Source organism: Vulpes lagopus, chromosome 23, assembly GCF_018345385.1.
Source record: "Vulpes lagopus strain Blue_001 chromosome 23, ASM1834538v1, whole genome shotgun sequence".
Classification (NCBI taxonomy): Eukaryota; Metazoa; Chordata; class Mammalia; order Carnivora; family Canidae; genus Vulpes; species Vulpes lagopus.
The window spans coordinates 21,477,425-21,549,513 of NC_054846.1; the positions used below are offsets into that span (position 1 = coordinate 21,477,425).

At 37.2% G+C, this 72,089-nt stretch overlaps 1 protein-coding gene across 1 annotated transcript; it reads right to left on the bottom strand.

Annotated features, from left to right (window-relative positions):
• Positions 1-2,730: 2,730 nt before the first annotated feature.
• Positions 2,731-43,840, bottom strand: SMARCA5 (SWI/SNF related, matrix associated, actin dependent regulator of chromatin, subfamily a, member 5). The gene is made up of 24 exons (XM_041738679.1): positions 43,216-43,840; positions 39,497-39,571; positions 34,177-34,343; positions 29,958-30,058; positions 27,739-27,839; positions 26,824-27,003; positions 25,564-25,719; positions 25,342-25,473; positions 23,868-23,936; positions 20,911-21,020; positions 18,738-18,964; positions 16,604-16,725; positions 16,368-16,520; positions 14,879-15,011; positions 12,111-12,259; positions 11,796-11,915; positions 10,860-10,970; positions 10,400-10,513; positions 9,893-10,015; positions 9,004-9,136; positions 7,636-7,754; positions 7,015-7,227; positions 4,720-4,827; positions 2,731-3,989 (listed from the first exon to the last, which is right to left on the bottom strand). Exons 1-24 carry the CDS (start codon positions 43,390-43,392, stop codon positions 3,924-3,926), a joined length of 3,159 nt encoding a protein of 1,052 aa, XP_041594613.1. The 5' UTR covers positions 43,393-43,840; the 3' UTR covers positions 2,731-3,923.
• Positions 43,841-72,089: the final 28,249 nt, after the last annotated feature.

Genomic DNA, 72,089 nt, shown 5'->3' on the forward strand with positions numbered 1-72,089 from the left:
TCTGTTTACAACATGGTTTACGGATTATTTTAAGCCTACTCTTGAGACCTGCTCAGGAAAAAAAAAAAAAGTTATTTCAAAATACTACTGGTCATTGACAAGGCACCCAAGGCTCTGATGGAGATGGACAAGATGGATATTGCTTTCACGGCTGCTAACAGCATCAGTTTTTGCAACCCATAGACCCAGGACTCATTCTTTCAAATCTTTTAATTAAGAAATACATTCCATAAGGCTATAGTTGGCACAGTGATTCCTCTGATAGATCTAGGTGAAGTACATTGAAAACCTTTTGGAAAGGATTCACCATTTTAGATGCCACTGAAAACCTTCGTGATTAATGAGAAGTGGTCAAGGTTATCAACATTAATGGGAGTTTGGAAATGTTGAGTACAACCCTCTTCTATGATTTTGAAGGGTTCAACACTTCAGTAGAGAAAGGAATTACAGATGGGGGGAATAAAAAACATATTAGAAGTGGAATCTGAAAATATGACTAAGCTGCTGCAATCTCATAATAAAACTTTTAAGGTTTGCTTCTGAGTGAGCAAAGACAGTGACTTTACATGGAACCTACTCCTAATGAGGATGCTGTGAAGACCTTGAAATGACATTTCATCAACTTAGTTGATAAAGCAGCAGCAGAGTTTGAGAAGACAACAATTTTGAAAGATATTCTGTGAATAAAATGCTATCAAACAGCATCACCTGCTGCAGAGAAATCTTTCATGTGGCAAACTTTAATTGCCACAGCCACCCTGACCTTCAGCAACCACCACTCTGAGCAGTCAGCAGCCATCAACATGGGAGCAAGACCCTCCCACAGCAGAGATTACAACTTGCTGAAAACTCAGATCATTAGCATTTTTAGCAATAAGGTATTAAGGTATGTGCATTGCCGTTTTAAAACAATGCTATTACACTTTAGTGTATAAACGTCTTTTGTATGCATTGGGAAACCAACATAGCCACTTGACTCACTTTATGGCAATATTCACTTTATTGCAGTGGTCTGGAACTGAACCCTCATTATCTGAGGTATGCCTTTATACTAAAATGGGTTACACTATTTTTATAAAGAGCTGCTTCTCCCTGGAAAATGGTCCCAGGAATCAGGTCATAGACTACATTTATGCCTAAAGCAAGTCCACCATTTTGTACTTGATTCAACCTCTTCACACTGTCTCAGCTTGAGACTGCTCACCTGAATTGCCCCACAAAAACACTAACAAAGGTGTCGAAGGCTGACAATTCCTCAGAAATGCAATTTATAAATAATCCTTAAAATGTTATTACAACTGAACTATTACTCTACGGACATGAAAGCATTTTTTTAATGGTATATTTTTAAAAAATGGTATATTTTTCCCTTTGTATTATTTTATTTAAGAGTGTAATTCTATTTGGGGAAAAACTTGAAATCACCAATTGGTAGGTTAATTGGTTAAATGTTAGATACCCAAAAACTTAGCAAAATATTGCTATTTCTCATATATCCATCATACTAAACTCTATCCTGTGAAGACATTTAGAGGTTCATAAATCCCCAATTAGGGCTTAGTTCAGATTTCCTAAGTAAAAACTAACACCATCATGAGCATATGCAAGTAGTGCTATAAAAATAACCACACTCTAAGTCTACTATATAAATTTGAAATGTCCTGGATTTTTAAAAGGTGTGCCATTGGGAAAGCTTCCATTATCTCTTTTCCCTAAGGTTCTACTTACTATTTAAAATATTGAAGTTGAAAGTAATGATTATTTTACTAGTTTTACCTGGATATCTTCCCAATAAATTATAACCTTTCCAACAACTAATATAGTACCTTACTAAATTGAAATATTTTGGGTAATGAATTATTGTGACCTTGGCCACCCATGTAAACTACCTAGTCTCTTCTAGGTTGGCTTCAAATAGCATGCTACATATTGATGGATATCCTCTATTTTCAGTTGAAGAGGTATCAACTGGAAATCGGTTTCCAATTTTGAGTCTATCTTCTCTACCATTTTTCTTTTAAAAAGCTACTTTTGAAGAAAAAAGTTACTTTTGGCTAATTTTTCCTTAACTAGCAGTATCATTAGAATCATGGCTTTTTTCTTAAATATGCAATAATATCCTAATTGACTATGGAAAAGAAATACATTGGCTAATTACAATGCAAAATTTGGATATTGTTTTTCTTTCTTGCTTTTTTAACTGTTTCCCTTTCCCTTTCTATTTGAGTCCCTGAGCTTTCAAGGGCTAAGCTTGATTTCTTTAACACATTTCCACTCTCTATGGCTTTATTTTCCCCTCCTCTTGAAAACATTGCTTTGGTGACTTCCAGTTTTCTTCAGCCTTGTTTTTCCAAGTGTTTCTTCTAAAATTAGGCTACCACCCTTAAGAGTACTCCCTATTCCTCAAATTTTGCATACACTAGACTCAATATTTCCAGAATCCAAGATTAAAATGATGTCATTTAGGGGAAGCAGAAAAGGAAGCTCAAATTACAATGTGCCATAAACACTGGATTTTGCTTAACATAGCCACGATTCCAGTTTGGAAAAGTAAGCAGTATTAGTAATACTTTAGAAATCAGCATTATAAATAAAGTCTCAATTATGTGTGGGCAGACAACTGACAAGTAATAGAAATTTTAGAAGAAATCTAAGGGAATGAGATAATGTTCTAAGGAAAAAAATAAAAAATCAAATGAGAAAAAAAATGGAAAGAAAAGACCACTTAAGGATTATAAAAGTTATATTTATTCACGATGCTACATTTATTGCATTCCCTTAGAAAAATGGAGAACTGTTTATGTACCCAATTTGCACATATAAAACTTTATACAAATTATGTGTAGCACATAAAGGCCTCTGGTACAGCTAAAAACCTGACACTACAATTTGGGTCATCCGGCTTTAGGGTCTCCAGTTTATCAAGTCTGTCCATAGAAAATAAAAACCGGTTATTATACTCAATCTTGCCATTCACACTTAAAAATTATTTTAAAATATAAAATTTTCAATTACTCTAAAAACTCAAAACAGGTAAACTGGAAGGGGACATACATTCTGTTACCAATTTCAATTTAACAGTATGACAAATCCATACCTTATTTTGACTGGTCTTTAAAAAAAAAAAAAATCACCTTAGTTTTGACATTATCTTTCTAAGTTGTGGCTGCTTCAAGAAGGTAATTTGTCAAAACATTTACCAAACAATTAAAATTAATATTTCTTTTACAAAATGGTACAATAACACTTTACGGAACCAGAAAATACTAAATGTCTTTGGCTATACAACTAAACAGCCAGTCTTCCAACAGAGTAGGGCATATTCACACCTCAGAACCAACTACAGAAACAGAAAGTGTAACAGATATATGCATAGAATTTAATGATAATTTGTCTTGCCTTTTGTTTCATTCTACCCATATAATAATCAAGGAGAATGCAATTTACATAATCTTCCCAGATGAGACTCTATATAGCACTACAAAGATACCCAAATTTCTGCAAAGGCAAAGTGAATTAAAACAATTACACAACTAAGTGAAGACCAAAGGACAAATATTATTTGTGCAATTTTTTTTAGTTGTTTGCTCGTTTTTTAAGCTCTGGGTGTAGAAATTATAGCTGATAAACAAAAAATCACAATCTTCACAAATGGAACTATAATAGAAAAATAAATCAAATGAAACATTTATTAATAAATGAAGCCTGTTTTATTACTTCAAGTGTTAATGATAAAAAAAATTTCAGCACAGCTGTTGCATTTAAAAAAGTGAAACTACATACTATGTTTCTAGCTTAGTAAACAGATGAACCTGATGTCTTTGAATGACATAACAATTGAGTATTGTACAGTACATCTTATGAAGACCCGTAAATTAAAGAACTACTGGTTTAAAGTTAGTGATTATGAAACAAATATGTATTCATAGTTTCAGCTTCTTTTTTCTTCCTCGACCATCAGGTGCTCCATCCATTTTACGTTTCTGTGTCTACAAATGAACAGAAAGATTCCTTTTAATCACAAGACTAATATTAAAGATAAAATACGTGGACTCTTTTTTACTTTAACAACTGCTACATGGTAATAAGTATTACACTTTCTTACCCAGAATAATCTTAATTCTCCAAAATCCTGTCTACTCACTTAATGAACACAAAAATTTTAATGCCAATTAAATAATTTGCAATACACAACAGTAAACCAATACACCAAACAATTATAACATGCCTTGATACCAAAAGAAAGCAGTACTAAATTATTTTAATGAGGTTTTACATAAATACCAGACATTACTCAGGCATTCATTTATTCATGACTTTCTAAATTATTACTAAATAAAAAGATAACCTTTTTTTAATTCTCTTAAAATATCTGTGTTCACATTGCTAAGAATATCACTGGGACATAAACCAAACCTTAGAAGTTTGCAGTAAAGGTTGTAAAACCATTGCTTTCCTAATATTTCTTTACATATTCTAAAATTACACCTTGTTACTCTCAAGGTCAACTGTAGGCTCATGGCATTCATAAGACATATCTTCCCCCGATTTTCAAGAATCTCCAAATTACGGAATACCATCGTAATGTATTCCCTACACAACGCAATCAAATTTATACTTTTAAGAACAATTCATAACATAAAGACAAACACATTACTGATAGCTACATAATGTTCAAATTCTTACAAAGAAAGAATATATATCTTCATGAATACTTACTGAAGGTTTTGGTCCTCTCTTCTTTTTCTCTGCCTTCTCCTTTTCTTCTAGTTCCATGTTTTCTCTTTCAATCAAGGTAATTAAGGTATTACACCTCCTCTGGAGCTCCTGAATTGTAAATATAAATTTATATGGTAAACATGTACTTCCATCTACAAGTTTTCAGGATACCAAGGTTTTAAAATAACGTTTTAATTGTATAATATATAATTACTCATACATTCCCCAAAGATAAAATCTAGAACAGCCAAAAGAACTGATTACAATCCATTCTATGAAAATCAAGATATCGATGTTTTTACATTCTTTAAAATCACTGTTTTCATCTTCATAAATCCTTCCTTCCCAAAGAAATTCAACCAGTAAAAATTAGCATAATATATGCCACATTGCTACTTATTATCTATGCCTGAGAACTATCCTATATATCCAAAACTAAGGGAACCAGAGCTTTACTAAGAAGTGTAAAGTGTCATCTTTCCCTTAACTAGAATTTTTACAATTTTGGAAAAATAGCCATGTAAAAGTTAATGATGATATCTACATCATCTCTCTCTAGTCAACTGACATCCTTTGTGGAGGCTGTATAAAGTATAGTGCTGCATTAGCATACGACCCTGATGAAAAGAGAAGTATATTTGCATCATTGCTGACTTAGTAAGCAAAATGGTTTTCTTGTAAAAAAAAAAAAAATGACCTATGCAAACTACAACAAAATCATTTAAAAATATGGTTATAGAATACACCATACAAGGTTTGGAAATATTTGCAACATAATATAGATAGAAGGTAATACACTACATCAAAATTCTATACCTAACAAATGTACTGAGGCATACATGCCACAATGTTACAGATGTGATCTCAGGCAAGGATTATGCCTTAAGTGTTCATCAGAAGGGGCCATGCACATATATAATCTCACATTTTATGTATGCTCTAACATGAAACACGTTTGGAAGTAACAGCTTTGGGTACTGGTTTGTACTGTACTGGTAAATCAACATGATACTCCATTTTGTTTCTTATTAACTATATGAATTGTTCCCACTTAAAGACAAAAGATAGAACTATAGGGGGACACCTGGATGGCTCAGCAGTTGAGCATCTGCCTTTGGCTCAGGGCATGATCCCAGGATCTAGGATTGATTCCCTCATCCCGCTCCTTGCAGAGAAGCCTGCTTCTCCTTCAGCCTCTGTCTCTGCCTCTCTCTTTCTCTCCCCCCCACCCTCTGTCTCTCATGAATAAACAAATAAAATCTTTAAAAAAAAAAAAAAAGATAAAGCTATAGGAATTGAATTGGTCTTTCCTCAAATTTTATTTATAATGTCTTTATAGTGCAACATTTCCCAAACAAGAATACACAAGAGAGTAGCCACTGTTAATGTTTAGTGAAAAATAATCCTTCCGTGGTCAAATATGAAAAGACTGTGCACAGGCCCCCATCTTGAAGAGTAACAACATACTTTAAATAAACTTAAAGAAATCTCACTATATAAAGATGTTTTATAAAGATGTTTAAACTCTGCTTATCCTAATATATCCCAACTAAAGACCATAGAATATTTTTGGTACTATCACCCTAAAGAACACAAGATGGAAGTTAAAACCTCCGAAGTGGTAAAATGCATAATAAAAAGAGCAATTCACGGAGGCTAAACTTTCCTGAATTATAACTTTTGGTCATTAGGAATGGAACTTGCTTATCACAAACAGCCTAGTACTGAGAATGGAAACAAAACCTACCATTAAACCATACAAAAAGCGTTTTACTACAAGCTATTTTAAAATAATCCAAAAAAATAAAAAATTAAAAAATAAAATAATCCAGACTCAACACATTCAGAAAGGCAAATGCCTGAATATGAGTTCTTTCCTTATAGAAATGTGTTCATTTAAGAAAATCAAAATTATATGAAAAATGCAAATCTTAAATTATGATCATCACATTCATAAGGTGAAACTGATGGTGATATTTCCTATTTAGAACCTGATTAAAACGAAAAACCAGTCCTTATTCTACGTAGTGATGTTAAAAGATATGTGATATTAAAGAAGGATGGAACCACCAGTAAATTTTGTACGTGATCTGCGATATTAGATTTTTAACTGTAGATGAGAACTGTTTTCTAAGGAACTGACTGAACTCATGATACTGTAACAAAAATATACCCCACAAAGCTAGAGTGGAACCACAATTTACTCTTAGTAAGTTACCTTACTTACCTTAAAGAATATTAAGCAATACTTACTCTAAACTGTGCTACATTACACAAAAAGGCCCAAGCACTCACCATTGCAGTTCTAGACTTAAGAAACCAGTCAAATCTGAACTGAGGAGAGTTGCGAATACACTGTCGTAATTCATCATAAACATTTTCTTTGTCAAATCCAAGTTTGTGAAGCATACAGATTAGAAAACGATCCTCTTCTTCAGTATAGTTTTTTCCTTTGTTAGTACCATATGATATTCTCAGCTGATGAAAAGGTGCTTTGTACCGTCCAATCTATCAAAGTCAGATTTTATATTATATAAAATATAAATCCTATATAATCTATATTTCAAACTTAGCCTTAATAAAATTAGCTAAATATGTTCCATTCCAAATCAGAATTTTCTATCCAAAGGCACTTCAACTGCATTATGTAACCTTTGCTGTGAAACAACTTTATAATCTTTATTATTCTAAAGAGAAATACAGGCTCAGACTTTGTAGGAAAGAGCTAATCATAGAGACTCTGACCCAGATATTTCAACTGAAGTATACTAAGGTAAATTCTGTTGAGAATAACTATAACACTTGAATACTGTTCTTTGAACAAAATCTTCGTTTTAAATCATTTCATTTCCTTTTAAAAAGTTCCTTTAACTCACATATTCTCAGAAGTTCTATATTTATTAATACAGACTGTACCTTCGTGTCAAGTGCTTTTTTAATACTAATTCTTCTTTGAATTCTTGCCTCTCCCCTTTCGATCTGAGCCATAATCTTCTCTATGTCCTGGAGTTCATTGCATCTTTCCCAGAATACAGCTGATAAGAATAAAAGTTGGACAGATGGGACAGGTGGAAGAAGGAGGAGAAACATAAATAATTTATCATAAATACTCTAATACTCTAATTTGCTAAGGATTGAGAAATGTTTTCCTTTTTCTCACATCTAATACTACAAAATAAGTTGATTATATAATTTCTCAGGGATCCCCGGGTGGCGCAGCGGTTTGGCGCCTGCCTTTGGCCCAGGGCGTGATCCTGGAGACACAGGATAGAATCCCACATCGGGCTCCCGGTGCATGGAGCCTGCTTCTCCTTCTGCCTATGTCTCTGCCTCTCTCTCTCTCTCTCTCTCTCTCTGTGTGACTATCATGAATAAATTTAAAAAAAAAAATTTATAATTTCTCAAGTATAAAAAAATGAGATCAACTGGATGATTTAAGTATCTCCCAACTCGGGGGATCCCTGGGTGGCTCAGCGGTTTGGCGCCTGCCTTTGGCCCAGGGCGCGATCCTGGAGTCCCGGGATCGGGTCCCACGTCGGGCTCCTGGCATGGAGTCTGCTTCTCATTCCTCCTGTGTCTCTGCCTCCCTCCCTCTCTCTCTCTCTCTCTATCATAAATAAATTAAATAAATAAATAAATAAATAAATCTTTAAAAAAAAAGTATCTCCCAACTCTTAAATTTCTATTATTCTTGAATTCTAAGCACACTCACTGCAGCACACTACATCTCTTCACTTGACAATCCAAGTGATTTCAGGAAACAATGGCACATAGTGCTTAAGAAGTTGTGGAGAAAAATAAAATGAAAGCACAATTATTCAATGACCTATTCTCATTTTCTTGGCAATAGCCAGTTAGCTGGGGTAAAAAAAAACAAAAAACAAAAAAAAAACTATGCCATTTTAAAAAAGAGGACATTTTCTTTCCAACTCAGTTTTTTAATTTTTTTTTTTATTTTATTTATGATAGTCACAGAGAGAGAGAGAGAGAGGCAGAGACACAGGCGGAGGGAGAAGCAGGCTCCATGCACCGGGAGCCCGATGTGGGATTCGATCCCGGGTCTCCAGGATCGCGCCCTGGGCCAAAGCCAGGCGCCAAACCGCTGCGCCACCCAGGGATCCCCCAACTCAGTTTTTTAAAAACACACAAAAAAAATACAGCCCTAAAACTTGTGGCAAAATTTAGCTTATCAAAACATAATTCAGAATAAAACCTGAACTCCCCAAATAGCACTCCAAAAACCTGAGAATAGTTTTTAATCTATTAAAATGATTTAAAAATTACCTGAGTATTCAATAACTTCTTCTGGAGTTTTCCCTTCTACTTCTCTTGCTATATTTTCAATATCATCACGACCCCACTTCTCATTAGCTTTGATAAACTGGTTAAAATCTCTCTTATTCCAATTGGTAAATCCCTTCAAAGCAAAGGAAACAAAACATATAATAACAGCAGAGTGAACATGGGTAAAATGCTATTTCACTTATGAATATGTCTAAAGTATTAGAAAATTTTCAATTACTCCTAGATTTTAAGTTATTTTAAAGTGGTAATTTTTCATACACATAGATGTGTATTTTTAGCAATATATCACATATTGTTTACATAACCAAGCAATTAAATCTGAGTGGAAGAGAGGAATGCTTTGTGAAAAAGAGATTTTGTGAGAAAGTGATTTTGCGGTATTTTGAAGGATAAGCAGGAGTTTGCAAAGAGCAATAAACATATACTAAAAGAGCAAAGATATAACAATTGGGAAAATGGAAGAGAAATAAAGCTTCAAAAGTACATTAAGGCCAGATTCTAAAAGATCCTGATTAAACCCTAAAGGTTGTTAAACAAAAAAGTACCAAATAGAGACTTGTAATTGAGAACAGTAACTTAGTACCAATGTGGAAGATTCACAGGAAAAGAAAATGAATACTGGAAGAAATGTAATCAAAAACGTATCCACTGTAAGGCTTGCGCAATCTATAATCTTTCTCTACTTCAACAACTAGTGACAATCAAAGCGTAACATACACCCATATGGCTCATGCTTTATCATCTTCAATTACTTACTTTTTGAAAGACAAAACATGTACTTCTCTGTGTACCCCAAAATACCTAAGCATAGTACCCTTACAAAGTAATGGTTACACTAAATTTTATGTTGAATAAAGACTATATATACCTGTGTTAGAAGTTTCTCTTTTTCCTCTAACTCTTCGTCATTAAGGGGTTCAGCTTCATCAATTTTAAGCTGTTCTTCTTTTTGTGCCTGTGCTGCATTTGGTAGGTCAGGATTTCGAGGCACCTAAAAAAAGTATTTGTTTATATCATCCATCAGTAGATTTTAGAAAGTATGCGATGAATTCTTTTTTTTTTAAAGATTTTATTTATTTATTCATGAGAGACACACACAGAGAGGCAGAGACACAGACAGAGGGAGAAGCAGGCTCCATGCAAGGAGCCCAATGTGGGACTCGATCCCAGGTCTCCAGGATCACACCCTGGGCTGCAGGCAGAGCCAAACCGCTGCGCCACCGGGGCTGCCCTAAATTCTTAACCAACCAAATGACATTTTACAAGTTTTACTCCAACCGTGAAAAAGAAAAAAAAAAAAAACCTGATATACCCTCCATCTACTAAATTAAGAACAAAACCAGGTTAGTTATGAACAAAATGTTATTTCCATTACCTTGTACCCAATTGTTTTTCTGTAATACAGAATTTCTTTTTCCAATAATTCAAATAAACGTGGAGGAAAGAACTGGAAATCCTGAACATTAGGTTGTTTTGGAGGCCGAGGAGCCTAGAGGAAAAAAAACAAAACAAAACAACAGTATTATCCATAAAAAATTAAAAAAAAATTAAAAAAAAGTTTTGCTTTGATTTTAATTGTAATTTCCTCTCTCTAAACTTATGATGGCTAATTCTCCAAGCAACTGAACTTATCATTAATAGTGAACATTAATCAAACTTTAAATGCATATACTTACAACTAAATTTTAAGAAAACTTTTTAATGAAAACTGATGGAAATACACTGTAAGAAGCCACAGAAGATTTTAATTCTCAATCTGATTTAACTATTAAGAATATAAGAAAAAAATTTACAATTCTAGTATTTTTGGATATTTTATTGATCCATCAACTCACCTTGGGTGCTTTAGGTTCGCTGACACGAAGAGCTTCCCTAAAATAGGCATCGACAGCATAGTTGGCTTTTCTTTCTCGTTTAGGTGGTTCAATCCACTCTGTGAATGCAATCTAGCATACAGAAAACAACGCAGATCACCAACTTTGTTTACAGTCACAAATCTTAGATGAATGCAATTCATACTGTGTATACATCATTACAACTGTTATTTGTAAGTGGCAAGATATTCATAAAATCCTGGACCATTGGCTCTTCAAGGATAAGGGACTATACTTTGCTCAAAACTATGTAATTAATACACTGCACAGTGTATGGTGAATAGCAAAGATATACTTAAGTATTTCTTGACCAAATGGAGAACATTTTATCTGGTGAGGGGGAGGAAGGACCAGACCTACAGAAAATGCTATAACTCAAACTAGGAGAAAAATATAGATATGTATTTAGCCTAGAACAAATCCAGAAGATGCACAAAGCTTAAATGTTAACAGAAAAAACATTGAGTAGAACTATTTTTCTTCCAACTTGTATTTTCTAATTTCACTATATATTAACAAAAATTACTTAAGAAATTACGAAGTTTTTCCCCTTTAATCACTACCAGCCAATTACGTTTTTTAAAAAAAATCTAGTAAGGTTATGTTAATTCTGCCAATTATTTTAGTTTTCAAAGATTCTAAATTATAATCACCCCTACAATTATTTCAACTCTAACGGTGTATACAGTAAGCCTCATTACATAAGCTTTTAAAACATTTCAGAGATTACTAACTGAAAATTTGATATTACATGTAAAAATGAAAATAATTTAGATGTGAATATACAAAAATGACTGCTTGGAGACAAATTTACAAGGTGTTACAGCTAACACTTAAAATCACAAGTTTTAAGTAAAGTAAGGCCTTCAAGTAACCAAAATAGCTTTCTCAAGTTACCTTTTGTTTTTCTCTATAATCCTCTCCTTCAAAGTTATAAACACTCGACTCTGTATCCATCGTAAAGTTTCTAAGTGAGCTTTCACCCATTTTGGAGAGCTTTTCATTCATCTCTGCAGTCTAGGGGTAAAAAACCACTTTATTATATTGAGAATTAAAAACAAAACAAAAAAAACCTTGAGAACTGTAGTCAAAATAAGTTAGGCTCTGCATTACACAAAAACTCCTTTTTATGGCTAACATACGTATTTCCTCAAACAGTTCTGATTTAAAAGATTTTATATTAAAAACATAATCATTTAATCTACACCTCACCTTCTTTGCACCTCTTTCCAAGATACCATCAATATCCTCATCAGTAATCTCACTTTCTTTTGAAGCAAACACATGTGTTGCCCCATGTCTAATCATTTGAAGCATTTCATCTTTCCCAATTTTGTTCAGATTCTGATCCACAAGTCTTCCTGGAAAAAAAAAAAAAAAAACATGTTGTATAATGTTAAGGTTGTTTTGAAACTTGGAATTTTAAATGTTAGATGTAATACCATGTATTTTGCCTCAAATATTAATCATGTTTATTCACTGCCGATAATTCTGATTCTCACATAAAAATATGCCACTCTTAGTTGTAAACTTTGAAATATCCTACTGTTAATCCATTACATAATGAAACCTACTGCATACCATATCTCTATAAAAAATATTCTTATATGGGCTGAATAATATCATGCTGGAATATTTGAAAATCACAATTAGCAGCAGGTTTTTTTTTAAATATCAAGAGATCAAATCATAATCACAAGAAGTTCTGATAAGCAGAAAGACATTAATACTAATACTCCCCAATCACCTTGTTCTTTGAAAAGTGAAGTGGGGAAAAAAAAACATAACATTAAAAAAAAAAAAAAAAACCTTCATATTGCCAAACTTTATCTAAGGACTAAATAAATTTTTAATTTCTGAAAATTTCCTAAAGAATTGAAACTCTTCAAAGCTTATTTTGATCACAGAAGAAATTTAACATAAGAAAACTAAGATCTTCAATTGGTAGGAATTTGGTCAACCCTATAATTTGTGTTTTCGAAAACACAAGCATCAAAACAAAAATATCAAGAAATATTTTCACTTACACAAAGCTTCACTTTTTGTATTCCAATCAACTTGTAATAAAGAAGTATGGATAAAGATCAAATTGTTCTCTTGGATCTTAAATGCTTGTGTATCACAGCTTTGCATCCCTAACAGAATCCACCAACATCTATGAATTTCAAAGTTAGGATGTATCTATAGAACATGTTTCTTCATTTGAAAGCTACCTCACTGCTATCAAAATGGTCTGTCTTATTGAAACTACTTCCCCATTGGACAGAGGGGGAGCTGGTCAGACAGAAAGCAGTTCTATGATTTCTCATTATTTTTAATTACATCTCTTACTCCGCAAGACAGTAATACAAAGAGATACACCTGAGGCTTGCTATCTGACTAATGCCTACAGAGCTATTAGCATAAAATTTTGCTCTAAAATTTAAGCCCCACATCCATGCTCACTTCAGCAGCACATATACAAAATTTGTACCCCCCAAAAAAACAAAAACCTAAGTAAAAAAACTTAGTTTTTCTAAGTTGATTATAATTTTCATTTTTCAAAAATGTTTCACAAATAAGAATAATTAAAAATACTATAAGGCAGGTGTTTTCTAAAAACATGGATGAATATGAGAGGGAAAAGAACTCGCCATTACATTATCCAGGAGAAACCTTACTGTTTGGCAAGTTCCAAAGACTTTCGCATGTAAACACTTCACTCTAATAGTTAATATACTTCTTGGTCCTAGATGAGTCATTTCTTAGTTACATGAATGGTATATAAGTGACTTGCCTCTACTTCTCATGCCAACCTCAAAATTGCATGAAGACTAAATGAGATAATGGATACAAAGTATTTAGCACCTTGCATGGCACAAAGTAAGCACTTAATAAATAATTATTAATAAAACTAATAATAAACCATCATTTATTGTCTTCACATATTCAGAGGTGTGATTAACACTATGGTTGGCATTAAGAGGATATAAAAGAAATGCAACATTCCTTTACACAGAAATTAAAAAGCAGTTCACAAAATGAAGACACACAATATGGAATCATCAGCAAACATTAACAGTCTCTCTTTATAGACAGATAAAAGAACATGCTCAAAATGCAAACTTGAAAATGAAAGAAACCAATATGACCCCGAGGTAATTGAAGGGGTTTTTTTTTTCTATTTTTCCATTTTACACACCCCATCACCAACCTTATTGTAATAAACAACCTTTATTGTAATAAATAATTTACAACCTTTATTGTAATAAAGCTTCATGAAAACATAAATGCCTTCCTTAAAAGCTAATCTGGCATGAGAATTTAGTTCCCTTCAATCAACCCAAAATAAAATCCCACTCTCAAGCTCTAGTCCTATTTACATAAACATTTATTCTGGGCATCCCTCTCACTAAATTACAAATAAACTCCATGAAAGTAGGGACACATGCATTGTGTTCTTTTGCCATTTTATTCTCAGCACTAAGACCAATCAATGCCTGGAATCTGGTGCTGTTAAGTAAACAGGTGTAGACTAGAAAAAAAATATAACATCAGATTCTTTGAGTTTCATCTTTAGGTCTTCATTTTACCCCAGAATAATTAATAGAGTGCTTTTCAGTACATATAAATTATACTTACCACAGCTCTATTTAATATGTACCACACTGAATGCTGGGTATTTTATATACATTATCCCCTTTAATCCTTAAAAATCCTGAACTTCAATTCCCTTTATTCCCACTTAACAGATGAGGAAACAGGCTCAAAAGGTTTATAAAAGACCTAACTGGCAAAGCCAAATGCAAACCTCAATCTTCCTCAGCCTAAACCCATCCTCTTATGAAAAACTAAAGCTTACTATTTTCTGGAATATAAGTATTGTTCATGCTGCTAGCTTGATCCCACAGATGGTCAATAAGAAGAACCTCCAGAAAATCTAGGAAAAAAACATTTGTCAATACAACTTGGTAATTTTTTTTTACAATTCTAAGGCTCACCTTGTTGAATGACTATTGAATCCAGTCTGAGTTTCATCTCAGCACGTTCCACTATTCTTTCTTCCACAGTGTTATCAGTTATGAAGCGGAACACTCTGACTGTCTTAGTTTGTCCAATTCTATGTGCTCGGTCCTAGGCAAATTACCATGTTATTTTGAATAGTTAAAAATTACACAAATAATACTTGATTGTGCATACCAAAACGGAAAACTAAAATATTCTCAGGTGTGAAAGTTTTTAATGTAACAAAACTATTCTAAAAATAGATTTTTATTAGATTAATATTTCTCAGATCCTTGCAGCTTCTCTATTTCAATCAAATTAATTGATTATTTCACAAGGAAAACTTCTAGGTTATACTGATATAGAAGTCACAGGTTTCTAAGAGTGCCTCGGTGGCTCAATCCACTGAGCATCCAACTCTTGATTTTGGCTCAGGTCATGATGCCAGGTTTGTGAGATAAAGCCCCAAGTCAGCCTCCACATTTGGCATGGAGTTGGCTTGTCCCTCTTCCTCTGCTCCTCCCCCTACTCTCTCTCAAATAAATAAAATCTTAAAAGTAAATAAATAATAAATAAAATTCACACATCTCCAGATAAGACAGATAAAATTACAAATTTTAAGGTGGATGATAAAAATTTTTTTTAAATCTTTTTTCCTTAGTTTTAAATTCAAATTGTTTTTCCACCTAAATCATATATCAAACTTCATTGCTATTAGGGAAAGAAGTAACATGAAAAAAGAACTCCACAAACAATATAAAAATCCTAGTTTTCAAATAACTACATACAAGTAGTCAAATTAATTTGAATTCCATTTGTTTAACTTCTATTAAGTTCACAAAACACATTCTTACAAAACATCCCTATGTCTAATTGATCAATTTTCCTCAGCCACTCTTATAAGCAACCAATACCTGAGTTATGGTCACAAATACCATGTGTCAAGTATCAAACTTAAGAATTTATAAGTTTCCATATTAATCCACAGATCATACATTTTCTCAATCTAAGAATGATCCTCCTGTTCTAGCCAAAGAACTCCTACACATGGGCATAAATTTTAAGCATCTAACATGGTAGACCTATAGCTCACCAAACTGGTTTCCCTTTCCTCCCAAGGCCCAACTATACTATCATTTACCAATTCCCTTGCACCCAGTTATACTGATTGAGTGCTAGCAATGAATGTGGGGACACTTTAGGATCTGAACCATAAAAAAATTTCTTAGGCAATCCTCAACTCTATCCCTCCCACTTGGGCCATCAGGATACACTGGACATAGCTATACTCCAAGATATGGCAAAGCTGTAAGAGAGAGATATCCTGCTTTAGATGAAAGATTACCTATAAAACACCCTCCCTGAATGATTAAGTCAGAGAAAAAATTCTACTGGGTTGTCAGTGAAATTTGCAGACCATTAGCATGCTCTAACGAAATTAAGCTTTAAGAAAATATTAAGAATATATTTACTATTATCTCTTACCATAGCCTGGAGATCTACTTGGGGATTCCAATCTGAATCATACAAAATTACCACATCAGCAGTAGCAAGATTAATGCCAAGACCACCGGCACGTGTACTTAACATGAAAACAAACTTTGTGCTGTTTGGTTCATTGTATGCATTGATGGACTCCTATAGATATGAAATGAAACAAATGTCAGGAAATTATTTTATCTGTTAAATTTTTTTATCTTCCCTCCCTGGATCTTACTCACTTGTCTCTCATCATGGGGTGTTTGCCCATCCAATCGACAGTATTCATAATTTCTCCACATGCAGTAATCCTCCAAAATGTCCAATACCCTTGTCATCTGACTGAAGATTAGTACTCGTGAACCTGTTAACAAAGAGAACAGCCCATTTTCAGAAGCTTCAAAAGTTAAAAAAAAAAAGTATTTAAAAATTTAAGGCTAACCAAAACTAAGACTAACCAGTTCCCCTTAACTCCAAGTTACCTAGTTGGTTATAAGAAAAAATATATATACAGTCTGCTTCTCCCTCTGCCTGTGTCTCTGCCTCTCTGTCTCTCATGAATAAATAAAAATGAAATCTTAAAAAAAAAAAAAAGAAAAGAAAAAATATATGCATTATTTATCTAAGTCTGTCATTCTCCACATTTTTCCCACCGTGGCACAAATGGAAAAGGGTAATGTAATATCTGTACAACACACTAAGATCAATGGAAAAGGGTATACTGTCCTGACCTGAGTCTGTCCCAAGGCTGAGAGAATAATCCTTTTTATTCCACATGGATTTAAAAATAACCTTCCACCACCACTTCCACCGCAATTCTCCCAAGTGCATGGCCCTGAACATCCCATAACACACACCCAAAACCCATCTCCTTCTAGTTCTGAAGACCTAATTCCAGACTGAAAGACCATAATGTAAGTGTGGCCTCAAATCTAAATGGTCATCTTTTACCTATGCCATGATTCTATTTATTGAACTGCCTCCATTTCTTCAGCCAACTAAGCAATGCCTTCACAGTAGAATATAGAAGACCAAGGAGTCATCATAAAAAAGTAAGGATTATGAAATTATCTTGTCTTATAAACTGAAGCTGATAATCTGCTGGTATCTCACCTTCTTATACCTGGAAAACCTAAGGATGCTCAATAGTCTCCATTCTCCTTCCAGAGTTTAATACAGCTTTCTTTAATATTTGAGTATTTCTACCAAGTTCTTGCTATTCCTTTCCAAGTCAATCCTTTACTATTTAGTTTTCAAAGAAAGCATTTTATACAACGTATTTCCACAAAAAGGCACAGAAGCAAAAAAGAAAAAACTAAACCAATTCACTGACAACTCTTAGGAGGTTTTTAATTTTTAGTATCCTAGAGAGGTGACAGGTACAAAGTCATTCTTTTTTTTTTTTTTTTAAGATTTTATTTTATTTATTCATAGAAACAGAGAGAGAGAGAGAGAGAGAGAGGCAGAGACACAGAGAAAGAAGCAGGCATCATACAGAGAGCCTAACGTGGGACTCGATCCCAGGTCTCCAGGATCACACCCTGGGCTGCAGGCGGTGCTAAACCACTGCACCACTGGGGATGCCCTACAAAGTCTTTCTTAACAAAACACATAGGAAAAACACAAATGGAAAAATCTGAAATCTGACTATATTATTTCAATATCACAGAATTAATAATTTGTGAATGAAATGCTTTGATGTCTGGGACTTACTTCAAAATAATCCAGAAGAGGAAAAGAAGTGTGGTATAGATATAAAGAAGTTTTGCCATGAATTTAAAATGACTGAAGCTGGCATCACAATCAATTCATTCTATACTCATGTATTTTAACTATAACTCTATATATATACTACAGACATACTCATTTTCACACATAAAGTCACCATGTTATAAACAAATCTGCTTTGGGTCCATGCACATATTTAGTAATTACCGTTAACCTTATTTTTAAAATTTAATCATTTAAATAATTAAGAGTTCCACATAAATAATTAAAAACAAAAAAAAAAATAATTAAAAACAAATACCATGAACACAACACTGTTTACCAAAGGATCTGGGAACTATGTGTGGAAAGAGTATTCTTGGCACTTTAAAAAAAAGCTTATAAATCTGGGAAAGCATATATAAAGTGAGAACTCTCCCCCAAAATCTAGGAGTGTAACTGCCCTAACTACTGATCACTAAAAAGATGTATAAGCCTAAAATTGAGGAGAGAAGTGAAGTTTGGGTAATGAGAATAGAAGTTTCTCAATGCCTTCCCATACTTCAACTTGCCAGATCAGTAATTTTAAATTGTATTGATCCTTTATTTTACATTAAAATGTAAAACAGTTTTCATCACTTCTCAATTTGAAATCAATAACGTACTTACCTTGTTCTTTTAATTTAGGGAGCAGCTTGTCCAACACCACCATCTTGCCACTGTTGGTCACTAGATGCATATCAGTTGTATAAGGTGGACCAGGTTCAGCTCCATCAAAGAGATATGGATGATTACAGCATTTCCTCAACTGCATCAGGATGTTCAATAACCTCATTTTGTCCATCTTCCCTGCAGAGTTTAATATATCTATATCCTTCATTAATATCCGAGTATACCTATCGAGAAGAAAAATATTTTAAAAGGGCTCAAATGTGCCCTGTTACTTCCACATTTAATTACCTCCCTTACCTTAACTCAAAATACCTTAACTCAAAAATACCTATAAAGAACCCACCAACTTCTAAGAAGTGGTTAGGAGTTACCATGCATTATAACATCTTTCTTTTTCCCTGTTTTTCTTTATTCCCCCACTGTTCTAATGTTAACACTTACACTTTGGACCTTGAGGTCCAAAACAGTATGCTTCCTTGGGATGAATTAAAACAAAGCAGTAGAACATGTTTTTAAATAATTAAGCAAAACTTAAAACCTAAGTCACATATTTTTTTAATTTTTTATTTTTAAGTAATCACTAAACTTAACATGGGGCTTAACTTACAACCTCAAGATCAAGAGTCCCAAGCTGTACTGACTAAGCCAGCCAGGCACCCCAAGGAAGTTTTAAACATAATTTTAAGTTGTAGTCTTTTCCAATGGAAGAGTGCCAATAGTATTTAATTACTATTCAATGTAAATAGTGTAGAATTTGGGTGAGAACATGAAGATCTAAGGAGGGAGGAGGAATCATGATAGGGTAAGGCATGAGGATGAGAATAAAATGAATACAATGTGATTTAAATACAAATAAAAGTAAATTGGTGGGGGGATATGAGGGCAGTAAAGCTACAGTCATAGACTAAGGATGGATTATAAAAAGCTTTGAATGCACATCAAGAATGTAAACATCCTGCAGGAAAGACCAATCTATGTAAATACAAAAATTTCATGACCTAGAATCCTCTGAACAGAATAACTTCAATAACCTAAGCAATCCAAGCATAACAACTCTAGTTATGAAGCATAAAGTATTATTCAAGGCAAACCTTTCTATACAATTCTGACTGATATAAAGTTCACTAATATTTAACAAAAAAAAATTTTTCTCTTCCCTTAACACTGATTCATGTCATAGTTTTGTAATTTAGAGCCATACAAGACAAGCCTAATAATAGCTTTGCTACCTTAAAAAAGTCTTTGAAAAGTCTACAGTGGTCATCTCTTCCTCAGATGATGTACCCATTTCTTTACATTCTATTCTTTCTATACTTCTACCAACAACTCCAGCCGCTTGCAGACATTTATCAAGTATGGAATTAAATACACTTGAAATGTAGTGTATCCAATAAAGAATAAGGTGGCTATTTATTTCTCTCCTTTGAACACAACATGTATTTTAACATGTGCTAAAGTGCTATCTTTTACTACAACCATTTCACACTGTTGATTCATGGTGACCTTTCTATCTGTAAAAAAAAAAAAAAAAAAAAAAGAAAAAAAAAAAAGAAGAAGAAGAAGAAGAAAGAAAAAGAAACTTACAAGGTTTTCAACATCTTTATTATGCCCTAGAGAGGTGTTAAAAATAGCTACCTTGTATTACCACCACAAATCCACAAAAAGACATTTTATCTTGCCTGAATTAAAACATCCACTCAGAACAGAGCCTTTTATATATATAAAATAATAGCTTTATGGGTTAAAAGAAAGCACCTAAATTTTCTCTCTCTACATCCTCCATCTTCATCAGATTAGCACTGATTCACAATCCAGTATTTATGAACCACCAAGTTAACATCATGCCTACATCTGAGTCACCCCTTTTTAAAAAACCCAAACTTAGGTAAACACACACACACACACACACACACATATCCCCGTTTAATTAAATGGCAAGTTTAATCCTTGGATTCACAAATCTCCCAGCCTGATTCTGTAAACTAATAGCTTTAAGGCTTTGTATTATAAATTTGATTAGCAAGTCCTAAATTATATGACCGAAAACTTTTCAGGCTGAGCTCAACAGGGCAGACAGCCAATTCCTTGCAGACACAATCAGAAAAATAAAATACAAATGAAAGTTAGTGAAGAATCAATAGTGACTTTTAAAATGTCTAAGAATACCTACCATTCCCTTTGCATTTTGCTGAGACCCACATAGATTTTTACTTCCTTCTTTGGAGGCAAACTCTTTTCAACATCAGCTTTAATTCGACGAAGGAGAAATGGCCGCAAAACCTTAAGACAAAAAAGAAATGGCAATGATCTTATAACTATTATTTCAGGATCTCAAAATTGTTTATTAAATACATGGAAATTTATAGATTTCTAGAATTTCTCCCTTTCAGATATAATTTATTATTTCTGAGTTCCTGAAGAGTAATATAGGATCATTACTTGTTCAATACATATAATGAATATATACTTGCTACATTGTAATAAAATACTAAAAACAGTAAATTTTGATGCTTTCACCATTCACTGGCTTTCAGGTTTAAAATTAGTTATCATCCTCCCTTATCTATGGCTTCAGTTACCAGTATCAACCATAATCTGGAAACAGATGATCCTCCCCCTAACATATCGTAAGGTCAACAGTAGACTAACAGCATGGCATAATGCCTACATTATTCACCTTACTTCATCTCATGATATAGGCATTTTATCATCTCACACATCATCACAAGGAGGAGGAGTACAGTACAATAAGGTATTTTGAGAGACCATATTTATATAACATATGCTACAGAACAATTATTGTATTTTATAATTATTGCTGTTAATCTCTTACCTTGCCTAATTTATAAGTTAAACTATCATAAAGGAAAAAAATTAAATTATCAGAGAGATATATATAACAAAAAACAGTGTATACAGGGGTCGGTACTATCTTGGTTTCAGGCACCCACTAGGAGTCCTGTAATGTATCACCTGCAGATAAGGGACCAGGGGGCTGAGGCGTAATGCTGTACTTTCATGAAGACTATCTAACAGTACTTAAAGCTAGGTCCATGTTAAAATATTTTTATGGTTAGAGATTTTAGTATTACCCTTTTGGTAGGTGGGGAGATAGGTGAAATAGGTGATGGGGATTAAGGACTACCCTTGTGATGAGTGCTGGGTGATGTATGAAAGTTGCATTATATACCTAATAGTGATATAACACTGTATGTTAACTATACTGAAATGAAAATAAAAACTTAATAATTTATTACCCTTCTTCTGGAAGTAAAGCATAAAGTATATAAATCATGACTATACAATTCAGTAAATTTCAATCAAGTAAATATGCCCACGTAATCAACTATCTCACCTAGATAAAAGTACTCCAAAAATCCTTCTTGCAACCTTCCTAGTCACTATGCCCCCTTACACTTTAACATCATAGATTTGTTTTAAGTATTATTTTTAACTTTACATACATAGAATTATACTAACATATACTCATTTCATCTTGTTTCTTTCATACAGCATGTTTATAAAACCTATCCATGCTGTAGGTAGCTCATTTTCATTAAACTCAAGAGTATCTACAAAACTAAAGATTTGTTTCTTCCTATGTTCTGTTTACACTAGCTTATAAAAATATAATCACAAATAAAAAAACGGTGAGAAAAATAATCAGCAATACTTCTCTAATGTCATCATGTAAGGAAGCTAGTATAATCTTAGCCCACTGGCCCTCTTCCAGAATAGTCCAGGTAATTGTACAAGTAAAATTAGTGAAGGAACCACTCAGCCAATCCATAAATTCTTGGGTTACTAAAACAGATACTAAGGGTTTGTTTTGTTTTGTTTTTGGCAGAAGAGGTATTTTGCAATATTAGATAAGGATACATTAAGTAAAAATGATCTCATTCCTAAGTATACCTATGCTGATACTCAATATTTTCTTTCATCATGAGACCACAGCACAGGTGGAGGTTTAAAGACAGAGAACAGAAAGGTAGCTACCAGACCTCTTCTCCCCGATTATAAGCATTTTCATACTACTGTCTGAACAAAATAGTGATGCCTATAGAGGCTGCTGATTCTGTTATGTGGAATTGTAGTTTGCTTCACATACATCTACCTACTTATTAAAACAAAGTCTACACATATACTCCATACTCTAAATTGAATGCTTACGTGTTTAAATGCCACCTAATTATAAACATGTCTAACAGATAATCACCTTCAAATATTTAACATAATAAAATTTCAGTACATAAGAATTTTAAAGTACGTTATAATTAATTTATACAGAAACAAGTATCTGAACATTAAGACTTAATTTTTCCTCAGTTCAAATATCCACTATGAACTAGGTATTGTGCTAGAGATACAAATATAAGACCTGTTTCCTTTGTTTATAATGCAGCAAGAAAAAAGTGTAAACATTTCAAGACTCACTGCAAAGTTCTATTTTAGAATGCCATAATTATTAAAGATGAGATACATGCAAGTTTCTTGTCTGGCTTTATTCTGCTAGTCAAGCCATCATAATCTGGGTTCTATTTGAGAAATATATCCACTTACCAACTTGCACTTGTGAATCTTCAGTAAGAAGTAACAAAGCTATGTATGTATTACAGCAAAAACTTACCAACGCTGGTCACGATGTACTATTAGCAGTTGCTTATATACACAGTCGCAGAATTTAAGAACAAAAGATGGGATCTCTTTAGCCTCTGAGAACCAAATCTCTTATTTTTGGACTACTTTTTCCATTAAGTTAGAATTTCATCCTAGGTTCTAACACTAAAAGCACCATACTTTGTAACCCCCCAGCCCCCATTGTAAGATTAAACAAGTAAGTGACAAGATTCAAATAGATCTAATTCTAGTCAATACATTTTTGTTAACAGAAAATAATCCACTAATTTAAACTTCTATCATTTTTTCCCATTTGAAATATGCTTTGAGGGCAGGGCCTCAAAGCCTGGAGACCCAGGATCAAGTCCCACGTCAGGCTCCCCACATGGAGCCTGCTTCTCCCTCTGCCTGTGTTTCTGCCTCCTCTCTCTCTGTGTGTCATGAATAAATAAATAAAATCTTTAAAAATATATATATATATATGCTTTGACCTTATTCCAATACACTTACCATATGAAGCCTCTCAACTAGCTTTTGATCCCCAAGGCAATTATTTGTATCAAACCATGAATCAAAGTCCTAGATTAAAAGTCAAAAAAATGAAGATCAGAAATATGAACTACAAGCATTAACTATAAATACCCTATTTATCCTAGCTGTAATAATGAATTCTAGAATTAGTTTAGTATTTGAGATGTAAATTGCAAAAATCATTTGGTTCAATCCCATATTTTTCATGTGTCATTGTTAGCAATGCATTTTAGAACTACCCTAAGATCAAATTACCTCCTAAACATTTTTCTCAAAAACATCAAGATAACAAGTTTCACAATGAAAAAGACAGCTGGAAAGGAAGTTCTGTAGAATTAGAGAATTAATATTCTTGCAAAATATCTTTAGAGAAACTAAAATATTAAAATCACTTTAGTTTGTTCGCCAAGGCCACTCAGACTACTCAGTTTCCAGAGTAGTGTCAATTTTAATTAAATTTAAATTACCAGCATGAGCATTTGGGTAGGATCTGAACAAGAATAACTTTCATATTCTTACCTCTTCAACACATCTGCTATATATTTGTGCTTTGTTAGTAAACATGATCTTAGAATTAATTATGTTAACTGGAACAAAGCTTTCACAGATTACTAAAGCAAATGAAAGTATCAATGTATTAAGAAAAATCTCTAAAATAAAAACATCAAAATACATAAAAGCAGAACTAAAGTATTTTCCTGAGATTGATTAATGTCTTCCAAAAACAGAAATTTCTCTAATCTTTTAAAATGACCTTCAACACAAAAACCAAAATTAACTGTTTTGGAACTTACTGAACTCTTCAAAAGCCAGACACACATGTGCATGCTCTCTCTTTCTCTCCTTCTCCCCACCCCGTACCATGGAAACAAAGTTCAAAAATGAACTCTGGTTCAGCAAAAAAACACTGTAATTACTAATAGCACAGACTCTTAAGATACATATTACATTCTTAGGTACAAACGATAGTTTGAATATCTATTTAACCATTTTTATCAGTGCAAATCTATTAAAAGGTAAAGATTAGGTTCTATGTTTGTTAGACCATAAAAAAAGATGGCTAGACAGACTTTACCAAATTTGAAGACCACCCTGGAGAAACACAAGCTACGTGAAGTTCATAAATTCACTTGGGAAATAACCTGAACACCACCTTAAGAACACAAGCAGTCCACTTACAGCTGCAGAAATTCAGACCAACATGACTACCTATTTGGTATGTGAATCAGTAACATTACAAAGAAAATGACTTATAAAATGATACTGAAGTCCAAAGGCACAAAAATAAACTCTCAGGATGCATAAAAAACTTGGCAGGTTACACCAGACTACATATAAGTGAAAAATTAAAAATTATCTCAAGCAGTGCTAAAAGGCCAATTTTATTATAAAAATGTATAGCATTAAACAGAAACATTAATATTCCAATCAGAAGACAGTAAGACATACTTACATCTGCTGAATTAAAGACATCTGGCAACAAAAAATTAAGAAGTGACCAGAGCTCATGCAGGTTGTTTTGAAGAGGTGTTCCAGTTAATAACAGTCGATTTGTAGTCTTGAATTCCCTCACTATTTCTGACAACTAAAAGAACCAAATTCATCATTAGAATATTCTACATATTGATGAAATTCTAAAAGGTATTAATGATGTCACTTCCAACTGCCAAATTACCTTGGATTTTTCATTTTTGATTCTGTGAGCTTCATCTATAACTAAGTACCGCCAATTAAATTTTTTGAAAACAGATTTCTCTTTTATAAGCATTTCATAAGATGTTACACATACATCCCATTCTCCTGGCAATAATACATCTCTCACAAAGGCAGCCTGTGTAGCAAGAGAAAAAAAATTACATCATGCAAAAGTAAACTACAAATTAAACATACTGATGACAAGTAATCTAATACATAAAACAGGATGGAAAATATTAAAGAGGGACAGTTATCTATAGTATGCAAGCATTTAGAATCAGCTCAAACTAACTTCATTAATCATTTCTAAATGTCAGAGCCATTTAATAAAAAATAATTGACTGAATTGATCAGTGCAAAATTCAATAAACTACTTTAAATATCTTCTCTTCATTTCCACCAGACCCTGAAATTCTCAGGAAAGGGGTTAGAAAGAGGAGGGTGGTTTCTGCCATAGAATAAAGACTCCAGGATTGTTTGCAGTAAACATTTTCATTCCTTTCACGTTTACAGAACTAGTAAGACTTTGCTATTACTATTCTTATTTTACACGTCAAGAAACTAAAGCAAAAAGTGGTTTAAATTGGGCTCCTAAACATAAAAAGCAACTTGGTAACTTAAATTATGCAAAGTTATCTAGAAAAGGAAAAAAGAAACCTAGAATCATCACTGATAGCTGAATGAAGAGAAAACAAAACTAAGTACATTATTTTTCGAAATAGTACATTTTAATCAAATCAGTATTATTTCTATTATTTCCTTCCAAAAAACGTCAACTGACCAATATTTTAACTTATTTCAATAAATGCCATACCAACTCACCAAAATACTATAATTGACTCAGTTCATCTTTAAAAACTACTATGACTATGAATTAGCATTATGTACATCAATCTAAAAAAATGTGGCTCCTCAAATTTCCAACCAATTCACAAACTCAAAATTTCTTTTAAAAATAAGAATGTTGCCTCTAGAATGAGAACACAGCCTTTGATTTTATACAACCAATTCCAAAGTAAAAGAAACAAACTATACCCATATGGCATCCTATAGTCTACAACACCTTTTCCCCAGTAGGATTCTTCACCATCAAGACAACATTACATACGTACATTATTATTTGTGAAGACCAAGTTTATTACTGAACTTTTCTTTTATCCCTCCTCTAGTTACCCCCTCCCCTAAACCTAAATTCAAATTCTTTTAATTTCAAAAAAGTAATAAAACATGAAAAGCTTACTCTTTGTTCTTTATCTCCTATCAAACAAACAGATCTAAGTGTTGGTACCCATCTCTTGAATTCACTCATCCAGTTGTGTAATGTAGACTTAGGAACCAAAACCATATGAGGACCAGGAATGTTTCTATAGTGTTTCATGTACCCAAGAAGAGAAATTGTTTGAAGAGTTTTTCCCAGGCCCTGAAAGAAAAACCACAAAGCAATAACAAACAAAACAAAACAGACATCCATATTTATATTTCCTGATATACAAAAACATTTAAAAGAAAAGCTATTTGTTTATAATAGCCAACAAATGGCAAGAACCTGGTATGTGTTGAGTTTAGCTGTGTTATGTTTTTTAATCTTCGCCTATAAAGATGTACTACTAATTATCCCCATAAGGCACAGAAGTTTAAGTGACTTTCCCAAAGTCATGCAGAAGGGCTAGAATTAAGACCCATTTGACTCCATAGTTTCTTCAAGCAATTATATGTTTCAGCACTATAGCCATGAGGAAACTTTGAAACACTCACTACAAAACTAGTAATAAGAGATAAATGTTTTGTGACAGAACTGTACAAGCTGCCACCCTTGAGAAAATAATCACTGATGAAAAATCAGTCAATTAACCTATACTTTACAAAAGTGGAGGGAAATAGCCAAAACATTTTATTACAAGAGTCTACCAAGAGCAGGTTTGTCAAAGTGTATTACTTTTATTATACTTTCATAAATAGTAATTCCTCACAACTGAAGTATAGATTCTGCTTATGGGACTAAACCAAGTTTGACAACAGAGGATTAGTTTACTAACAGTTCTGCATTATAATCAACAAAAATGATGTCACATTATCTTAACTTTTATAAAATTCCATGGTACGAAATACTTTAAATTACAAAACATAGCCTTCCAAAAAACTACCAAACACATACCATTTCATCTGCAAGGATACCATTGATGCCATTCTCATACAAGGAAATGAGCCAATTTAATCCTCGGACCTGATAATCTCTCAGTTTACCCCATTTTACATCTAAGGATAAAAGAAAAAACACAAGGCACATTTTAAAAACACAAGGAATATATAAGGCAGTCCACTTCATTTGATATTCAAAGGTTTAACTTGAACCCACACAGGTTAACCCTGACTTTTCTGTCTTCAATTTCCAAGTCATTAGAGGTAGCTGCTGTGATCTGGAGCAGAGAAGGAGCAATTGGATAAGGACAATAACCAAGCGCAGGAAGAAAACAAAGAAACAAAAACCATGATTGTGAAGCATCAGAGTGCCTACCCCAATCACTCAGTTCCTATGTTACCCATATAGTGGTCCTAGAGACTCCCTTGCCTCTTTGTATCTTTTTTTAATGTTATCACAAGTAGGTTTGGTTTCGTTTTTTTTTTTTTTTTTAAGATTTTATTTATTCGCAAGAGACATAGAGAGATAGCGGCAGAGACACAGAGAAAGAAGCAGGCTCCATGCAGGGAGCCTGATGTGGGACTCGATCCTGGATCTCCAGGATCACACCCTGGGCTGAAGGCGGCGCTAAACCGCTGAGCCACCAGGGCTGCCCCGGTTAAATTTATTTGAGAAAGAGACAGAGAGAGAGAGTACAAGCAGGGCAGAGGGAGAGGGAGAAGCAGACTCCCCACCAAGCAGGGAGCCCGACATGGGGCTTGATCCCAAGACTCTATGATGAGCTGAAAGCAAACACTTAACAGACGAGCCATCCAAGGGCCCCCACAAGTGTTTCTACACCAAGTGTTTAAACCTTCCATGATAACCTAAGCAGACATTCTCTGGGGATTTAGTTTTCCTCCTAACAAAGGGGAAATAAGATATATAGAGATTGTTTTCCCTTTACCTTCATAAGTAACTTTTTCAAAAGGTCCTCTATATAATAAGGAGACAGTATCTCTTTTGGGTTTTACTACACATTTCTCACCCCAGAATAATTACTAAGTATATACACATCACAATCACTAGATTTTTTTTTTTTAACATGCACATCTGTACCCCATCACCTTTCAAAAAACACTGTTTTAAGATAAAAAGCTAGCCAATGCTGGTAAACTAGTTACAACAAAGAATGTGAGAAAGACATAATCCAAATAATTCAAATTTCCTTCACCATTTGTACCATATATCTGGCTCTAGTTTCTAACTTCATGAAAAGAAATGGTAACTGAGTACTCATAGCCAAAAAACATTGGAAGATACAAACTTTGTAAACAGACTGCTGATTTTTTTTTTTTTTTAAGATTTTATTTATTTATTCATGAGAGATACAGAGAGAGAGAGAGAGAGAGACAGGCAGAGAGAGAGGCAGAGAGAGAAGCAGGCTCCATGCAGGGAGCCTGATGCGGTACTCGATCCCGGGTCTCCAGGATCACGCCCTGGGCTGAAGGTAGGCGCCATGGGCCAAAGGCAGACACCAAACCGCTGAGCCACCCAGGCATCCCAGACTGCGGAATTTCTAACCAGATCCTATCTTGTCTAAAGCTCAACTTATTATGAGTTAAAGTTATAGTTAAATAACAAGTCCAAATTGTATGTCCTATGTTGACTATCCTAAATTGTTGTTCACAACCACTACCATCACACAAATCAATTATCAAGTAAGACAGAGGAAGATCAGAAAAAAAATGCTAGGCTTCAGTAAAGACAAATGTGCCACTAGACTATCAAGATTATATATAAGTAAAACTTAAAAATCTGGTTAACCAAGTTTTCTTTCGGAAAACCATTAATAACAAAGGTTTCAGAAAAAAAATCTTAAAACTAATACAAAATCCTGGCATTAGTTAACAAAAGCCTTCATGAAGTGCTTTCTTTTACACATGAAGTTTTCTTAACTGGGACAAATATAAGGCAAAAATCATTCCTAGGTTTACATATACATTCAGGCAATAATAATAAGCACAGTGGCATTTTATGCACGTTTGAAATACAGCACCACTATCATATTATAGTATAGTATATTAATACTATGATTTTCATCAAAAAAAATCTGGTTTATTTCACAATCAATAAATTTCAAATTACTAAAAATTCCCTTTATAAATTACAGCCAAGACAAATCCAAAACATTAACCAAAGGATGTCTTAAAAGAGGATTTTTTAAAAATCAGTTATATATGTATATAACATACATGATGGAGAGTCTTCAAATCGAGTGCAAACATTGGTTGCTTTAGAGCTTTCTGTTAATAGTTCTTCATCTTCCTCTTGCTCTGTTCTACGATGTCTGTAGCTGTCAAGTTCAAGATTAAATCAATTGATTAGCACTTTACCTTTAAGTACTAGCTACTATTTCAACATAATTGTCAAGTGGCCGACAAAGATTCCACAATTTTTATTAGGCATTTAATACTAGAAACGTAGAACAGGAGGATTAGTAAATTTAAACCTGAAATGATTTACATGGATTTCTAAGATATACATACAATTATTAAAAATAGAGTAACACTTGAAGTAATGTCACTTTGAGGTACTACACAGAAAACTCTCAAAGTTTGTAATTTATTTATTTAAAGATTTTAGTTATTTATTCATGAGAGACACAGAGACAGAGGCAGAGACATAGGCAGAGACATAGGCACAGGGAGAAGCAGGCTCCCTGCAGGAAGCCCTATTAGGGGCTTGATCCCGGGACTCCAGGATCACGCCCTGAGCCAAATGCAGGCGCTCAACTGCTGAGCTACCCAGGTATTCCAGTTTGTAATTTAAAGTTACCTTTTAAAGTATTTTTGCCAGAAAATAGTTCCAGGAATCACATTTTAAAAACTATGACTTTTTTTATTTGAGAGAGTGAGCCAGGTGGGGGGAGGGTGCAGGAGCAAAGGAAGAGAGTGAGAAACTTAACCAGATTCCACTGAGTACAGAGCCCAATGCAGGGCTCAATCTAAAGACCCTAAGAGATCATGACCTGAGCTGAAACCCAACAGTCAGACGCTCAACTGACTGTGCCACCCAGGCAACCCTTAAAAATTACAACTTTCGAAAGGTTGAGATTGTGCCATTTGAGACAACATGGATAGACCTAGAGGGTGTTATGCTAAATGAAAGAAGTCAGACTGAGAAAGACAAATACCATATGACTTCACTGGTAAGTGAAATCTAAAAAAAATAAAATAATAAAATAATAAACAAAAAGCAGAATCAGAACTATAAACACAAAGAAAGAACAGCTGCCAGGGGGGAAAGGTTGGGGTGCTGGGCAGATAGATGATGGGAGAGGGAGATAGAGGCCTCCAGTTATGGAACAAATAAGTCACAGAAATAAAGAGCAGAGCATAGGAATAGAATCAATAATACTGTAATAGCAATATAAGAAAATAGATGATAGCCATACTTGTGATGAACACAACATAATGTATAAACTTGTCCGATCACTAAGCTGTACGTCTAAAACTAATATAGCACTGTATATCAACTATACTCAAATGCAAATAAAATTTTTTTAAGAATCCAATAAACTACAACTTTCACCATGGTGAGCATAAGCATAATGTACAGAGCTGTGGAATTTCTGCTGTACACCTGTAATTAATGTAACATTGTGTGTCAACCATGCTTCTACTGAGAATATATTACGTTTTAAAATAAGTAAAAACTGGGATCCCTGGGTGGCACAGCAGTTTAGCGCCTGCCTTTGGCCCAGGGCGCGATCCTGGAGACCCGGGATCGAATCCCACGTCGGGCTCCTGGTGCATGGAGCCTGCTTCTCCCTCTGCCTATGTTTCTGCCTCTCTCTCTCTCTCTGTGTGACTATCATAAATAAATAAAAATTAAAAAAATAAAAAATAAAAATAAGTAAAAACTACAACTTTCACCAAAAGCTGCAGAATATGCAGACTGGAGATTTAGTGGTTAACCAATGACTCTTAGCCAGGGATTTATCAGAATTACTCATAGCTTTTTAGAAATGCCCAGATTCTACATCCCAAGAAAGTTGGGATATACCCCCTTAAAAAATCAATTTTCTGCAGTTTTAATATTGCCAAATTTAATAGTCTATAAAGGGCTCAGGTTAATAAAAGTACTTACTCTCTAATTCTGAAGCTTCTAATTTTGTACCTTTATATTTTCAACAAATATTTTCATTTAAATTAGAAAACCGTAAATCTAATTTATAGCTTGATTTCCATTAAAACTACATGCTTGATGGAAGAGGATAATCAGTCTTCTTAAAGATGCATTTCTTAAAAACTCAGACCAAAGCAGGAAATATATTCAAGAGTATTCTTGCTTGTTTTATATGGTTCAAATTAGAATGTCTTAGTATTCCTCGTCCTTCTCTGCATTCTAATCCTAGGACACTGAGTACAAAAATATATCCTCAATTCTAATTTATTCTCCACAAACTAGGAAAGAACTTTTTTAAAAATAAAATCTCACAGTCCAGGTAGGACACCTGGGTGGCTCAGGGGTTAAGCGTCTGCCTTTGGCTCAGGTCATGATCCTGGGGTCCTGGGATCGAGTCCCACATCGGGCTCCCCACAGGGAGACTGCTTCTCCCTCTGCCTGTGTCTCTGACCCTCTCTCTGTCTCTCGTGGATAAATAAATAAAATCTTTAAAAAAATATATCACAGTCTATTATTATCTATTATTATCAAGATAGTTGATTATTAGTTATAAAACTGAAGATAAAAGCTGGAATGTGCTCATTACTTCAAGTTAAGGGTCTGTTGACCATAACTGTGGATGGAAGAGAAAAATATATATGTTCCTATACTTAAGGATAGTACCATCACCCTAATGACTTTGCATAAGCTAACTTTCCACTTAAAAGGGCTTGAAGGATAGAGAAGAAATCTCTAAACCAAGACTTCTTTTCCTCAATAACACTAGTTAAGACCAAGCTAAACAATTTATTAAACATTTACTACAGAATATCTTTATGTTATATAATCTCAATAAAAGTGTTTCTTTTGGGATCCCTGGGTGGCGCAGCAGTTTAGCGCTTGCCTTTGGCCCAGGGCATGATCCTGGAGACCCGGGATCGAATCCCACGTCGGGCTCCCGGTGCATGAAGCCTGCTTCTCCCTCTGCCTATGTCTCTGCCTCTCTCTCTCACTGTGTGCCTATCATAAATAAATAAAAAAATTTTTTTTAAAAAGTGTTTCTTTTACCTTATAGGTATAATAACTACCTATACCATAAAAATACACATTACAGTATTTGTCATTTCCAAAGCATAAATGGCTGCAAGGGGCACCTGGGTAGTTTAGCCTACTCTTGACTTTGGCTCAGGTAGAGATCTTAGGGTCCTGAGATCCAAGTTCATGTAGGGCTCTGGGTGTGGAGCCTACTTGAGATTCTCTCCCTCCCTCCCACTGCCTTTCCCCCTGTTCACGTGCTCTCAAAAATTTTTTTTTAATTTTAAATAAAAAATAAATGAAAATAGCTGCAAACTTCTCAAGTCTGAACAATTTAAATACATCTGAAGTGCAAATGTCTCTCTTATGAAGTTTCATACGTATTAAAACAAACAGGTGACACACAATGGATAAGGAATAAGATATATTAGAGGAGTAGAATAGCCCAGAAAGATTAAGGTATTGTGTTTATGCTTTTGATGAAAATTCCTTCAAGGTACAGCTCATGTTTTCATGTTTCTATAAACTGTATGGTAAATTTAACATTGTTGATAACAGTCTATAATCTCCTCTCTTAGATAATCTAGTGGATTTAATTATGGATTATTTTTCACTTTTCACTTTGGGAATTACGAGGTCATTCAGGGAACTGAGATTATCCTAAAGCTGTTAATATCAAATCTATTAGTTATAACTAATTAAACACCTTAATTAACCAATCAGTACAAAAATTCCAAGAAAGTATTTATAAACTGAACATGTAAGTTACTTTACACATTTTAAACAACCACCTAAGGGCACCATACAACTTGACAATTCAATCTGCAGGACAACGAAGTAATACAAATTTGAGACAAACTGCTACGGCATAAATCATCACAACATTCTGTTAAACAACCAAAGACTTCAGATAAAAGTGATCCCCTTGATGCATGTATGTGGTTTATGCCTACAGCATACCCAAAAGCAGACTTAAAGTCAAGCTTGAATTATTCTAATTACTCCTATGGGATGTTAAATAGGCTGCTTAAACTCTGCATTTGTTTCTTCTACAAGGAATGGATAACATCTGAATTCCATAAACAGTAAAATGCCATAAGAGCTAAGGCATTACAATTATTTATACAAGTATGGCTACATCCCATCAAGCTAACTGGGGCCAAATAAATAACAGCCCTAAAACATTTTTTTTAATGAAGTGATTTTATGCTTCTAATGAATATTATCAAAAATTAATGTGTCAACTCTGAAGTATAAACTATTACTCACTCGCCAACTGATAGCAAGTTTTGTTTCTCATCCTTTTTTATTCGTGGGCGCCCTGGTTTCATCTTCAAAGGTGAGGTTGGAGTCTTCTGAGCAGCAGGCTGGATGAAATGTGCAAACAGCTCTGTCTGCTTTAATAAATACTCAAATCTATTTGCTCGATCAGTTTGCTGAAAAAACAAAACATTTTATCAAAATATTAATACAATTTCAGAGTCCAAAGTTTCAGCATGCCTTTATACAATGAACTCAGCAATAAAAAAGGAACTGTTGAGACATGTAACATAGGCAAGTTTCGAAAGCACTAAATGAAAAGAAAAAAAAAGGGCAAGGCATTATACTGAGTGAAAGAAGCCAAATGCCGAAAGACTACATATTGTGATTCCACTTACATGAAATTATAGCTAGTGACAGAAAGCAGATCTGAAGTGTCAAGGAGATAAAGATGAGAGCAAACTTTTCAGGGGATGATATAACTGTTCTACATCAAGACTATAAGGTGGCTGGTTACATCAATCTGCCAAAACTCACTGATTTATACTTCAAACTGCACTGGGTCAATTACTCATCAATATAGTTGACCAAAAAATTATTTAATACAAGTGAATTTAGGGATCCCTGGGTGGCGCAGCGGTTTAGCGCCTGCCTTTGGCCCAGGGCATGATCCTGGAGACCCAGGATCGAATCCCACGTCGGGCTCCCGGTGCATGAAGCCTGCTTCTCCCTCTGCCTATGTCTCTGCCTCTCTCTTTCTCTCTCTCTCTCTCTCTCTCTCTCTCTCTCTCTCGGTGCATGAAGCCTGCTTCTCCCTCTGCCTATGTCTCTGCCTCTCTCTCTCTCTCTTTGTGAGTATCATAAATAAATAAATAAATAAATAAATAAATAAATAAATAAATAAATAATTTTAAAAAATTTTTTTAAAAATACAAGTGAATTTATTCAGAAATGGGAAAAATACATTGGTCATTTATCAGTGAAGCTGTGCCAAATTTTTAAAAGGTATCAGGTTTAAAAACAATTATTAAAGAGCACCTGGCTAATTCAGTTGGGTAGGGCACATGACTCTTGATCTCAGTCATGAGTTCGAGCCCTACATCTAGCAGAGAGCTTACTTTAAAAAGGGGGGGGGGGGGGGACAACCTGGATGGTTCAGTCAGTTAAGTATCTGCCTTCAACTTAGGTCATGATCGTGGGGTCCTGGGACTGAGCCCCGTGTCAGGCTCCCTGCTCATCAGGGAATCCGCTTCTTCCTCTCCCTCCCCCTCCTCATGCTTTCTCTCTCTCAAATAAATAAACAAAAATTTTTAAAAATCTATTGGGATCCCTGGGTGGCGCAGCGGTTTGGCGCCTGCCTTTGGCCCGGGGCGCAATCCTGGAGACCCAGGATCGAATCCCACGTCAGGCTCCCGGTGCATGGAGCCTGCTTCTCCCTCTGCCTGTGTCTCTGCCTCTCTCTCTGTGACTATCATAAATAAAAAAATTAAAAAAAAAAAAAATCTATTGTTCATGAAATATTCATTAACCCAATGCAGTTAATACTATTTCATCCTTTCATGACTAACATCTGCCACTTTGAAATGTTCCTTATTATCACACTAATGGAAGAATTTAAACCAAAAAAACTTAAGATCCTTGAAATCAACATACTTCCCCATGATAATTTCCTGTAGAAGACAAGCTTCACTTTTTTGTTTTTGAAGATTACAAACTATTTTAAAGTATTGTGATACTTATGTGTATTTTGCACTATTTCACTTTTCAATGCATATATAATAAAATAAGAACATGCAACTAGAAGATGTTGGGGATGAAAAAAATCTATTCAATTATTGTAATTATATTTGGAATCGAATAAATAAACTCTGGAAAGTAATTCAGATAGGTCAGAGTTAGACATTTTAAGGTAAAACCTATTCTGGAGTATTCAAAAATCACTAAGTATTTTTCACTTCTTTCAAAAGTTTTCAATCAATATTAACTTCTTAAATAGCCATTCAGTTCAACAACTAGTTTTGTGTACCTACCAAAGAAAGCACCCTCCCCCCTTATAATCCAATATCAACCTAAGGGATTATGAGATTGTCAGAAGGTGATAAATGTTCAGAAAATAAAGCAGAGTAAAAAGAACTGGGAATAGCACTAAAATTTTAACAGGGATAACCGGGAAAATCCTAAGACATAATGTTTCAACACAGAGGGGGATATGCCCCACTCCTGTTCTTAGATCTTATCACATGTCTCTAATGTTCAAAAGCCTTTAATGGCTCTAGGTGTTTTAAGTTTTCAAAGTGTGCTTCACGACCCATCAGAGCAAAAATATCCAAGACCTTCTATATGATCAAGTTTCGAACTACTGCCTTAAGGAATTAAGTATAAATTTCATCACAGTTCTACACAAAAGTCAGTGACTTCAAAATTCTCACAACTCATTCATTTCCAAGTGGTAATGGTTGCAAAGAACCAAGGAGTTCAGAACATTTACAGACTGACCTTTTAGTGGAACTGTGGCAAGGGTTGAAGGAAAAATAAGCAAAGACCTTGGCTGAGAATGAGAATATTAAAATAAAAATGATTTGAGATCTTAAAGAGAAAAGAGAAAATATCCTTAAAAAGTAGAAACAGTAAGATTAGGAACCTGAAGGACATAAATCATAAAATCAAATAGATTAAAATCAATAGCTTAAAATCAGCTTCTTTCTTTGAAACAGGAGGAAATGACACAGGGCAGTACAGGCCATACATATTTGGAAATAGAAGGGAAATAAATTAAAGGCCTGTAACTGTAGCAGAAGCCTGAAAAATCAGGATGGCAGAAACGAAATAGAAAACTTAACCAGAGTGGTAAAGTTTTTAAATAACTAAATGGGTTGTTGTACAATAAATACTGAAAGTCTAAGGGAGTAAAAACCATAAACCATAAATTTATTCTGATACCAATCAACACTATTATTTAGTTTTCTCAAATAGTATTCAGCATCCTTTGGAACCAAGAATGAAGAATGGATACTGAGACTTACCTATGGTTAGGAACTAGCAGATGATAAGGGAGCTTGCTTAAAAGAAAAGTGTTAGTCAAGGAAATAACTAGGAGATTGAAAAACTTCAAAGAAATATATGGAGAGATTTGGAAGAGGCCAGATCATTAAAAGGAAACAGATACAGACGCAAACAAAATAACCCATGCAATAAAAGAATACTGAATAGGACAATGGAGAAAAAAGAGGAATTATGAAGTTAAACTTGCAAGACTATTAAAATGAAGCACCATCATGGACAGCTTGGGTATAAATTAAGAAAAACCGTCACTATCAGTAAATGTAGATGTGTGAGATAGAATAAATGCAATTTTGGATATTCCTAAGAAAGACTTAAATGTCCAACAAACAAATGAAAATACAATGGCTGGAAGCATCTGGGCTAGAGATAAATGCTGAGAATTCAGTTTAAAGAAAACCAGTGATAGGGTCTCCTGGCTGGTTCAGCTAGTGGAGCGAGCACATTACTCTTGATCTTGCGATTGTTTGAGCCCCATGCTGGATATACAGATTACTTAAAGATAAAATCTTAAAAAAAGAAAAAAGAAAAAGAAAACTAATGACAAGGATTGAACTGTTCAAGAAATTTTTAGGATGTGATAAAGGACAAAGGAACTGTCAATAGGGTATCGACAAGGAAAAAAAGCTCTCACAAGGCAAGCAAAAATTCTGAGGAGTGGTCAACGGTATCAGACAAAAGAGAGATGAATGAAAGTAAAATTAAGCTATAAATGGGAAATTAGATTCACTAGTACAGTATTAGTGACAGAACATCCATTGTGATGGGTTTGAGGAAATGAATGGGAAAAGCAGAGCTGGCAAATATATCTTTAAGTCTGACAGCAAAGAAAAAATATGGAACAATTACAGATATACACATATATAAAATATAATAAAAATCATATATAAATATTCATATATATGTCATTTCATGAAATCTTTCCATTACAACATGAATAGATCTAAGAAGCTAAGTGAAATAAAAAGAAAAAATACCTTATGATTTCACTCACATGTGGAATTTAAGAAACAAGAGAAAAAACAGACTTAAATATAGAGAACTGGTAGTTAGTTACCAGAGGCAGACGAAATAGGTGATAAGCAATAATGCAGAGAATTAGTGAATAACTGTACTGTACACCTGAAGCTCATATAACAGTGTATGTTAATTATACTGAAATTAAAATATATCATTTATGTTTTATATATTACTATGTGTATCATGTACATTATGTATCCATATATACATGTGTTCCTAAGTATTTTTAGGATTTTGAAACTAAGAGATTCGAAAAATATTTACTGATCTTGAAGAGAAAGTCAAAGGTTGAAGAAAAAGTAAATTTCAAAAAATAGTTCTTAAAATATACTATGTGCCAGATATTGTTCTAGGTGAAGACAGTAAGATTAAGACACTGTTTTTACTCTTAAAGAGCATATATACTGTGTTGTATTGTATGGTGGTATTATTATTTAACATGTTAAAATAAGATTTCAGGATCCCTGGGTGGCTCAGCCGGTTTAGCGCCTGCCACGATCCTGGAGTCCCGGGATCGAGTCCCGTGTCTAGCTCCCGGCATGGAGCCTGCTTCTCCCTCCTCCTCTGTCTCTGCCTCTCTCTCTCTATCATAAATAAATAAATAAATCTTTAAAAAATATTTTAAAAAATAAAATAAAATCTCAGTATAATTAAATGAGTTTAAACCATATAAAGCTTTCAGAATAGGGCTTAGTACATAGTAAGCATTTGCTATTAGCCATTATTATTACTGAATCTGAATTTAAGCTTAAAGCTCTTCATAGGTTATGGTTAAGTCATGCTACAAGTTTCCTAAGGTATGAAATGTGATTCAGGGTCTTTGAGGATTCAAGTAGAGTAACATCATATGCTGTTTTGTAAAGATCTCACCCATATTGTAAAAAAGCTGTGGGCAAGGAGCATGTATTACTGTCTTTGTACCCAGTGAAACAGAATGATAGATCGATGCAGAATATACCCTGAATAACTACTTCTCTGGTTTTTTACTCTCCTCACTTCCTGACAATAAATCTCAAAATAAAGGAGAGTAACATATTCCATATATTAACATAATACTATTATGCATATTCACGTAATACTTCTAAATTTGTTTTACATAGGCAAATAACAAAAATTACAGTATCCCATGTTACACCTATTTCAATTGGATATCAGTGCTTCAATTATAAAAATTAAATGCAGAAGTTTGGTCCATGCCACCACCTAATGAAAAGTTATTATAGACTCTATTCATATACCTAAAGCATACCATTTTTTCTTCATAGGTAGGATCTGGTTCTTGAATTTCTTTCTGCTTTCCAGGAGATGCATCATCAAATACTTCCTGGGAGGAGGGAAAAATCATGGATTGTTCTTTAAAATTAGTTAACATACTATTATTAAACTAATTTCTACTTAAAACACAATCTGAGTAATACATTCCTACTCCAAACTTCCTAGATACTTACATGGCTGTAGTATAACCAGATAGGGTATCTTGGTGAAATTAAATGCCACGATGACAACAACCTATTTAACCCAAGTATTTAAACTGCAGGACTATTGCAAGATTAAAACACAACATTATTATCTACATCATCCTAGAATAATAATAAAATAACTTTTAATAAATCTATTTTTCATTCAATAAATATTATAAAACCAAATTAAATGACATAGAAATTATGTTCCCTTCTACTCATAAAACTGCAATATCTACTGTGTTCTACCAAATATACACCTAGAAATTATCATTACTCACTCTGATTTCCATCTTCTGGAAAAAATACAAAAAAATTATCATACATCCTAAATCGAATACTCCCTAACTACAATCTGATTCCTAAATTAGTAATAAATATCCTTTCTTGCAAATTTATTCACCCTGACATTCAAATGACCACAAACAAAAAACAGCAACAACTACTCTGCAAAGTTCTACTCATCTGTCAAAAAAACAACTAAGAACAGTTAATAAAAGTATAATTTTCATTAACAACGTACAAAACTAAAAAAAAAAAAAAAGAAAAAAAAAAAAAACAACGTACAAAACTGTGCTTGGCAATATGTACTATAATAAAGCTACCTCTGATTAAAAAACTGGGGAACTGGAGCAGGTACAGTACCAGAATTGAGAGATCAAATTATCTATATTCTAGTCTAACTTCATTGCTAAGATCTTTAGGCTCATCACAAATCTCTGGTGTCCACAAATAGAAATGATAAAACCTTCTACTAGTTTACTTCACAAAATGGTACTGGGTATCATGAAAGGTCAAAATATACCCTTAAAAAAAATGCGTTTTCCAACAATAGTCACTATTTCTTTCATAGTTTAAAAAAAAAAAAAAAGATTTGGATTCCAGGTCAGATGATTATTGATATACAATGTACCTATCAGTCTAGTCTGTTGGCATACAGTGTACTGAAATATCAGTCTAACCAACAAAGATTAAAAAACAGGTTCCATCCATGTTGCCAAAAAAAAAAAAAAATCATAGTAAACAAAAAAACGAAATTATTCCCTTAACTTATCAGTACCAAGCAAAAATGAAAATTTCACTGCAAAGAAAGCTAGCTAATATTACTGGGAAGGTCAGCCTTGTCAGAAAAAAATTTGTAAAGGCAAGACTTCATTTATTTTCTAATTTTGAAAAAAAAAATCCACGTTAAATTCTACTTTTAAACAAGAAAAAGGCATTTAATTTAGGATTGCCAGATACATTAAATATATAGACTCAAACCTAGTTTTTATCACTGAACTTCAATGACTTCCAAGTTCAGTTAAGAAAATGACTAAAGGTACATTTACTTAAAAAATTTTTTTTAAATCAACACGAAGAGAAACAAAATCAAGACTAAAACTAGTAAATGAAGAAATTGATTTATTTTTTTTTATTTTATTTTTTTTATTTTTATGATAGTCACACAGAGAGAGAGAGAGAGGCAGAGACACAGGCAGAGGGAGAAGCAGGCTCCATGCACCGGGAGCCCGATGTGGGATTCGATCCCGGGTCTCCAGGATCGCGCCCTGGGCCAAAGGCAGGCGCCAAACCGCTGCGCCACCCAGGGATCCCAAGAAATTTATTTAAAAAATGAAATTACTCATGTTCCTATTTCAAAAAAGCAAAAATAAGTCATTCCTCAAGAAATAAAATTCTTGAACATACTTCTTGTAAGAATATGATAGGGTAAAATATGTGGGAAATGGGTCCATTTCAGAGCCAGACCTGGGTTCTATCACAGATTCTACTTATCAAAAGACTCAATTTCTTTATTTGGCAAATAAATATGGCCTGGACTTCATTTGGTACTTGTTATCACATCAATATCCATACTTAAAACTTTAATTCCACTTAAATTTTAAAATAGCAACTGAAAGGCAGTTTAGGCTTTAAAATACTCTGCTTTCTAATATTTAACCTCTCCAGTGAGATACTGGTTGTTATTGCAGAATTTGAACGACAGACCCTTTTGAGAGGCTGATGAAAACTATGGACACCCTTTTGCAGAGAATTGTCTATTTACACACAATTGCTTTCAGTGTCAAAGATTTTCAAATCCACTTACATACACCACGAAGCAAGAATTCAAGTTAAACAGTCCTGGTAATTCAAAACAACCATTTAAAACCTTAAGAAAAATAAGCAACACTCGATAAGAATTTGAAGCTAAAATCAAATCACTTAAAAATACAGGATATCAATGTCCTACTGAACTAAAACCTACCCTCACCACAAAATTCTCTCATAAACTATTAACGTCATGTTACGTCACCCCAGATTAACCTTTGGTGCCCAAGTAAAACTTTGGTACGCCAAATGCTCCAATGATAAACTGCACTTCCATTTACTTATTGTGTTAATTCTGCATCAAGGATCCTTTTCAGAGCAGTATTACCTTCACTCCTTCTACCTAAGGATGGAAAAAATCCCAGAAATCTGTAGGCCATGACTATAAAATAACTCAAAACAGACCGAAGGCCAAGAATAAAATTTGGAAGGAGCAAGCAATTACTTTGTTCCCAGACATCACAAAGTCTTGGAGCATGCCCAAGAGACCCGTCTGGCAGCTCCCCAAACTTTTCCACCCCCGCAGCGCTGTCACCATCCCCTGGCCAACCCTAGCTCTGGAAGGGAGGCTCGACTAGCGAGCAGTACCAATTTTCGGGGGGGGGGGGGGGGGGAGGAGGAAGGCCAAGGCCCAAAAAGAGGAATTGCGCTGAACTTGAAAGCCAACAGCCCCATTGTCATTAATTCACCATTCACGCATCCATCCCCTGACTCAAATTAGATGGGGGTCCAAGGCAGCTGCTGCTGCTGCTGCCTTGGTCGCTTTCCCTCCCAAAGGAACAGTGCCTGGGAGGAGCCTCGTCTCCCTTCATGGGAGCAGCTGCGCCCCGCTTATCCCCACTGCGCACTCGGCCTTCCAGCTCAAGCCATTGTTTCTGCCCAAAACGGATACCGCCCCCACAAGGCCTGGGATGAAGAAAACAAGATCTGAGCCCTCGGACGCACTGCTTTTAAATGCCTTCCTACCCCGCGCATCCTTCCCTCGCCACTAAGGGGCATCTCTCCCTACCTTCCCGCAAGTTTAGTGGAAACTAAAAGCTAGAATCAGAGATGGGTGAGGGAATTATGGGAGTTTACCGAAAAAAAAAAAAAAAACCCACAATAAACAAAAACCGGGTAGGTCCTTCTCGGCCTCGGTAATCAATGACATCTGTTTAATAACAGCGTTGGAGAATTTGGCAAGATTCGCTAGAGACAAATCATGTAAATATGAAGTGCCAGAAATCCGTCCGAGTCGGCGTGGGTAGGTTAAGCACAAGGGCGCAGGGTTAATCACTTCGGATCTAAAGGGTCTGAGGCCGACTTTGGATGCAGGAGGGGTGGAAAACGGCTCTGCGTCCGATCACTAAAATCCGGGCGAGGGAGCCGGCTCCTCCTCCCCACTGCGCCCTCTCCCCGCGCCACAAGCCACTCTCACCTCCATCTCGGAGTCCGCGGGGCCGGAGCTAGCCGCAGAGGGGGTCGCCTGGGCCGCGACGCCCTCCGGGCCGCCTTTGTTGCTGCTGTTGCTCATGCTGCTGGCGGCCGGGGCTGCAGGCTTGGAAGGCGCGCTCTCGGGAGGCGGGGGTGGCGGAGGCTCCGCCGCGGACGACATGATGTTCCGTGTGCGTCACCCGCTGCGGCCAGAGGCCCGGCTCGGCAGAGATGAGAAGGCCCGGGCCTGGGTGGTTACGTCGCAGCGAGCTGACGGAGGAGCGAGAGGGCCACCCGAATGCCCCCTTGCGCCGCGGCTCTCCGACGAGCCGGAACCGGGCCCGCAGCCTCCCCCTTTCGTCTGCCTCCTCTTCCGCGGGGCTCGGGATTCGACCGGCGCTTACCTCACGGCGGGAATCACGTCGACAAGAGTGGGCGGGGCCACCTGGGTCACCGAGGTCAGGGAAGGCGGGTTGATTTACGGGAGGGCGGAGGGTCGGAGTTAGGGGAAAGGAAAGCGAAAGAGAGACCGACACCGGGAACTAGCTTCGCCGCCCCCTTTTCTTCCTCTGGGAAAAAAAATCATCTATCTCACCAGCATCCAGGACAACTACCTACGCCACCGACTTTCAACCCTCGCGAGATTAATAGTTGGCTAATTGACTAGGTTCTAAGTGCGCCTGCGCGTTCCCTCGCCTCACCTTTGGCCACGCCCCCTGAGGGCTCCCAGCGGCCTCCAGGGCGAGGAGTGGGCGTGGCCTCGGGGCAGTGTTTGAAGACGTAGGTTTGGGCGTCGCTCCGAGGCGTGACGCAAACGCGGGGTCTAACGGTTGTCCTCGTCCGTGCTCTCCCCCGGGCTTGGCGGGGGCGGCGGACGGCACCGGCTGAGAACTCGCCGGAATTTCGCGCCGCGCACTGAAACGCTACTGTGCGCTGAATTTAACACTTTATCGCCTGCGCTTATAGGCGTGACGCCATGGCGGTGACGTTACGGTTATCCCAAATGACGTCTTTCTTCTCATGAAAAGTTTGTGTGATTTTTTTTTTTCCGTCTTCCCATGGTAGCTATATTAATCATTTCTAAATTTCTGGTACTTCGATACAAGTTGGACTGTATTTCCTCCAAATTTACGTGCTAAAAGTAAAAAAAGAACTATGCACGTGGCCATGTGAGAAACGAGCAACCAAGGAAGAGAGGCGGTGGGTTGTGTTTTCCTCAATCACCAAATATTCAATAAAAAGTACCTTCTTTCACTTTCTTTCATTAAGAAATGTTGCAGGTACACTTGTACATTGCCTAAGGGTCTTGTGCATCCGTCTACTACAGAATTTAAGCACATTGTATTCTGTAGGATAGCAAATCTGCGTATTACAGTAAATTGTTACCTGCATTGCACAAGCTCTTACTCCTCTTTGCATCCCCCTGCCAAGAATGCCATCAGTGTTTATTGAGTAAAGGAGAGACAGTTTTCAGGAGTTAAGTTTTCAACTAACTGGTTAATTATGTGGAATTTCATACACAGAGGGTCTCCTGAGAATGTATAGACTACAAACTTTTAACTAATCAAATGGCAATTTTTTGAGATCTGGGAAACATCTACCAACCCATTAGAAATGCTATTTCTGAGATCATAAGAAACTACCTAAGGAAATACTAGAAAAGTACCTGCAATGACATTCAACAGAGCCTTCGCATGCAATTCAAAAAGCTACCAACAGCCTGAATCTAACATGGAACTGTGATTTTAAAACTACCATACACTCACGAAACGAACTATTACTAACTTTTTAACAACCGTTAAGTACAAGAATGTTCATTATACATAGTGTCAATTGAAAAAAAATTTTAACAGTTCAACAATATAGATAAAATTTGAAAGGATCTTCATAAAAGTATTGAAAGTGGTGGTGTATATGTCCTAATTCTTTTCTGTTTGTATTTTTTATTTTTTAAATGGATTTTTTTATATTATTATATTGAGAAAATTTATTTTTAATATTAAAAAATGTTCTTTTACCTAAAAAAAGTTCAGGTATCAGGGTAAAAGTTAGTGTCCAGGGTGGTATCTGACATATACACACAATAAATGTTTGATAAAAATGTATTTAATATTGACATTGTTAAGTAGGAAGAATATAACATTTAATATTTGGAATATTTGGGATCCCTGGGTGGCGCAGCAGTTTGGTGCCTGCCTTTGGCCCAGGGCGCGATCCTGGAGACCCGGGATCGAATCCCACGTCGGGCTCCCGGTGCATGGAGCCTGCTTCTCCCTCTGCCTGTGTCTCTGCCTCTCTCTCTCTCTGTGTGACTATCATAAATAAATAAAAATTTAAAAAAAAAAATATTTGGAATATTTCTCCACTCTATAATAATACATATCTTGGGCCCTGTTTTGGAAACCCTAAAAATATATGTAAGTATGTAAATGGAAGGTTCTTAAGTCTGAGAATTACTGGAATGCCTGTGTGGCTCAGTGTTTGTCTGCTTTTGGCTCAGGGCATGACCCCCCGGGGTCCCACATCCGGCTTCCTGCAGGGGGCCTTCTCCTTCTGCCTATGTCTCTGCCTCTCTCTCTGTGTTTGTATGAATAAATAAATCTTTTTTTAAAGAAAAGTCTGAGGATTATTTAAGGGAACCAATAAATAGCAAGAAAAGCAATAAATAAAACTGCCTTTAAAGTGGCAGTTGTCTTTTAACGTGCGTTTATACTGTGAGTTTCTCATACAAGCATATAAAATCTGTATAGGAATCTTAAAAATTGTAGAGGAGAGATACAGAAGAAAGAAGAGAAAACAATGTTTGAATCCACTAATCCAACATGAGGAAAAGAGAAACAAATTTTGAGCAGGGTCTGGAAGCAGAGAAGCTGCAGAAAATGCAGGATGCTGGGCAATTGAGCTACTGGGATTATTAGCAAGTTAGGCATATAGTACTTACATGGTGGCCAAACCACAAAGACCTGTTTTTCTTCAGAGACTAATAGGTTAAATTAATAGCCAGTTCTGGCATTGATAGTGTAGTATAGGATTAGTGTAGTGGTAGGAGAGTAACCCCGGAGTCAGGTAAGCATGGATTCCAGCACAGGCTCAAGAACTTAGTAGCTGCATGAATGCAGGCAAGTTATCTTTCAACTTCTTTGAAATCAGTGTTCTTGTATTTTTATTATCTCAATTTTATATTGGGGTAATAATCTTATAATGACATCATAAAAATTAAAGAGATTGTGCATGTAGTGTGTTTAATACAGTATCTGACATGGAGTGAGCTCTGTGTTCAAATATTTCGTATTCTAATCCTGAGGAATCATAAGCCTAAGAATCAGTCCTGTTGGAGGAAGAATAATATTTTTAATAAAGAGAAAGGTAAAAGGAATGATTTCAAGAAAATTCTAGAAAAAAATTGCTGCTTTAAACATGTTCCAAGAAATAGAATGTTACAATGTAAAAACATATTAGTATTCCATCTCAAATATGCAAATACATATTGTTTACACTTGAAATTTCCTCTGTTAGATTTAGTGTGCCGGCACAGCATGTGCTGTGCTGGAGAGTAGAACAGAGAGATGTTGCCAGAGGACGAAAAATGCCCAAATCCAGAATTCTCAGCATTTTGGCCTTGAATGATAAGGGAAAGGAGTTAATTTTTTTAAAAGATTTTATTTAATTGAGAGAGAGAGCAAGCAAGTTCAAGCAGGGGGAATGGCAGAGGGAGAGGGAGAAGCAAGTTCCCCACTGAGCTGGGAGCCTGAAATGGGGCTTGATCCTAGGACTCTGGGATCATGACCTGAGCCGAAGGCAGACACAGTCAACCTAGCCACACAAGTACCCTGGGAAAGGAGTTAAGGAAGTTTATCAAGAACAAAGTAGGAATGCTGAGCCTCCCTTAATCACACACTTATTTTATTTTATGAAAGCCTAGGAAAATAAAGTCTGTTACTACATGAAAACAATACAAGAGTATTAAGTTTGTGAGAATCTGTGAATGGAGATTTCCAACAGTAGATACCAATGATCACATCTTGTATGTATCATTTTCAGAATTCTTCTGCATGCGTCTTTTGCCATGTAAGAGCATTTCAGTTAAAAACATTAAACTCTTAAAGAATAAACAAAGTTTAAATATATTACCCTTATATTTGGTCACCAGCTCACATCAGGTGGTGACTTTGTATCTGTTGGGTGTTTATACGTGCATTTATGTAATCATTTAAAGTTGCCTTTTCTTTAATATACACAAGTCAAAAATTCAAATTCTCTGTGCATTTCCTTCCCACTCATGAAAAATATTTTCTTCTTTATTTAATTGGTTCTAGGTAAAATTCTCCTAGGAACCCAAACATTATTATCCAAAGTTAAATTTTAGCTACCATCACTCCTGAAATATTTTCAAAAGAATTAGCGATGGCCAAAGCTATGGTTAAGAAATTTGGGATTCCTTCGATACAAAGTTTGAAAATAAAAAGATGGAAAAATATGTGCCACAAACATTATTCAAAAGAAAGCAGGAGTGGCTATATCATTATTAGAAACTTACAAAGAGAGAATGTTAATCTACCAAGAAGGTATAACGATTCTAAATGTGCATGCAGCGAATGACACAGCTGCAAAATATGCAAAGCAAAAACTGAAAGAACTGAAATGAGAAGAAATCTACAATTATAGGTGAAGACCACAGCATCTCTCAATAACTGATAAAAAAATTAGGCAGAAAATTAAGGATATAGAGGAACTCAATGACACTGTCAACCGACAGAATCTGCTCGACATTTATAGAACACTCCATTTAATAAAATAATACACATTTTTTCAAGAACTCATAGAAAATATAAGGTAGACCATAAAGCAAGCCTCAACAAATTTTTAAAAATTGGAATTATACAAAGCATGTTCTTCTCCCACAGTAGAATTGAGCTAGAAATCAGTAGTCAAAAGTTGCAAGGAATATTTCCAGACTAAACAACAAACTTCTAAATAATCCATGGGTTTCAGAGGAGGCCTTAAGAGAAAAAGTAAATTGAACTGAATAAAAACACAATATATCAAAATTTGTGGAACACAGATAACGTGCTAAGAGGGAAACTACAACAGTAAGTACTTACATTTAAGGAAAGGGAATAGTCTCAAATCTAAGCCTTCATCCCAGAAACCTAGAAATAGAGGAGCAAAGTAAAACCAAAGTAAGCAAAATAATAAAGGCAGAAGCAGAAGTCAATGAAATTAAAATCAGAAAAATTTAGAGAAAATAAAACAAAGAACTAGTCCTTTGAAAAGATAAAATTGACAAACTTCTAGGAAAATTGACAAAGTAAGCAGACAAATCACTAATATTAAGAATGAAACAGAAGTTCCTGCTATAGATTCTGAAAACATAAAAAGGATAACAAGGGAATACTACAAACATAAACCGCTGCACCGGTTTGGCGCCTGCCTTTGGCCCAGGGCGCGATCCTGGAGACCCAGGATCGAATCCCACATCAGGCTCCCGGTGCATGGAGCCTGCTTCTCCCTCTGCCTATGTCTCTGCCTTTCTCTCTCTGTGTGTGACTATCATAAATAAATTAAAAAATTAAAAAAAAAATTTTGACAACTTAAATGAAACAAACCATTTTCTTGAAAAATACAAGCTATCATAATTTAGATAATATGAAATTGACAATTTAAATAGAACCATAGCTATTTAGGAAATAAAATTTATAACTCAATAGCTCCCCAAACAAATGTCTACGCCTAGATAACGTCCTAGAGAACTCCACCAAATTTTTTGCACAATTCTATACCAATTCTACATAAACTCCTTCAGAATATAGAAGAGGGTACACTTTCCAATTTATTTTATGACATTACTATAACCAAACAAACAAAGACACTATAAAAAAATCAATATCCCTGATGAATATAGACACAAAAATGTTTAATAAAATACTAGCAAATGCAGTTATGAAATATATTTTGAAAAGCATGTACCCTGACAAAATACTATTTATTCCAGAGATGCAAGACTGGTGGGCTATTTGAAAGTCAAACAATGTTATATGCATATAAAACTCACTCAATTATATCAGTTGATGCAGAAAAGGCATTTGACAAAATTTCAACACCCATTCCTGATAAAAAAATCTCATAAAAAAAAAAAGAGAGGGAAACTTCCTCCACTTACTTGATAAAGAAGATTTACAATACCTATAGCTAACATTATGCTTAATGAGACTTGACTGTTTTCCCTCTAAGATCAGAAGTAGGCAAGAATTCTGCTCATATCACTAATATTCAATATGGAGCTGGAAAGGAAAAATAAAAATGTCTCTATTTGCAGATGACATGATTATCTACATAAAAATCCCAAGAAATCTACATAAAACATTTCAGTGCCTAATAAGTGAGTTATGCAAGTTTCAAGATACAAGATAGACATTCACAAATCAACTGTATTTCTAAAACTTACCAATAAATATGTGGATTCAGTTCAAATAGGCTTTCTAACAAATGGTTCTGGAGAAACATCTATCAGGGAAAAAAAAAGACAGAAACAAAGATGTCACAGTTTGTACAAAAATTAGCTCAAAATGAATAATGAATTCAATGTAAAACAGAAAACTATAAATCTTCTAGAAAAAAAAAAAAAAAAGAAAATGCTAAGGACCTAGACCTAAGCATAGAGTTCCTAAACTTTGAAACCAAAAGCATGGTCAATGTAAGGAAAATTTGATAAACTGAATCACAAAATTAAAAATACTTGCTTTTGTGAAAAACCATCAAGAAGATTAGAAAACAAGCTACAGAGTAAGAGAATATATTTGCAGAACACATATAGACAAAGGATGAATATCTACAATATATAAAGAACGCTCAAAATTCAACAAGTGAAAAAACAATTTAGAAGAACGCATCAGTGAGGGTGACAAAACATGAGAGACACTTAACTCTGGGAAACGAACAAGGAGTAGTGGAAAGGGAGGTGGGCAGGGGATGGGGTGACTGGGTGATGGGCACTGAGGGGGGCACTTGGCGGGATGAGCACTGGGTGTTATGCTATATGCTGGCAAATTGAACTCCAATAAAAAGATTTTTTTTAAAAAGAACACAGGGAAAAGAAGTAAAGAGACATTTTATTGAAGAAGATATACAGATGGCAAATCAGGAAAAGATATTCAACATTAGCCATTAGAAAAATGCAAATTAAAACCACAATGAGATAGTATCTCACACCCAACAGAATGGCTAAAATATAAAAGAATGATAACATCAAATGCTGCTGAGAATAAAGAGAAACTGAACCAGACACTGCTAGTGGAAATGTAGTGCAGAGTTTATAGACCAAAAAAACACTGAGAATGGCTATTTTTGGAAAAGACTACTCTTTTCCTTGAAAAACAAAAGCACAATTTTATTTCTCTGAAACTATGGCTCCTAAGTATACTCTCAATCAGTTGTATTAATTATAACTGGTTTTTCTTTTAATTTTTTAATTTAAATTCAATTTGTCAACATAGAGTATAACACCCAGTTCTCATCCCATCAAGTGCCCTTCAGTCACCCTCACCCAGCTATCCCATCCCCCCACCCACTTCCCCTGTTGCAATCCTTTGGTTGTTTCCCAGTTAGGAGTCTCTCATGGTTTGTCTCCCTCTATAATATTTCCCACTCAGTTCCCTTCCTTTCCCTTATAAACCCTTTCACTATTTCTTATATTCTATATTGATGATTGTCCTTCTCTGATTGACTTATTCACTCAGCATGATACCCTCCAGTTCCATCCACATTAAAGCAAATGGTGAGTAATATCTAATCTAATCTAATTTCTAATGGCTGAGTAATATCCCATTGTATATATAGACCACATCTACTTTATCCATCGATCTTTTGGTGGACACCGAGTCTCCTTCCACAGTTTGGCTGTTGTGGACCTTGCTGCTATGAACATTGGGGCACAGGTGTCCTGGCATTTCACTGCATCTGTATCTTTGGGGCAATTCCCCAGCAGTGCAATTGCTGGATCGTAGGGTAGCTCTATTTCTAACTCTTTGAGGAAACTCCACACTATTTTTCAGAGTGGTTGTACCAGTGCACATTCCCACCAACAGTGCAAGAGGGTTCCCCTCTCTCCACATCCTCTCCAACATTTGTTATTTCCTGTCTTATTAAGTTTCACCATTCTCACTGGTGTGAGGTGGTATCTCATTGTGGTTTTGATTTGTATTTCCCTGATGGCAAGTGATGCAGAACATTTTCTCGTGTGCTTGGTGAAATTTCTGTTCATGTCTTCTGCCCTTTTCGTGATTGGATTGTTTGTTTCTTTGCTGTTGAGTTTGATAAGTTCTTTATAGATCTTGGATACTAGCCCTTTATCTGGTAGGTCATTTGCAAATATCTTCTCCCATTCTGTAGGTTGTCTTTTAGTTTTGTTGACTGTTTCTTTTGCTGTGCAGAAGCTTTTTTTTTTTTTTTAAGATTTTATTTATTTATTCATGGGAGACACACACAGAGAAAGGCAGAGACACAGGCAGAGGGAGAAGCAGGCTCCATGCAAGGAACCCGACGTGGGACTTGATCTCGGGTCCCCAGGATCACACCCTGGGCTGCAGGCGGCGCTAAACCTCTGCACCACCGGGGCTGCCCTGTGCAGAAGCTTTTAATCTTGATGAAGTCCCAATAGTTCATTTTTGCTTTTGTTTCCCTTGCCTCCATAGATGTATCTTGCAAGAAGCTGCTGTGGCCAAGTTCAAAAAGGGTGTTGCCCATGTTCTCCTCTAGGATTTTGATGGATTCTTGTTTCACATTTAGATCTTTCATCCATTTTGAGTTTATCTTTGTGTCTGATGTAAGAGAAAGGTCTACTTTCATTCTTCTGCATGTGGCTGTCCAATTTTCCCAACACCAATTTGTTGAAGAGACTGTCCTTTTTCCAGGGGATAGTCTTTCCTGCTTTGTCAAAGATGAGTTGGCCATAGAGTTGAGGGCCGATTTCTGGGCTCTCTCTTCTGTTCCATTGATCTATGTGTCTGTTTTTGTACCAGTATAACACTGTCTTGATGATCACAGCTTTGTAGTACAATTTGAAATCCGGCATTGTGATGCCCCTGGCTCTGGTTTTCTTTTTCAATATTCCCCTGGCTATTCAGGGTCTTTTCTGATTCCACACAAATCTTAGGATGATTTGTTCCAACTCTCTGAAGAAAGTCCATGGCATTTTGATAGGGATTGCATTGCATGTGTAAATTGCCCTGGGTAGCATAGACATTTTCAAAATATTAATTCTTCCAATCCATGAGCATGGACTATTTTTCCATCTCTTTGTGTCTTCCTCAATTTCTTTTAGAAGTGTTCTGTAGTTTTTAGGGCATAAATACCTTACCTCTTTGGTTAGGTTTTTTTTTTTTTTTTTTTTTTTAATCTTTGGTTAGGTTTATCCCTAGGTATCTTTTGGTTTTGAGTAATTGTAACTTTTAACCAAAGTAACTTTTATGTCACACAAAACTTATGGGTAAGTAATTATAAGCTACGTGTCATACACTGACATTCTAGCGGACTAACAAAACTCATCAATACACATAAAAGAAAGTTTTACAGCCATAAATATCTTTTATAAGACTTTTCAAAACAGTGAAAATAATAACATTTATAAACAGGCCTATAGAGATAGCCTCTTTGTAGCATTTAAAATTAAAATAAGGGACACCTGGGTGGCTCAGTGGTTGAGCATCTGCCTTCGCCTCAGGGTGTGATCCTGGAATCCAGGATCGAGTCCCACATTGGGCTCCCTGCAAGGAGCCTGCTTCTCCCTCTGCCTATGTCTCTGCCTCTCTCTGTGTCTCTCATGAATAAATAAATAAAATCTTTAAAAATAAATTAAATTAAAATTAAAGCATATAAACTGAAAATTATGCTTAGTAATCAATTTTTCCATGTCATATTTTACTTAGAAATGATTTTTTACTTAGAAATTAAATTAATTTCCAGATATTCCAAGGTTTTAAGTCACCTAAAGAAATTATCTTCAAGCCAACATACTGTAAAATGTAACTACTGTTGAAAATGAAACTGATTCAATTTGGCTAAACACAAATTCATATTTTCTATAATCTTAAACATTAAGTGGAATTAATGTTAGTTTATTTGATCAATAAACTAATGTAAATTTAGGAAGAATATTCCCAACCAGAAGAAGATATAGGCTTGCATTATACTTAACACTGATAAACCAGAGAAGACATAGCTGGACTTATTAAACCAATAATATTGAGCTAGTCTTGTTTGCTAAAGATTCACTTAAATTTTGTTAATTGTCCTCTTTAAAAGTTACCTGTTAGTTTTGCTAATAACACTTTTCTTTCCTTTTAGATTCTGGCACATTTAAATAATAGTTAATTGTTTTCTGGGAATTTTAGGAATATTCAAACCATGTAACTGCTTATTTACCTTTACCAACCAATCAGGATTGGACTATTTGAGAGTTTATAATCTAATCTGTCAGTAGCATCCTGAGATAGAAAAGCATTACATATTCACAAGGAAAGATCATTCTGGGTTATAGACATAAAGAGCCCTTACAGTTTCAATCCCAGAATTCGACCACAAAGCAAGCAAGAGTAAACACAACATCACATTAAGTCTCTGGCCCAGCTATCAAAGAGCTATTTTTCCTCAACAGTAAATTCTTAATTGATTTGAGTTCAAACTAGATAAATAAACACTATAGATAAAATACACCATTTTATAGATAAAAATATGGCAACAAATTTAATACTGTTGTCTCTCACCTAGCAGAGGCTGGGTCTCCCCAAAACCCTAATTCTTTAAGGGAAATCATCAAATGATCAGATCATAAAACCAAATCGCCAACCATTGCTGCCACCAATGGAAAATAATTTATTAGATACAGAGGAACCAAAAACAAAGCACAAAATTTGTAGAAAGGAAAATTTAAAATAAAAACAGTGTTGCAAATTTGTTGCTTTGGATTCACCTCTAAGAGCCAAGAAAAGACAAATGTGTGCTTCAACTACCCATGAGATGCACTTCTCTGGTTTTATTAGGGGAATCCACTGGACATCTTGGTGGAAGACTTCTGAAGCTGTTAGAGAACATTTTTTTTAAAGATTTTATTCATTTATTCATCACACACACACACACACACACACACACAGAGGCAGAGACACCGGCAGAGGGAGAAGCAGTCTCCATGCAGGAAGCCCGACCTGGGACTGGATCCTGGGACTCCAGGATCACGCCCCGGGCTGAAGGCAGGCGCCAAACCACTGAGCCACTCAGGGATCCCAGAACATTTTTTAAGAAGTAAAATAATGACACTTACATGAAAAATAATGCATGTTATATGCATGCTTTATTTAAGTCACCAAGGAAGAAATTAATGAGGTGTTTGAACCAGTTCAAAGGAGGAGTCAAAAAAGCAAATATATGTGAAGTAAGAGAATGTTGAAAGGAACTTGCAAATGGAAGAAAACTATCTTCTTCCACACTAGGGAAGGACGTGCATTTACTCTCTACTGAATAGGACAACATTTGCATTTCTATAGACAAGAATTATTTTGTACTTGTATCAGTTATTTGTAATTTAGAACTTAAAAACAGCTCCCATAGAATCAGAATACCCAGATCGTCCTCCATGCTCTAGATAATTCATAATTTTCACTGAAGCACATTTTCCCTACACACCAGTGCCCTAGATTATTATGAATAATTCCCACTTGGCTATTAAGTAGCCTCCTAACTGGTTAATTCTTATTTATTTTGCAATAAGTGGAAGAACTGAAATTCATGTCCATGCTGGTAACCAACTGTAGTGTATATACACTTTTTGTCATTCTTCATCTTTATCTAGAATAGCTTTCACTAGGTTTCTCTGCCACCAATTAAGTGCATTGTGTTTGGTCCACCCCAATTCCAACTGGCTAAGCATTAGAGTACTTTGTACATTACTATCCATATTTCAATTTCAAATTCCTAGTGTTAGGAGACAGAGTAGTCCAGTTTGTTACAGGTTTCCATCTTAGATTCATAGCTGTTAATAAGGGCCAGGACCACTGGGAACAAACATAGTTACCTAGGTCTACCTCTTGACCAGGAACAGGGTGGGAGGCAGGTTCTCTTAAAAAGAAAACTGGTGGAAACAAGACATTGACTGACATCTCCAACACATGTTCATGTTCTATGCTACAGAAATTATTTTTTTTATTTTTTAATAATAATAAATTTATTTTTTATTGGTGTTCAATTTGCCAACATATAGAATAACACCCAGCGATTATTTTTAATAGAAAACACTATTAATGTTCCCAGATTTGTGACATTTTTTATGTAAACTTTTATTTATTTATTTTTGTATTTAAAATTTAACTATAATTAACACAGTGTTATATTACTTTCAGGTGTACGATATAATGATTCAACAATTCTATACATTACTCAGTGCTCATTGTGATAACATACTCTTAATCTCTACCCTTACTTCACCCATCACCCCACTCACCTCCCATCTAGCAACCACCAGTTGCTCTCTGTATTTAAGAATCTATTATTTGTTTATCTTTTTTTTATGTTTGTTCATTTGTTTTGTTTCTTAAATTCGGCATATAAGTGAAATCACATGGTATTTGTCTTTCTCTGACTGACTTACTTCACTTAGCCTTATACATTCTAGGTCCACCCATGTTGTTGCAAATGGCAAGATCTTATTCTTCTTTTATGGCTGAATAATATTTCAGTATATATGTGTGAATTTTTTAAAAATAATATACTGAATATGTATTCAGTATATATGTGTAAATTTTTTAAAAATTTATATTGCAGCTTAAATTTCATCAAAGGTGTCAATTCTAAGCTATATTACACTTGAAATCCATCCAGCTAAATTTTAGTTGAAATGTATTTTTGTGAGAGCTTAATTTCACCTATTTGAAAATTTGATTCTTACCTTTTATGTTTTTTAAAATAAATTTATTTTTTATTGGTGTTCAATTTGTCAACATACAGAATAACACCCAGTGCTCATCCTGTCAAGTGCCCACATCAGTGCCTGGGTGGTAGGTGATTCTTACCTTTTAAGTATGAAGTTATTATTCTATAATAACTCATAATGAGAGAAAATAAGAGCTTAATACTTATAAGCTCTAAAAAATTCTTTTCAATTTCTGATGTGTGTCAAAATGAGAGCTCCTCAAAAGTGTTGAACTTTAGATTTGGACTGTAGTAAATGTCCCAGAATACATGTAAGGGAAAAAATTCTCTAAGTCTTTGTTACTAGCTGGGAGACCCACCTAGTTGCATTCTTTTTTTTTTAATAATAAATTTATTTTTTCTTGGTGTTCAATTTGCCAACATACAGAATAACACCCAGTGCTCATCCCGTCAAGAGCCCCCCTCAGTGCCCATCACCCATTCACCCCCAACCCCTGCCCTCCTCCCCTTCCACCACCCTTAGTTCATTTCCCAGAGTTAGGAGTCTCCATGTTCTGTCTCCCTTTCTGATATTTCCTACCCATTTCTTCTCCCTTCCCTTCTATTCCCTTTCATGATTATTTATATTCCCCAAATGAATGAGACCATATAATGTTTGTCCTTCTCTGATTGACTTATTTCACTCAGCATAATACCCTCCAGTTCCATCCACACTGAAGCAAATGGTGGGTATTTGTCATTTCTAATGGCTGAGTAATATTCCAATGTATACATAAACCACAGCTTCTTTATCCATTCATCTTTCGATGGGCACCGAGGCTCCTTCCACAGTTTGGCTATTGTGGACATTGCTGCTATAAACATCGGGGTACAGGTGTCCCAGTGTTTCATTGCATCTACATCTTTGAGGTAAATCCCCAGCAATGGAATTGCTGGGTCGTAAGGCAGGTCTATTTTTTTTAAATTTATTTATTATAGTCACAGAGAGAGAGAGAGAGAGAGAGAGAGAGAGAGAGGCAAAGACATAGGCAGAGGGAGAAACAGGCTCCATGCACTGGGAGCCCGACGTGGGATCTGATCCCGGGTCTCCAGGATCGCGCCCTGGGCCAAAGGCAGGCGCTAAACCGCTGCGCCACCCAGGGATCCCTAGGCAGGTCTATTTTTAACTCTTTGAGGAACCTCCACACAGTTTTCCAGAGTGGCTGCACCAGTTCACATTCCCACCAACAATGTAAGAGGGTTCCCTTTTCTCTGCATCCTCTCCAAAATTGGGGTTTCCTGCCTCGTTAATTTTCCCCATTCTCACTGATGTGAGGTGGTATCTCATTGTGGTTTTGATTTGTATTTCCCTGATGGCAAGTGATGCAGAGTATTTGCTCATGTGCATGTTGGCCATGTCCATGTCTTCCTCTGTGAGATTTCTCTTCATATCTTTTGCCCATTTCATGATTGGATTGTTTGTTTCTTTGGTGTTGAGTTTAATAAGTTCTTTATACATCTTGGAAACTAGCCCTTTATCTGATATGTCATTTGCAAATATCTTCTCCCATTCTGTAGGTTGTCTTTTAGTTTTGTTGACTCTTTCTTTTGCTGTGCAAAAGCTTCTTATCTTGATGAAGTCCCAATAGTTCATTTTTGCTTTTGTTTCTTTTGACTTCGTGGATGTATCTTGCAAGAAGTTACTGTGGCCAAGTTCAAAAAGGGTGTTGCATGTGTTCTCCCCTAGGATTTTGATGGAATCTTGTCTCACATTTAGATCTTTCATCCATTTTGAGTTTATCTTTGTGTATGGTGAAAGAGAGATGTCTAGTTTCATTCTTCTGCATATGGATGTCCAATTTTCCCAGCACCATTGATTGAAGAGACTGTCTTTCTTCCAGTGGATAGTCTTTCCTCCTTTGTCGAATATTAGTTGACCATAAAGTTGAGGGTCCACTTCTGGATTCTCTATTCTGTTCCATTGATCTCTGTGTCTGTTTTTGTGCCAGTACCACACTGTCTTGATGACCACAGCTTCGTAGTATAACCTGAAATCTGGCATTGTGATGCCCCCAGATATGGTTTTCTTTTTAAAATTCCCCTCACTATTCGGGGTCTTTTCTGATTCCACACAAATCTTAAAATAATTTGTTCTAACTCTCTGAAGAAAGTCCATGGTATTTTGATAGGGATTGCATTAAACGTATAAATTGCCCTGGGTAGCACGGACATTTTCACAATATTAATTCTTCCAATCCATGAGCATGGGCTATTTTTCCATCTCTTTGTGTCTTCCTCACTTTCTTTCAGAAGTGTTCTGTAATTTTTAGGGTATAGATCCTTTACCTCTTTAGTTAGGTTATTCCTAGGTATCTTACGCTTTTGGGAGCAATTGTATATGGGATTGACTCCTTAATTTTTCTTTCTTCAGTCTCATTGTTAGTGTATAGAAATGCCACTGATTTCTGGGCATTGATTTTGTATCCTGCCACACTGCCAAATTGCTGTATGAGTTCTAGCAATCTTGGGGTGGAGTCTTTTGGGTTTTCTATGTAGAGTATCATGTCATCGGCGAAGAGGGAGAGTTTGACTTCTTCTTTGCCAATTTGAATGCCTTTTATTTCTTCTTGTTGCCTGATTGCTGAGGCCAGGACTTCCAGGACTATGTTGAATAGCAGTGGTGAGAGTGGACACCCCTGTCTTGTTCCTGATCTTAGAGGAAAGGCTCTCAGTGCTTCCCCATTGAGAATTATATTTGCTGTGGGGTTTTCGTAGATGGCTTTTAAGATGTTGAGGAATGTTCCCTCTATCCCTACACTCTGAAGAGTTTTGATCAGGAATGGATGCTGTATTTTGTCAAATGCTTTCTCTGCATCTATTGAGAGGATCATATGGTTCTTGGTTTTTCTCTTGCTGATATGATGAATCACATTGATTGTTTTATTACTGTTGAACCAGCCCTGTGTCCCGGGAATAAATCCTACTTGGTCATGGTGAATAATTTTCTTAATGTACTATTGTATCCTATTGGCTATTATGTTGTTGAGAATGTTTGCATCCATGTTCATCAGGGATATTGGTCTATAATTGTCCTTTTTGGTGGGGTCTTTGGTTTTGGAGTTTAGGTGATGCTGGCCTCATAGAACGAATTTGGAAGTACTCCATCTCTTTCTGTCTTTCCAAACAGCTTTAGTAGAATAGGTATGGTTTCTTCTTTAAACGTTTGATAGAATTCCCCAGGGAAGCCATGTGGCCCTGGACTTTTGTGTCTTGGGAGGTTTTTGATGACTGCTTCAATTTCCTCCCTGGTTATTGGCCTGTTCGGGTTTTCTATTTCTTCCTGTTCCAGTTTTGGTAGTTTGTGGCTTTCCAGAAATGCGTCCATTTCTTCTAGATTGCCTAATTTATTGGCGTATAGCTGTTCATAAAATGTTTTTAAAATCGTTTGTATTTCCTTGGTGTTGGTAGTGATCTCTCCTTTCTCATTCATGATTTTATTAATTTGAGTCCTCTCTCTTCTTTTTAATAAGGCTGGCTAATGGTTTATCTATCTTATTAATTCTTTCAAAGAACCAACTCCTGGTTTTGTTGATCTGTTCCACAGTTCTTCTGGTCTCTATTTCATTGAGTTCTGCTCGAATCTTTATTAACTCTCCTCTTCTGCTTGGTGTAGGATCTATCGGCTGTTTTTTCTCTGGCTCATTCAGGTGTAAGGTTATCTTTTGTATTTGAGTTCTTTCCAGTTTTTGGATGGATGCTTGTATTGTGATGTATTTCCCCCTCAGGACTGCTTTTGCTGTATCCCAAAGATTTTGAACAATTGTATCTTCATTCTCATTAGTTTCCATGAATTTTTTTAATTCTTCTTTAATTTCCTGGTTGACCCTGTCATCTTTTAGCAAGATGGTCCTTAACCTCCATGTGTTGAAGTCCTTCCAAACTTATTGTTGTGATTTAATTCTAATTTCAAGGCATTATGGTCTGAGAATACGCAGGGGACGATCCCAATCTTTTGGTATCAGTTAAGACCTGATTTGTGACCCAGTATGTGGTCTATTCTCGAGAAAGTTCCATGTGCACTTGAGAAGAATGTGTATTCAGTTGAGTTTGGATGTAAAGTTCTGTAGATGTCTGTGAAATCCATCTGGTCCAGTGTATCATTTAAAGCTCTCGTTTTTTTGGAGATGTTGTGTTTAGAAGACCTATAGAGTAGAGAAAGTGCTAGATTGAAGTCACCAAGTATAAGTGTATTATTATCTAAGTATGTCTTAACTTTGGTTATGAATTGATTGATATATTTGGCCGCTTCCACATTCGGGGCATATATATATTGATGATTGTTAAGTCCTCTTGGATATATCCTTTAAGTATGAGATAGTGTCCCTCTTCATCTCTCACTACAGTCTTCAGGGTAAATTTTAGTTTATCTGATATAAGGATGGCTACCCCTGCTTTCTTTTGAGGACGATTTGAATGGTAAATGGTTCTCCAACCTTTTATTTTCAGGCTGTAGGTGTCCTTCTGTCTAAAATGAGTCTCTTGTAGACAGTAAATAGATGGATCCTGCTTTTTTAATCCAGTCTGACACCCTGCGCCTTTTGATGGGGTCATTAAGCCCATTCACGTTCAGAGTTACTATTGACAGATATGAGTTTAGTGTCATCATGATATCTATTTAGTCCCTATTTTTGTGGATTGTTCCATTGGACTTCTACTTAAAGGGGAATTTTGAGAGTCCCCCTTAAAATTTCTTGCAGAGCTGGTTTGGAGGTCACATATTCTTTCAGTTCCTGCCTGTTTAGGAATCTCTTTATCTCTCCTTCCATTCTGAATGAGAGCCTTGCTGGATAAAGTAGTCTTGGTTGCATGTTCTTCTCATTTAGGACCCTGAATATATCCTGCCAGCCCTTTCTGCCTGCCTGGTCTCTGTGGAGAGGTGTGTTGTTACCCTAACGCTCCTCCCCATAAAAGTCAGGGATTTCTTGTCTCTTGCTGCTTTAAGGATCTTCTCTTTATCTTTGGAATTTGCAAGCTTAACTATTAAATGTCGAGGTGTTGAACGGTTTTTACTGATTTTAGGGGGAGGGATCTCTCTATTTTCCTGAAGCCCTTTTCCCTTCCCAGATTAGGAAAGTTTTCAGCTATGATTTGTTCAAATACATATTCTGGACCTCTTCCCTTTCAGCACCCTCAGGAACCCCAAATAAACGTAGGTTTTTCTTCCTCAGGCTGTCATTTATTTCCCTTAATCTATCCTCATGGTCCTTTAATTGTTTGTCTCTTTTTTTCCTCAGTTTCCCTCTTTGCCATCAACTTATTTTCTATGTCACTCACTCGTTCCTCCACCTCGTTGAGCCTCGTCGTTAGGACTTCTAGTTTGGATTGCATCTCATTCGATTGATTTTTCATTTCTGCCTGATTAGATCTAAATTCTGCAGTCATGAAGTCTCTTGAGTCCTTTATGCTTTTTTCTAGAGCCACCAGTAGCTCTATAATAGTACTTCTGAAGTGGCTTTCTGACATTGAATTGTAATCCAGATTTTGTAACTCTGTGGGAGAGAAGACTGTTTCTGATTATTTCTTTTGAAGCGAGGTTTTGCTCAGTGCAGAGTGGCCAAAAACAAGTTGTATTGGGAAAAGAAGAAAAAGAGAGGAGAGAAAGAAGGAAAGAAAAGAGAAAAAGAAAAAAAAAAAGGAAGAAAAAAGAAAAAAAAGAAAAAAGAGAGAAGAGAAAGAAAGGAAAAAAGGGGTGGGGGAAGCAAACAGAAATCAAAAAGAAAAAAAAACACAGGGGAGTATCCTCTGATTCTGTATACTGTAAATCCCTTGACTTCCCCTGGAACTTTCCAGTGCTGCTTGGTCAATAATTTGTTTTTCCCCTGCCCATCTAGCTGGTCTTCTGGGGGAGGGGCCTGCTGTGCTGATTTTCAGGTGTTAGCACTTGGGGGAGCTGCTCTGCCCCCTGCCTGGTGCAGGGCTCAGTGGGGGTTGTTCACCCCGTGAGGCCCCAGGAGGAACAACCCCAGTGGCGGGGCCAGCTCTGCAGCCCTGGAGTCAGCTCTCGCAGTAACTCCGGGGCTCTCCGTCCGCGGGGCCTGGAGGCTCCGGGGCGGGGCCACTGATCTGCTCAGCTTGGGGCAGGAGCGTCCTTACTGTCCTGGGCCCTCCCGGCCTCTGCCTGTCCCGGGGAAGGCAGGATCCTGGGCTGTGTCCCGGCCCCCTGAGCTCGAGGGCCTGCGCTGTTGGATTCCCGCTCCCGCCCCGCAGCCCCCTCCGGGCGGAGCCGCCGCCCGAGCCCCTCCGAGCTGCTCCCGGGTCCCGCTGTGCACGCTGCAGCCCTTAGGGAGCTCGGCGCACTCTCCTGGGGCGCAGGTATCTGTTAGTGTCCCAGGGAGCCCGAGGGCATCCCCGCCCTCCTGGGGTCCTGCTCCAACTCCCTGCAAGGCCTTTCCACCCGGGAAGGTTGGTGCAGCTCCTGCTTCTCTGGGACGGGGCTCTCCTGTCCTGGGGACACTCGCCCCAGCCTCAGCCCGGCTCCTCGGGGCCCCTCCCCCTTGGAGGCCTTTTGTTTCTTTATTTCTTTTTCCCCGTCTTCCTACCTTGATAGAAGCACGAACTCTTCTCTCTGTAGCATTCCAGCTGGTCTCTCTAAATCTCAGGCCGAATTCGTGGATTTTTCAGGATGATTTGAAGGTTATCTAGGTAATTTGGTGGGGACAGGTGACTTGGGGACCCTACTCTTCTGCCATCTTCCCCCTCCTCCTCCCTAGTTGTATTCTTAAGAAAATAGCACAACTAGTGGTTCTGCTCCAGGAAGATAAGACCACTTCAGTGCCTAGCTAGTGGAAGGAAGTGGAGATTATATAAGTCCCATATTCAGAAATAAAAGATAAGGAGGGAAATCAAAGGAGGCTTCCACTTACTATTTTGCAAGAGAGTCAGGAATTATAGAGCAAGAACCTTGGCTATAAGAACTTTGTAAGACTTTGTAATCTTGGTAGGCTGCTCCGGCTTGTTACTTTTGTCTTTCCTTTTGATGACAGTTTAAGATGTAATTTCTGGGGGCCTGGGTGGCTAAGTTGGTTAAGCATCTGCCTTCAGCTCAGGTCATGATCTCAGGGTCCTGGGATCAAGCCCTACATCAGGCTCCCTGCTCAGCGGGGAGCCTGCTTTTCCCTTTCCCTCTGCCCCTCCCCTCACTGGTACTCACTCTCTATCTCAAATAAAATCTCATAAATAAATGAATAAAATATAATTTCTTTTATCATTGAATTTTCTTCTTCTACTTTCAGTACTCTGAATTGATGAACCACTATATTTAGAAATAGACTGAATTTTCATTCTGGATTTTAGTTAAACTCAGAAGAAAGTGATTATTTATGATGCTGTAATTTCCTTTGCTAAACTAGTAAATCTTAAGCACTTAGCTTCTAAATCAGAACCGTACTGTGGAAATAGTGATAGCAATGGTATCTTTCAGCTGGTTGGCATTTTGTTTACATATTGTGTCCATGTCCTTATAGAAGCAGACACCAGGACAAGATCAAATACACAAAAGATTAGAGAGGAAATGCCTGCTAAGGATAAAGTGAGGAGGCAGGAGAAGGCAGAGAACTCTTTCAGGAGGAGGCATAGAGCTAACACTTGTGCAAAGGAAGATAATAAAGATGGAGGGCTTGAGGGTGCTTGGGTGGCTCAGGCAGTTAAGTGTCTGACTCTTAGTTTCAGCTCAGTTCATGATCTTACGATCATGAAATCAAGCCCCGGGTCCAGTTCTGTGCTCAGTGTAGAATCTCTTTCAGACTCTTTCTCCCTCTCATCCCCTACCTTTTCCCTTGCTCATGAGTGCACCCACATTGTCTCCCTTTCTCTCTCTCTCTCTCTCTCTCTCAAATAAATACAATAGTAAAAAAAAAAAAAAAAAAGATGGAGGGCTGGAAGGAGAAATTTCAGTTTACAGCAAGAGCTCTAAGGAAGTTTTGACCACACCTATGTGGGGTCCTCAAGTCATAGGGACTTGAGGACTTTTTTTTAATATTACCTCCTCTCTCTTTAGCTTTAGGTTTGACCACACCTATGTGGGGTCCTCAAGTCATAGGGACTTGAGGACTTTTTTTAAATATTACCTCCTCTCTCTTTAGCTTATCTTTTTAAAAAAGATTTAATTTATTTATTCATGAGAGACACACACAGAGAGAGGCAGAGACATAGGCAGAAGGAGAAACAGGCAGGGAGCCTGATGTGGGACTCGATCCCAAAACTTTGGGTTCATGGCCTGAGCCAAAGGCAGGTGCTCAACCACTGAGCAACCCAGGTGTCCCAAGTCATAGTCTCCTATTAGATAAGTCCCTCCCATGGTAATGTTCTTGTTCCAGTACCATTGTCTGCTGGGACATCCCGGAAGTAGTGTGCCCTAAGCAGGACACAGAGGTGAGGTCCTGTTTTTTCAGAGTGATGGTGAAGAGAGAATGGAGGGAATCACAGAATTGGATCCACAGGGGCATAGGCTGGGACTACCACAGTAGAGCTGAGGTCATGGTTTCATGGTGGTGTAGGAGGCTAGACTATGCCACCCCAAAATATGCCACCTCAGACTGAGGATTACTTTGAGCCATCCTGGGGCTTCTCTTACCTGACTAAAAGCAGAAACTTCTGAAAAATGAGGAGTCCCCCAAATTTCCTCTTCCAGGGACATTTTATGGCTATGGAAAAGACTGAAACTTGGCACGGATGAATCTGCACAAAACCTTACTCCATTAACTTCCCCTATATATTTACCTTCTCACAGTTTGCCACCCATGAGAACCTAAAACCCTTTCCCTTTGTCTTGTCACCTCTCATATTGTTCTTTTGTTAAGACGCACTAAAAAGAAAAAAAAAGGGGGGGGGGGGGATCCCTGGGTGGCACAGTGGTTTGGCGCCTGCCTTTGGCCCAGGGCGCAATCCTGGAGACCCGGGATCGAATCCCACATCGGGCTCCCGGTGCATGGAGCCTGCTTCTCCCTCTGCCTGTGTCTCTGCCTCTCTCTCTCTCTCTCTCTCTCTCTCTCTCTCTCTGTGTGACTATCATAAATAAATAAATAAATAAATAAATAAATATTTTTAAAAAAAAGACGCACTATAAGTCCAAGTTCTAATCACCCCTTTGGATTACTCTTCATTGGTGTTTCTCCTCCATGATGTGCACTGTGCATGTTGACAAATTGTTTGGCTTTCTCTTGTCAATCTGTCTTTTGCCATTCTAATTTTATAAGGCTCCAGCCAGAGAACCTGGGAGGCAGAAGAAAAAAGAACTTTTTCCTCCCTACAGTTACAGCAAATACATATGACATGTTTTGGAAAGAAAACAATATGTGCTTTAATAAATTTGTCTTCTAATTTTAATTGACCAATTTCAACTGATTTGTACACACATATATGTACACGCATGCTACACAATCTTTAGGGTCAAAAAGTTAAACATAAACTTATCATTGAACCCTTATTTGGAATCACAAAGATCCAAGATGCTCAGAGTAAGAAAAAAATCTAGATGAAATAAGACTTAGATTTTGATGATGATGACAATGATGACGATAATGTTTGTTTGTTAATTACATGTATTGTGCCACATAGAGAGAGCTCTGAGTGTTTTACATGCACTGACTTATTTGGCTCTCACATTAGCCCTTGTGAAGTGGATAATATTTGTCCCCATATTGCAGAAAGACAAACCGAAGGTAGAGTGGCTTGCAGAGCATTTTACCACCAGTGGTAAAATGTCTGATATGGCAGATTAATTGGATCAAATTGCATTAAGAGTTAAAGATGGAACCCATTGCTGGTAGCTTTTGTGAGTGGGAAAATAAATGAAGGCCCCCAGATGAGAACACCCAGAGGCTCTGAATAAATAGCCTATCAAGGGAGTTAGGTACATCACTTGCTCTTGGTGTAGTGGAAAACTGGCAGAGAGGGGAGTGGAAAAGGTTTACACTGGCATGCTCTGATTACAGACTGCCAGCAAGGAAAAGCTAGAGGTGGACTAACTAGAAACAGGGCATCTTATAAATGATTGGTTTGGGGAGAATATTTGGCTTTCTTTGGTTGGTCCTGAATTTAAGGCAAAAAAGAGGGAAGTTGGCAGTCATTGACCAAGTCCTGATCATTCTGGGCATATTGCTGTAGAAGTTGTGGTTTAAGTTCTCAGGCTGGTTGCTACAGAGGTTGTGAGTCAGAATCCCATTGTCATATTTGATCAATTTGTATATCCAGTCTCTCAAGAGGAAAAAGATGTCACCTAATTTATCTTAATTCTGCTAATAATAACAGTTTGCTTCTGTTTAATGGTAATGCTGATAAAATGTTATTTAGGTTATCATTCTATCTATGCACACCATGAGGTTTCCTGCAATAAAAAGTGATATAAATAGTACCAAGTATATTCTTTATGTATAAAGTGTACACACATATATATGTATACTTAAAAAGGTTAATTCTAAGAAAAAGAAAAAGGAAAAGGTTAGTATCTTTACTAGTTCCTATATTATTTTTACCTGAGAAATTCCATTTTAAAATGTGTATTTATGGTAAACTAAGAGTTTTCTCCAAAAACCATTCTCCAGTACTCTCATGTTAGCTGGGAGTGTGGTCATGCTAAGTGAAGACAGCATTTCCCATCCTCCCTTGCAGCAGGGGGTAGCCATGTAAGTGAAGGGAGAGTGCGGTTTTTCATGCTTCACTTACATCAGAGAGAAATCAGCTTCTATCTTGTGTAAGCCACTGTTATTTTGATCTGTTATAGTCCACTAATCTACGCTCAATAATACAATGTTTAATTTTTCTCTAGTGCATAATTCTGGCCTTAAGATTGTGATTTTTTTGAAACAAATTGAAATCAAGCGGAAAAAAGTTATTTAGAGATAAATACTAAAAAATGAGTTTTCTACATGGAGCAAGTAACTTTCAATGGAAAAGAAAAGGTACTTTTCAAGTGCCCAACAATTAATTTCTTGGAGAAGGAGGCGGAGAAAGATGGCAGAGGAGTTGGGTCCTCAACCCACCTGGCCCCACCAACCTACCTAGATAACTTTCAAACCATCCTGAAAAACTATGAATTCCACCTGAAATTTAAAAAGAGAATAGCCAGAATGCACAGAAAGGTTTTTGCTTCTAACAAGGTAGGAAGGTGGAAAAAAAATAAGATAAAAGAGAATCACGTAGGGTGGGGGGGCTGGGGCCCCAGAGGAGCGAGGCTAAAGTCGGGCAGCAGGAGCCTCCCCTACGGGAAAGCCCAGCCCCAAGAAGCAGGAACTTTAAAAAATCCGCACCGGATTCTTCCCGGAGGGAAAGGCGCTGAGCAGGGAAATGGAGCAGAATCGAGGGGCAGTGGAGCCTCCAGGCTCCCGGAGTCACTATTAGGGGAAGTGCGGCCGAGGGAGAGCGCACCGCAAACCACAGGCCAATCTCGGTAAAGGGCTGGAGCTCGCACCCGGCCGGGCCTCGGGAGAAGCCGGTCGGTCAGGCGGGGGCTCCGGATGGGGGGGGCTGCAGCCTGCTGCCCTCGGGAGCCACGGCCCGGGAGCGCGACTCCAGCAGCACAAGCCCCAGATCCCAGGGCACTGGGAGACACAGCCCAGGATCCTGCATTACCCGGGATGGGCAGAGGCAGGGAGGGCACAGGACAGTGAGGACTCTCCTGCCGCGGGCACCCCCAAGCTGTGCAGGTCAGCGCCCCTGCTCCCTGGGAGCACCTAGGCCGGTGCGGACTGGGAGCTGCGGTGGTTACTGGGGGGAGCTGACTCCAGGGCTGGAGAGCTGGCCGCTGCCAGTGGTGTTCCTCCTTGTGTCGCCTTGTGCCTGGGAGAGGCAGGGCTGCCAGGGGACAGAGGCCTCACAGGGTAAACAGGTCCCACTGAGCCGGGCACCCAGCAAGGAGCAGGGCATCCCCACCAGGTGCACACACCTGAGAATCAGCACAGCAGGCTCCTCCCCCAGAAGACCAGCTGGAAGGATGGGGGAAGAGCAAGTTCTTCTTCTTCTTCTTCTTCTTCTTCTTCTTCTTCTTCTTCTTCTTCTTCTTCTCCTTCTCCTTCTCCTTCTCCTTCTCCTTCTCCTTCTTCTTCTTCTTCTTCTTCTTCTTCTTCTTCTTCTTCTTCTTCTTCTTCTTCTTCTTCTTCTTCTTCTCTTCTTCTCCTTCTCCTTCTCCTTCTCCTTCCCCTTCCCCTCCTTCTCCTTCTCCTTCTCCTTCTCCTTCTCCTTCTCCTTCTCCTTCTTCTTCTCCTTTCTTCTTCTTCTTCTTCTTCTTCTTCTTCTTCTTCTTCTTCTTCTTCTTCTTCTTCTTCTTTTGGTATATTTTTTATTGGAGTTCATTTGTCAATGTATACTATAACACCCAGTGCTCATCCCATCAAGTGCCCCCCTCAGTGCCCATCAGCCAGTCACCCCATCCCCCCACCCACCTCCCCTTCCACTACCCCTTGTTCATTTCCCAGAGTTAGGAGTCTCTTGTGTTCCTTTCACCCTCTCTGATATTTCCCACTCATTTTCTCTCCTTTCCCCTATAATCCCTTTCACTATTTTTTATATTCCCCAAATGAATAAGACCATATAATGTTTGTCCTTCTCCAATTGACTTATTTCACTCAGCATAATACCCTCCAGTTCCATCCATGTCAAAGCAAATGGTGGGTATTCGTCGTTTCTAATGGCTGAGTAATATTCCATTGTATACATAAACCACATCTTCTTTATCCATCATCTTTCGATGGACACCGAGGCTCCTTCCACAGTTTGGCTATTGTGGACATTGCTGCTAGAAACATCGGGGTGCAGGTGTCCTGGCATTTCACTGCATCTGCATCTTTGGGGTAAATCCCCAGCAGTGCAATTGCTGGGTCGTAGGGCAGGTCTATTTTTAACTCTTTGAGGAACCTCCACACAGTTTTCCAGAGTGGCTGTACCAGTTCACATTCCCACCAACAGTGCTAAAATAGAAATTTTAGATAAAATAGAAATAGGAGGGTTCCCTTTTCTCCGCATCCTCTCCAACATTTGTGGTTTCCTGCCTTGTTAATTTTCCCCATTCTCACTGGTGTGAGGTGGTATCTCATTGTGGTTTTGATTTGTATTTCCCTGATGGCAAGGGACTCAGAGCATTTTCTCATGTGCGTGTTGGCCATGTCTATGTCTTCTTTGGTGAAATTTCTGTTCATGTCTTTTGCCCATTTCATGATTGGATTGTTTGTTTCTTTGGTGTTGAGTTTAATAAGTTCTTTATAGATCTTGGAAACTAGCCCTTTATCTGATACGTCATTTGCAAATATCTTCTCCCCATTCTGTAGGTTGTCTTTTAGTTTTGTTGACTGTTTCTTTTGCTGTGCAGAAGCTTTTTATCTTGATTAAGTCCCACTAGGAAAAGCAAATTCTTGACCAAGCAGCACTGGAAACCTCCAGGGGAAGTCTGAGGGATATATAGTATATAGACCAGAGGGTACCCCTCCTATTTTTTTCTTCCTTTTTCCAGAATACCTCTTTTTTTTTTAATTTTTTTTAATTTATTTATGATAGTCACAGAGAGAGAGAGAGAGAGAGGCAGAGGCAGAGACACAGGCAGAGGGAGAAGCAGGCTCCATGCACCGGGAGCCCGACATGGGATTCGATCCCAGGTCTCCAGGATCGCGCCCTGGGCCAAAGGCAGGCGCCAAACCGCTGCGCCACCCAGGGATCCCTGGAATACCTCATTTTTATATCAGACTTTAAATTTTCAAATTTTTTTCTCTCTTCCCATCTTAACTACGATATTTTACCACCTCTTGATTTTTTTTTTTTCACCTCTTGATTTTTAAGTTTCTACCTTTTTTGACTTTCATATTTCTACAACTACATGTCCTAGATATATTTTCCACTTCTAGATACCCTTCAACATACTCAACTTAATTTTGGGAGATATACCAAATATGTTTTTTTGTTTGTTTTCTGTTTTCTGTTTTCTCTGCCTCATTTTGCTCTACAATGGCAGAAGTTTATACCTTCTGAAACATAACCAGCAGGCACCCAGAACCAAGTGGTATGCTGTGCTGGTTCATTCTGTGAGATTCCTCATTCCCATTTGTCCCCCTCTTTTATCTCATTTATGTTTTGGTGGTCAATGTTGGAGACTCTACAAGTATTTCTGGTTTACAGAAATTTGGGACTGAGCATCTTCTAAGATACAGAACTTAATATACTCATAACCAAGAGGATTACCCTCTAGACAGTGTTGGCCGCACTGTCCCCTCCACTTAGCAGACCCCGGGAAGTGTCAGCCACACTCTCTCCTCATCTCCAGGTCAGTGGCCAGTGTCAGCCACTCCTCTCCCAGGACACTGAACAGTGTTGGCCGCACTTTCCCCTCCTCTCTGTGGACAAGTCAGTGTCAGCCACGCTGTCATCTCCTGTCACAGGACACTGGGTAGTGTCAGTAGCGTAGCGCTGTACCCTCCTCTCCCAGGACACCAGAGAGTGTTAGCCGCTGTCCCCTCTTCTCTGGGAAAACTGGACAGTGATAGCCATGCTGTCCCCCCTCTCCCAGACACCACATGGTATCGGCCATGCTGTCTCCTCCATTTCGGAGACACCAAGCAGTGTCATCCACGATGTCACCTCCTGTCACAGGATACTGGGTAGTGTCACCCGTGCTCTCCTCTCCTCTCCTGGGACCCCGGGGCAGAGTCAGCCGTGCTGTCCCCTCCTCTCTGGCGACACCAGTCGGTTTCTGCCACACTGTCCCCTCCTCTCCTTGGACCCAGGGCAGTTCGTCTGTGTTGTCCTCTACTTCAAGGACACTGGGTAGTGTCATCTGTGCTGTCACCTCCTGTCAGGGGAAACTGAGCAGTGTCAGCCGTTCTGTACACTCCTCTCCCAATACCCCAGTCAGTGTCAGTCCCACTGTCATCTCCTGGGACAGAAGACAGTTTTGGCCATGCTATTGCCTCCTGTCATGAGACTCTGGACAGTGTCTTATGTGCTGTCCTCTCCACTTCAGGGACACCGGGCATTTTAGTCTGTACTGTCACCTCCTGTCATGGGACACTGGGCCATGTCATCTGCACTGTACCCTCCACTTCAGGAACACTGGGCAGTGTTGTCCACGCTGTCATCACCTGTCTCGGGACAATGGGTAGTGTGAGCTTCACTGTCCCCTCCTTTCCTGGGATCATGGACAGTTTTGGCTGTCTTGTCCCCTCCTCTCTGGGGACACTGGTCAGAGTTGACCATGCGGTCCCCTCCTCAGGGGACACTGGTCAGTGTCTGCTGTGCTGTCCCTTCCTCTCTGAGGACAGCAGTTAGTGTTGACCATGCTGTCTTCTCCTCTCCTGGGATGCCATACATTGTTGGCCACTGTACACTCCACTTCATCGACACTGGGCAGTGTCATCTGTGCTGTCACCTCCACTTCGGGGACACCAGGCAAGGTCGTCCTCGCTTTCACCTACTGTCATGGGACACTGAGTAGTGTCAGCCACGTTATGCCCTCCTCTTCCGGGACCCCGGGCAGTGACAGCCGCACTGTCCCCTCCCTCCACAACACCGGTCAGTGTCTGCCACACTGTCCCCTCCTCTCATGGGACCACGGGCAGTGTCAACCATGCTGTCCCCTCCTCTCTGGGGACATCAGTCAGTGTCGGCCACGCTGTCCCCACCTCTCCGGGGACAATGGCCAGTGTCTGCCACTCTATCCCAACCCTCCAGGGACATCAGCCAGTGTTGTCTGCTCTGTCCCCTTCTCTCCAGGAACAGTAGACAGTGTCGGCCGTACAGTACTCTCACTTCGGAGACACAGGGCAGAGTCCACCACGCTGTAACCTCCTGTCATAGGACACTGGGTAGTGTCAGCCACGCTGTCCCCTTCTCTCCCAGGACCACGGGCAGTATCAGCCTCGCTGTCCCATACTCTCTGGGGACACTGGTCAGAGTCAACCATGCTGTCTCCTCCTCTCAGGGGACACTGGTAAGTGTCAGCTC

Bases quoted from the DNA above. Each gene is read 5' to 3' on its own strand.
- SMARCA5 (XM_041738679.1), bottom strand. From the start codon at position 43,392: ATGTCGTCCGCGGCGGAGCCTCCGCCACCCCCGCCTCCCGAGAGCGCG. The intron at 23,937-25,341 runs GTAAGTATGTCT...CTTTTAATCTAG, and splicing joins ATGTCTTTAATTCAGCAGAT to GACTTTGATTCATGGTTTGA. The intron at 18,965-20,910 runs GTAGGTATTCTT...TCTTCTCGATAG, and splicing joins AGCAAAATGCAAAGGGAATG to GTATACTCGGATATTAATGA.